Here is a 72,089-nt window from a genome sequence, read left to right as displayed (position 1 = left end):
CTATGATAGCAGATTTCACAAAGGGCAATGGAAACTCAATAAGGGTTCTCTTGTTATAGCTAATGGAAAGAAATGTCATAGTTTGTACAGGTTGCAGGCTAAAGCTTATGGTGAGCAGTTAAATGCTATAGAAAAAGACTCCAGCATGGAGTTGTGGCATAGGCGACTGGGGCTACAAGCTCTTTCCAAGATAGAGGTATTACCAGACCTCAGAGGTATACATCTGAACCCTTGTATTGATTGTTTGATAAGTAAACAACATAGAGTTTCATTTGCTAGTCCTGCTTTGTCTAGAAAAATATATGCCTTAGACCGTATTTATACAGATGTATGTGGTCCTTTGAGGACAAAAACTCTTGGTGGATCTATTGATGTTCTTGGTATAAGTGGTGCACTTTATTTTGTCACTTTTATAGATGATTTTTCCAGGAAAGTTTGGGCCTATGCTTTGAAGACTAAAGATCAGGTGATTAATGTCTTCAAAGAGTTTCATACCAGGGTTGAAAGGGAGACAGAAAGGAAATTGAAATGCATAAGATCAGATAATGGTGGTGAGTATACAGGATTATTTAATGACTATTGTAGGTCACATGGGATCCAACATGAGATGACAATTCCTGGTACACCTCAGCATAATGCAATTGCAGAGAGGATGAATCACACCATCATGGAAAAGATCAGATGTATGCTTTCACAGGCCAAGCTACCCAAAAGGTTTTGGGATGAAGCTTTGAGGACTACAGTTGATGTGATCAACTTATCACCATGTACAGTCCTAGATGGTGATGTTGCAAAGTATGTATGGTCAGGGAAATATGTTTCCTACAAGCATTTGAGAGTGTTTGGTTGTCGTGCATTTGCACATATTCCAGATAATGAGAGGTCCAAGCTAGATGGTAAGACTAAAGAATGTATTTTTCTTGGTTACTCACATGATCATTTTGGTTACAGGCTTTGGGATCCAGAAAAGCAGAAGGTGTTTAGAAGTAGAGATGTAGTCTTCTATGATGATCAAACTTTTGAGGATTTGAAGAAGAAGGCACCAGCCAAGACTTCTACAGAAGGATTAGCAGATTGTGACCCAATTATTCCTCCAGTATATTAGGGTGATGGGGGAGATGTGCAGGAAGATAGTGTAGAGCCTGACGTTGATCTACCTGCAGGACATGTTGAGCAAGAAGAAGTAGGAGAGCAAGTTCCAACAGAACCTCAGTTGAGAAGATCTTCTAAACAATGTCAAACTTCCAGAAGATACTATACATACGAGTATATGATGCTTACTGATGCAGGTGAACCAGAGAGTTACCAGGAAGCAGTTAAAAGTGAGCAGAAAGAGAAGTGGTTAGTTGTTATGTAGGAAGAGATATATGCTCTTCAGAAGAACCACATTTATGATTTAGTACTGCTACCAAATGGAATGAAGACCTTACCAAAAGAAAGGCAGGAGATATGCCGACAACTGGTCTGCATGACTTCACATTAAGGAATCATGGGACAGCCTCCCTTATGGGCTGAAGGGGGAGGTTGTTGTGCTGGCAGCCTACAGATTCAGCCCATAGTGGGCTTGGGTAGCCCACAGCCCACACCCCCTCTTAACCTAACCCTAATTAACATTAGAGAGGTGTGATGGCTACGTTTTGGAGGCAGAAAAAGGCATAAATAAGGCATCAATGTGGGAGAAGAATAGAGCCACTGGATTCCAAAGAAAAGGAGGAAAACAAGGCAGAAAAGGAAAAGAAAGAAAGGGAAGAAGACAAGGACAACGCAGAGAGACTGTTCTCACAGTGGATTATCTCTAGTATTCTCACTTCACGTTAGATTAGATCTATAGTAGATTCTTGCTGTGATTACTTGGGGAGGTTTTAGATATTGTGGGCAGTGACGTGATCCTTGTATCTCAGTTATTCTCTTAAGATTGTTGCTAGGGTTTAGGGCAAGAGATTGAGATTTGTATATTCATTATTCTCACAGTGGATTATCTCTAGTTTGCCCCGTGATTTTTACCCTTCACATTGGAGGGGTTTTCCACGTATATCTTAGTGTTTTGTTTGATTGTGCTTTTATTTAATTCCGCTGCGTATTATGGTCTTATAGTATTTGTTCATATACAAAGGTTAGAGGTAGCCCTTGGAACTCATTTTCTAGTGAAAATTTGATGTAGAAACTCCAAAAAATCTGTGACTCTTGTGCTGATGCTGGTTGGCATCACATCATGATGTCGAATGGAGAACACCGGCGCAGCTCAACTATTTCAGCATGTTGGAATGGAATGATGAGACAGTCACTGGTTTGATTCAGAAGTTTAGCATCTCTGTTTCCATACCTCTTTGCACCATGTTCTCAGCTTGATGTTCTTTGATGGAAGAGGCAGACTCTGATGGCAGCTCAATTGGGAGTTCATTTCAGGTATGATGTTGAATGGGATGGTTTGCAGATGTTGATGGATACTCTTCCTCATGAACTGAGAAATGGAGATTTTTTCTGCTGGAGTTGGAATTCAGATACTAAATTCATATCAAAATCTTAAAGGGTGCAATAAAAATAAAAGATATTTTAGTAATTTGAAAGCTAGTGGACTCCAGTCAAAGGAAAACCTTGTTAAGAAAGACATGCTTAATCATCAAAACTTGTGCTATGGTGATATCATCAAATGTTATACATTAGCATTTCCAGTATTCATGCACATCCATTTCAACATAATTATTCTTTTGTAACCTTTTTGCTATTTATTCAACATTTTGATGAATCAAACATGGTTGACCCTAAATTATCTTACTATTTAGTTATCATTCTTAAAATTTGCTTCCAAATTGAGGAAACACAAGAAATTATATTGACTTTGATATCCTATTTAACAACACTAAACACATTTCTTTTTCAGTTTTAGATTGGGGACTTGATTCCTGCCCTTAGTGTTTTTTCAGACAACTAAACCTGCATTCCCTAAGATATATCTTTAACTCATCAATATCCAATAATTCCCCATAAATAGACCTTAATTTAAAAGGGTTAGAAAATGTAATTGCTAGAGATGATAAAGGTATATTTACTCTCACATTGTCTCAGAAATTGGAGAACCAAGGCCTAAGAAAGTGAGTCTTTTGTTAGATTCACCTTTTGGGTCCACTCGAAAGGTAAAAAAATGTGTGGTGCACTATAATTTTATAGCTTATAATGATGGGATAAATAGAGAAATTTTGTATATGGACAAATACAAACAGGTCGTAACACACAGCGAAATTAAATAGAAATCATAATAAAATAAAATATCAAGATTTATATGAAAATTTTCTCTAATGTGAAAGGTAAAAACCATAGGACAAACCAGAGAAAATTCAATATAAAAATAATGAATATAAAAATATGAAAGTTTTTTACTCAAAACTCAAGTAATAATCATAAAAGAATAACTAAAATATAAATATTATGTCACTGTGCATAATATCCAAAATCTCCTCAAGTAATCACAGCAAGAATCTACTATAGATCTAATCTAACGTGAAGTGAGAATACTACCTGGATGATTAAGAATAGTCTCTGTATTGTCCTTATCTTCTTTCCTTTCCTTTTCCTCTTATTTTTCTATCATTTTCTTCTCTTTACGAATCACCTTGCTACTATAATTTTTTATCTTTTTTTTTTCAACCACCTCTTTGTCCTTTTTTAATCTAGGTTTAGATTAAAAGAGAGGAATGTTAAGGCTAAGTTAGGCTAGGGTTATTAAGGCCCACTATGAGCTGAACCAATGGGCCATCTGTCGAACATATAATTTTATGATATTTATTAAATCGGTAAAAGAAGTGATTATGTCTATGAATAAAATATTATCTTTATTTATAAACCAATTAAACCCAAAACCACATCACTTTAATCTGGTTCTTGGTTCTGATAGCACTAGTTTCATACGATATCTCGTTATGTATGCTTAGCTTCATCTTTTCCCAGTAGACGATGTTTCACACTGAAGAAAGTAGGCACCTTGAATCAAAAGCCGTCATTCTCAATCTTTGTCAGCCGCCAGCTAGAAAGACTCTGATTTCTGCATTCATTGGATGGGTTGAACTTGGCAGATCAATCAGACAACCCGCACAGTTCCACTACGGCAGAATCTGGCTGCTCGCCGAAAACTACACCTTTCTTGTAGTCATGCATCAGACAGCAGGGCGTGCTTCAGCAGCAAATTTGGAACTTTTCATCTGCAGAAAACCAAGCGCCGAAGAATGCAGCTGACATGGGAAGATGGTGACAGGTCGTCCCTTTGCTACTACTTCAACCGTGTTCCATCTTGAAGCTGTGGTAGATCATGGAAGATACCATCACTGCTTTAAACCGGTCAATCGTCCGTCACAATCGAAAGCTCTGTAGTCCGTCCTGCATATACAGATGCTTGATTGAGATTTTAATCAGAAAAGGACTCCATCAACACAGATTTCAATGGAAGTGGACCATCCACGAATAGGTTGACAGGGGATATGTTTCTGGTGGGCACATGACCTATTTTATTCACCTCAGGATAGATTTTAATAATCAGAGTTTACTTTAATCATTTAATTATTTTTTTAATTTAGATAGAAAAACTGTAGTAGGGTGGTCGGAAAAAAACTACAACGATGATCGTGGGCGTGGCTGAAAAAAAGAAAACTACAGTAGTGACGATTGAGGGCGGAGGAATAAGAGAAGAAGAAAATGGAAGAAGACAAGGGTAACGTAGAAGTCGTTCTCAATTATCTAGGTAGTATTCTCTCCTTAGTTTCAATCAAATTTGCAATGAATTCTTGCTGTGATTACTTAGGGAGAGTTTGAATATTGTGCACGATAACGTAATCCTTGTATCCCTGTTATTCTCTTCTGATTATTGCTCGGGTCTTGGGCAAGGATATTTATATCTTCATTATTTTTTTAGTGGATTTGCTTCTTTGGCTTGTCCCGTGGTTTTTCTCCCCTTTACGTTGGAGATGTTTTCTATGTAGATCTTATTATTCTATGTGACTATGATTTCCATTTAATTTTTTCGTTGTGTGTTACAACCTACTCATATTTTTTCATATACAAATTTTTTTTTTACCCATCAATTGGTATCGGGGCAGATTTTGATGACATTTAATTTTTATGTCCGAACATGGAGGTCAATAATATTTTTTTGCATGGTTAGCTTGAAAAGAAATAATTGGATAATATGAAAATCAAGAATGGAAGACCTCTTGTCTTATAAGGATTTGTATGAACATTTGCAAGGGGATAATAGAAAGCCTACAATATAACAGATGATGAGTGAAAGAAGTTAGACCAAAAAATGGTCGGGTTTATTCGATAATGACTCGATGACAGCGTCTTTCACTATGTTTCTTCTTAATATTCTACACATTCTCTTTGAAAAAAATTAGAAGGTCTCTATGATAGAAAAATGACTGATAATAATCCTTTCTTGATCAGAAAACTTATGAACCTGAAATATAAAAAGGGTATTTCTATTATTGAGCATTTGAATGAAATGCAGAGTATCACTAACCAATTATCCTCTATAAAAATGTCTCTTCATGATGAGTTACAGGTATTGTTACTTTTTAGTTCATTGCTAGAAAGTTGGGAGACACTAGTGGTTTCCCTTAACAATTCTATATCAGATGGTGTTGTCACTATGAGCCAAGTAACAAGCAGTTTATTAAATGAGATGTTGAGGAAAAGAATTCAAATTGATTCATAGGCACTTTTCTAAGATAACAGAGGAATATCAAAATCCAATGATAGAAGTGGTTCACGCATGGGTAAAAGCAAGTCAAGATCAAGAAAATATATTGTTTGCTACAATTGTGGTGAAAAAGGATATTACAAGAATCAATGCAAACAACCTAAGAATAGTAAGAAAAAGAGCAAAGAAGTAAAGCCTACAGAGTCTAAAGAAAATACAACAACTATAGTATAGGGTGGTGACTATTTGATGTGATCAACTTGTCATCCTATACAGCTCTAGATGGTGATGTTATAGAGTATGTTTGGTCAGGGAAAGATATCTCTTATATGCACTTGAGAGTGTTTGGTTGTTGTATATTTGCACATGTTCCAAACATTGAGATGTCCAAGTTAGACGGTAAGACAAACAAATGTATTTTTTTTTTGCTACTCATATGATTAGTTTGTTTATAGGCTTTGGGATCCAGAAAAGTAAATGTTTAGAAGCATAGATGTAATCTTCTTTTAGGATCAAACCCTTAAGAATTTGAAGGAGGCACCAACCAAGACTTTTATAGAAGGATTAGCATACTATGACCCAGTTACTAGGAATTAGTTGAAAGTGAATAGAAAAAGAAGTGATTAGCTTCTATGCAGGATAAGATGGAGTGCTCTACAGAAGAACCACACATATGATTTGGTGCAACTACCAAAGGGAAGGAAGGCCTTGAAGAACAAGTGAGTTTTTAGATTGAAGATTCAAGAATAATGTTTTCAACCAAAGTACAAAACTAGATTGGTTGTGAAAGGCTTTGGTAAAAAAAAGGTATTGACTTTGAAGAGATTTGTTTATCTTATTATTAAAATATCTTATATTCGTGTTGCTCTTGGTATTACTTCTAGCCTAAACTTGGAGGTTGAGCAATTGGATGTGAAAATAACTTTCCTTCATGGTGATTTAGAGAAGAAAATCTATATGAAGTAACTAGAAGGCTTCAAAGTCAAAGGTAAAGAAAATTTTGTCTACAAGTTGAGAAAGAGCTTGTATGTGCTAAAACAAGCTCCAAGATAGTGGTACAAAAAGTTGAATTCATTTATGGCTAAAAATAGATATAAAAAAATTGGTTTCAGGTCATTAGTATTGTGTATAAATCAAATGGTTTGGTGAGGATTTTATTATTCTCTTACTTTATGTTAATGACATGTTTATCCTTGGAAAAGATATGTCTACAATTGATAGGTTGAAGAAGGAATTAAGTAAGTTCTTTGTAATTAAGGATATGGGGCCATCAAAGTAAATAATGGGTATGTAGATTTTTCGGGATAGAAAAAGCAAGAAGATTTGGTTATCACAGGAGAAATACATCAATAAGGTATTGGGCAAGTTCAATATAAGCATTGCAAAGCTAGTTGGTTCTCCTCTTTCAGGTCACTTCAAGTTATGCACAAAGCATAGTCCATCAAGTGATAAGGAGAATAAGAAAATGAAAAAGGTTTCTTATACTTCAGCAGTCCAAAGTTTGATATACGCGATGGTATATACGAGACCAAATATTGCATATGCAGTGAGGGTTGCTAGCAGATTTTTTACAAATCTAAGCAAAGAGCACTGGGCAATAGTAAAGTAGATCTTTAGATATCACAGAATGAGCTCTAAAATTTGTTTAAGCTTTAGAGGTGGACCACCTATGTTGACAGGTTACACAGATGCAGATATAGCAAGAGATATTGATACAAGGAAGTCAACATTAGGTTTTGTACTTTTACAAGGGAAACTATGTCATAACAATCCAGATTACAAAGGTACATTATTCTCTCCAACACATAGAATATATTGCTACTATAGAAGTTTACAAAGAAATGTTATGGATGAAAGAATTCTTACAAGAATTGGAGCTGAAACAAAAAAATTATATGATATATTGTGACAGCTAGAGCACTATCCATTTATATAAGAACCTAACTTATCATTCCAAGTAAAACCATATAGATATCAAATAACACTGAATTCGAAATATATTTGAAGAGAAGTAGCTGCAACTTTAGAAAATTCACATATATGATAACTGGCAGACATAGTGACAAAGACCTTATCAAAAGAAAGGTAGGAGATATGCCAACGACTGGTCGGCATGACTTCACATTGAGGAGTCATGGAATAATCTCCCTTATCGACTGAAAGGAGAGGTTGTTGGGCACATAGCTCATTTACTTAGCCCATGATGGGCTTTAATAACCCACAACCTACTTTAATTATTTAACTAGTTCTCTTTTAACTTAGATAGAAAAAACTAAAGCAGGGTGGCTAGGAAAAATTATAGTAACAACTGTGGGCATGGCTGAAAAAAAAGGTAACTGTAGTAGTGATGATTGAGGGTAGAGGAACAAGAGAAGAATAAAAGGAAATAAGATGAGGGTAATGTAGAGGTCATTCTTAATTATTTGGGTTGTATTCTTACCTCAGGTTTAATCAGATTTGCAACAGATTCTTGTTGTGATCACTTGGGGAGAGTTTAGATATAGTGATGTAATATTTGTATCCCTGTTACTCTATTGTGATTGTTGTTCAGGTCTTGAGCAAGAGATTTTGATATTTGTGTATTCATTATTTCTATAGTGGATTTACTTCTTTGGCTTACCCCGTGATTTTTTCCTCATCATGTTGGAGGAGTTTTTCATATAAATCTTGGTGTTCTATATGACTATGATTTCCATTTAATTTTTTTACTATGTGTTACGATTTACTCATATTTGTTCATATACAAGTTTATTTTATCCCATCATTATCGATTAATGATTTGACATGTCATTATCACATGATGCTCAATGAGCGCCCAGATGAAAGATAAGATAAAGCTTTCTTCTTATCATTTATGACCGGAAAGATAATCACAAGCTTCTTTCTCGTCATTTATGATGAAAAAGACAATTGCAAGCTTCCTTCATGTTCTCTACGACTAGATATAAAAGCTTGCTTTTAACACAAAGAAGAGTGATGACTTCTCTTAGTTATTTATGTTCGTACTTATATACATCGGGTTACTAACTTAAGTGTTGGAAGGACCCAACTGGAAAACCTTTTTTGATCTTGATTTTCATGGAAGTAACACCTAAGGGGTTCACCGTTTTCATCTCGAATGCACATCGAACAACCCTACACATATATGTCTAAATCACATCAAACTAATCAAGACATCAATGATATTTTCTTCTAAAAATTTGGTGTTAGGAGGGTCTGATGTCATATGAACATTTGCCTACTAACCCTCTTAATGAATGCTTAAGCGAGGAAGCCCTCCTCGATCCATAGTACTTTCACTCAGGGGTTAGTACCACCCTTTCCATAAGTGAATGCATCCACCTCAATATAAATACTGATGTAATATTAGCATCCATTCAATAATCCAGGGCAACCTCGAGTCACTTGCTCATCCTCGCTGAAGTATTCCTAAACCTCTCATAGCAAGTGCAAATACTAATTGGTATGATGCAAGTTGTTACTCTACTCTTGCCCCAAGTTGCTAGTTATAGATACCCTACAAGTCAATTATGTGAGTGATGACACATGTGACATACTACGTAGTCTTTTTGCTTATTATTATTATTGACATTTTCTTACTTTATGTTGCATGTTGTATATATTGTGATGTCCATAGATCTATGCAATACGATCGTGATAATGAGACCGATTCGCCTTTAAACATAAACTCTAAATAATCCTGGTCATAGGTTACTCGAGAGGGACATCAAGATAACTAGATAGACTGGTATGTTGTATACTCATCCATATGATAGAGATAGTTGGTCTCATAGCTGCTCGTATGGGGACACTAGGGATATTATTAAATCTCCAATTTTGATGATGAAATCAATTTATGAGTCTATAAACTAATAAATATTTTAGAAAAGTAATGTAGGACAAACTTTGATCATAGAAAAATAAATCGATTGAAGTAGAAGAATCAGATGTTGGGCTAGAGTGGATTATGTCAAAGATCAGGCATCGAGCCGGAAGGATTGAGCATTGCACCATGATCGGATGACGAATCGATCTTATTATCGTAATCTCATTACGATCCGATTTTCACTACATAGATTCATGAATATCATAATATTTATGTAACAGTAACATAAAGTGAGAAAATTATTAAATAAATAATAAGAAAAAAGAGTGTGTATCATGTCACACATGTCATCACTCACGTGATTAGCTTGCATGGCATCTATGACTAGTAGTTATGCTAGCTCAACCCTTTGAGCCTCTGCCTTAATAATAATAGCTAGAGCACCATCCTTCTTCAACCCCTCAATCTCTTCTCGAAGATCATTGATTACGAGGGCCTATTGGTGGATAACCGAGCCAGTATCATGTACACGATCGATGAGGGCCATTACATAGTGATAGTGTGGTAAATCAAAAGCAAGTGGATGAGTAAAGCAAATCAAAAGGAGCTAGTCATGACCTAACTTACCAGCACTTTGTTGTAGAAGCAGGTGTCCGTTAGAACTTTCAAAGGGAAATGATAGATCTACTTCACCACCCCTTAATAGAAGGATTCGTAGCAATATGCAATACCATCACTCCATACCTTCTGCTCCTTATGCAATCCCTCTCATCTCGACTACAACGATACTCCCGAGGCCGAGTCTGGCAGGTCGACTATTTGAATAGCTACAAAGGGCAAGGGCTTACCCCTATATAAATCAAATATCGATCTCAGTCTATCCCCTCGTTTTCTCGAAGAGGACTAAGAACTTTAGCGACCCTCTGAAGGCCCTAGTGCTGTGGAGGAAGGAGGCTCCTTATTGAGAACTAGCTCTTAGGGTTCCATGCCCCTTTAAGGGTGAGGCATCTTCCTCATAACAATCTTTTGCTTCTTTTTCAACTTGTTGGCTCTTGCATAGTGGCAGGATAAAATTAGACCTAACACCTCAAGCAATGGCTTAAGAATAATGGCTGGAGTCGAAGAAACCACCATCATGCCCAAAGAGGAGCTAGGCACCTTTCTTTTCAAAGAATGCAGATGCATATCTATAAAGACATTAGGAAGAAGTGATGCCTTGTGAGAATGTGATATATTTCACTATTGTAAGTAGGACACTATAGCTAGATGAAGGGGAAGATGAAATCACCTTAAGGGCATTATGAGACAAGCAAAGAGACCTTGGCATGGGATCGAATGGATGTTGATCGAGTCAGGGAACTTGCAAGTCAAAGTCAGTCGGGATGGAATACTTAACTCACAAGTGATTCAGAAGTGATGCGCTCACCATTGAGTCACAATCATGTGAGCTTTTCATGGACTTTAAGTCTCGAAGAACTTTCAAGTTCACAGGGATTGCCACCCCCCGCATCCCCGCCCCCTTGGAGTACCCAAAGATGAAGCATAGGCCTCAACCATTTGGCGGCCAATAAATTGAGAGAAACTTGTACAAGATATGAGAGACATCCCAACATGAGGAAACTGATGAGCAAAATGGTAAAAGACCGATCTCTAACACCGAGACTATGAGAGACTCAAGAACCAACTCGCCCTAATGGGAACTAGAGTGAAGTAGAAAAAATTTCTAAAGAGACTCTAGAGGCTTAAATGGAAGAATGAGCCTCACCTATAAGATGAAAGGGGATTTATAAAAAGGAAGCTGGTCTCTCCCTTCTTACGATTGAGACAAGTTTCCCTTCGGGATACTTCCAAAGGGATGCTAGCAAATTAAAGATTCAAAAATTACCGAATAAAAGATTTGAAAATTATCGGATAAAAGATTCGAAACATATCAAATGAAGAATTCAACACACGTTAGATGAAGGACTTGAAAATTGTAGAAATTTGTCATGGTAGAGACACAAGATAAAATGTGCTTAAAGTACATGAGTTGAGAAAACCCAACTCATGTAAAGAGAAATCCGTCTTGGTAGAGGAATAAGATAAAATATGCATAAGACATGTAAGTCAGGAAAACCCAACTCACGTAAAGAGAAATCCACCTGGTCAAAGGCATAAGATAAAATGTGCTTGATGTGGGTGAGTCGGGAAAACTCAACCCATATAAAGAGAAATATGTCATGACAGAGGCATAAGATAAAATGTGCCCAAGGCGCATGTCAAAAAAACTCGACTTGCATTAAGAGAAATCCACTATGATGGAGGCACAAGATAAAATGTGCCTGAGGCATGTTAGTCGAGAAAAATCATCTTGAATAAAGAGAAATACATCACGATAGAGGCACAAGATAGAATATGTCTGGGTGCCTATTGAGAAAACTCAATCGATGTAAAGAGAAATTTATTGCGATGGAAGCACAAGATAAAGTGTGCTTGAGGCACGTGAGTCGAAAAAACCTAATCCACGTAAAGAGAAATCCACCAGAATGAAAGCACAAGATAAAATATACTTGAGATGCGTGAGTTGGGAAAACTCGACCTGTATAAAGAGAAATCTATCATAATAGAGGTACAAGATAAAATATGCTTGAGTTGTATAAGTCGGGAAAACCCAACCCGTATAAAGAGAAATCCATCATTACGAAGGCTTAAGATAAAATATGATCGAGACACATAAGTCGAGAAAACCTAGCATACATAAAGTAAAATTTACCACGGTGAAGACACAAGATAAATTGTGCCTGAGGCACATAAGTTAGGAAAATCAACCCACATGAAGAGAAATCCACCAGAGGCACAATATAAAATGTGCTCGATGTTTGCACATCGAGAAGACCTGACTTATGAGAAAAATCTCTAACGCTTATGTGTCGGATTAACTAAATACCACACTTAGAGCCCTTCTTGAGAAAGCCTCGAAGCATGCCATTAGGAGCAAGAATAAGATGGAACTTCCTACCGAAAAGATAATCACAAGATTTCTTCTTGTCATTTATGATAAGAAAGATAATTGTAAGTTTCCTTCTCATCATTTATAACGAGAAAAATAATCATAAGCTTCTTTCATACTCTTTACAATCAGAAGTTTGTCTTTAATGCAAAGAAGAGGAATCGGATCGAGAAATATCTTTCAATCTCAATCTTCGTACAAATGACACAAAAGAAATTAAGATAGTTTAGATAATCTTATACATATTATCTAAATTATATTGAGTTAATATGATATCAACAATATTTTCACCTAGTGCTAAGATACCGTTAGCATGGCGGTCAGCTTTAAGGATGCATACGGCACTGCACCGACATCTTCTCGGTGTTGCATGCATACTCTTATCTCCCCATCATCCACCGCGAGTTACACACATGCACTTGCGATTGGAATCTATCAAAGGCATGCCACGCCTTTCTTTTTAATGGACGTAACATGTTGTTACTGTGTATGCATCCTCTTTCTCGTTCCCCCACAGGTCCCTACTTAAAAAAAGGTCTGCTGCCTGTGACAATTCCCACATCAGATTGGATTGTTTCCGTATGCATCCTCTTTCATTTATTGTTCTTATCTTCTATTATTTTTATCATGGTATCAGAGCCGCTTGCCTAGAGCAAGCTCTCTTCTCGCTGCCAATTCATCATTGGTGTTGCCACTCTGCGCCAACGTCTGTTCCCTTCCGCTACAGCATCACTAGTGCTGCTCATCAGCACTGCCCTACCTTTCTTCCTCGTTGTAGCTATTTTCCTTCCTCTTCTGCTACAGCTTCCTCCTCTGTTGCAGTTTCCTCCTTTGCTGTAGTAGCATCACTGCAACATTGCTGTAGATTTCTTCTCTACCGTTGCAGCCGACCACGACCAACGTCGTTGAGAAAAGCGAAGCTTCGCTCTTGCCTTCGGCCAGTGACCAACGTCACTAAGAAAAGTGAAGCTTCACCCTTCGGCTAGCGACCAATGCCATTGTATTCCTAAGAGGCTCCGTGGTCAATCCTCATCTTCCTCACCGCGGTAGTCTTCGTTGATCTGTCAACATTCGGCAGACTTAAGGAGAATGAAGGGAACGCCTGTGCCATCACAGCAACAGCAATCGCAGCAGCAGCAGCAGCGATCTACACTTATCTTACTCATGAAGCCTCTCTAAACAATTCTTTGCATCGATCCAAGATTGGTATCCTCGTCAGGAGCACCATCTTGCGGGGGCATGATAGAAGATAAGATTTTCCTAACTATATGAGGAAATTTCTCATTCTGTTGAGGAAAATCCTCTATTCTATTAGGGAAATCCTCCCTCCTAATTTGTATAAATAGGAGAAGGAACATGTTAATAGATTCAAGCTAAAGCTATTTCATTTCTACAATAAAGCTTCTTCAATTATTGTTCTTATCTTCTATTATTTCTATCATCTACTCTGTTGAGGGAAATCTTCTATTCTGTTGAAGAAAATCCTCTTTCCTAATCTGTATAAATAGGAGAGGACATGTTAATCTATTCAAGCTAAAGGTTCTTCAATAAAGTTTCTTTAATAAAGTTTCTTCAATAAAGCTTATTCAATAATTCATTTTATCTTCTATTCTTTCCAACATGGTATCAGAGCAGGTGAGACGAGCGAGGCTCCACGGCCATCGAAGCTTGTCATTCACCACATCTCTTGCCTCTACAGAGCAAAGAAGGGGGGAACTTTTTCCTCTACTACAGCTTCCTCCTCTAATGCAGCTTTCTCCTCTACAACTTTCCTCTACTACACCTTTGTTGTAGCTTCCTCCTTTGCTGTAGCTTTCTCCTCTACTGTAGCATCGTTGTAACATTGCTACAGCTTCCTCCTCTGCTGTAGCTTTCTCCTCTACTATAGCATCGCTACAGCTTCCTTTATTGTAGCATCATTGTAACATTGCTGCGGCTTCCTCCTCTACTGCGGCTTCTTCCTTTGCTATAGCATTGCTATAGCTTTCTACATTGCTGCAGCTTTCTCCTCTGTTGTAGCCACCGTCGTCGCCATCGCAGCTGCCGTCGTCGTCGTTGCCGTCGCAGCCACAACAATAGCAACAACAGCAGCAGCGATCTGCTCTTGCCCTACTCATGAACCCTTTGGCTTGTAAACTATTTATTTTGCATCAATCCAAGATTGGTATTCTTGACAAGAGCACCATCTTACGAGGGCATGATAGCAGATAAGATTTTCCCAACTATATGAGGAAATCTCTACTCTGTTAAGGAAAATCCTCTATTCTATTGAGGAAAATCCTCTTTCCTAATATATATAAATAGGAGAGAGACATGTTAATGTATTCAAGCAAAAGCTTCTTCAATAAAGTTTCTTCAATAAAGTTTATTCAATAAAACTTCTTCAATAAAGCTTCTTCAATAATTCTTTTTATCTTCTATTCTTTCCGACACTCATCAATAACAAATAAAAAGTACGAGGGAAATAAATATATTGGGCGAATTGTTTGGAAAGGTCTAAGGGGCACCAATTATACCTTTCCATAATTTTCAAAATATCCTTTGTATAACATATTAATTTTTTTTGGTGGATTAATCCATCAATTTTGGATTAGTCCATAGTATGAACTTATCCAATTTCTTAGTTACAATGTTTTTGAATAGGTTTATAGTGTTTATTAAAATATTATAATTGTCCCTATTTATTTGTTATTGTTCCTAAACCAACAAGAATATATACATATATATATTTGAAATAATTTTTTGTAGAGCAATATCTATTTGAAAGACTTATAGTATTTTAGGAGAAGTATAAAAAAAATATTATATATTTCTTTCGAAAAGTCGCCCAAACATACAGCGTCTTACTCCTAAAGAGATTTCTGGATTTAGGTACTCGTCGCTATCCAAGCGGTGCAAAGCAGTTCGACAAAAATGTCTGTGCGCCCACAAGACAAAGAGCAACAAACAAAATGCATGCATGGCCTACACAAAGTCTGCCGGATTCATGAATCGCATCTCAATCAGTGCCAAATATAGCAAGGAGAATACCAGGTCAGGAGATGCTGACCTCCTCATGACGCAGCAGAATCTTTGACTTTGCAGTCCCTCTGCACCTGCAACTCATGTCAGATTAGCTGGCCAGTTTGATCTTTGCCTGCTGCTTGCCGTCCTCCGTCGAGTTCCACTGTTTTGGGCACTCGTGAGGTGACGAAATGGTGTGGTCACAGAGCTGTATTTATAGTGTCAACTGCGACAAGAGCTCGAAACTTTTTACTCCAAGTCCAGTAATTTCATGCGACATGGTCTAACAATCCGCATCTAATTATTTATATTGACAGAACATCAATGTTGCTAACAGTAATATTCGCGTTAGATGCTAACATATTAGAAAATGACAAGATGAGCCAACCAGAATAGTCATGCTTCATGACACTAGCATATTTTTCAAATCATTTCTTGATTTGGAGAATATTTTCCTAACTATTAACGGATAGGAACTGGGTCTATAAACTAAAAACTTTCATATGACAATACATCTTTTTCTTCTTTTTTCACTCTATTTTTTAAACTTCATTGTATATTGTGTAAGCTAATTAAGTATCGAAGGGATCTTATTGGTGTGTGTGTATATATATATATATTGATATAGTAATGTGAATGCTGGTTCAATACGAGGCTTCTCTATGCAATCATATCTATTTAAATTTTGAACTATTAGATGACTCGTAGAGAACGCACCAAAATTAATAATTAAGATTTGTTAGAAAAAAAATATTATTAACATCTTCGTCAACACATATACAAGAAGTCGTTTAGAGTATAGTGTGATCTCTCTAGAGCCATTATCTGCATAAAAACTAATATCAAGGATGGCTTCGTGAGCTAGTCTCTCCTATGCTTAAGTCAATACCAAAGTCCTCCTTTTCTTCTCCCTCTCCTAATTTAGAGTTAAGTGTATATTTTTGTACTGACATTGACGAGAAAAAATATCCCATAAAAATCTACCCTTGGACTTTCGAAAATATTCCTACAAATATTTCGTAGGAGAGTTAGTTTATAACTGACTCGAGCTGCCCCTTGGACTTTTGAAAATATTCCTATAACTATTCTGCAAGGGAGGCAACTTAGCAACTCGGTAACTAATCTAAATTGTTCATATGGGAGGTAGCTCAGTAACTCAATAACTAACCTAAGCTACCTTTTGAACTCCTATCTACGTGAATAGGAGAATGTTAGTCTTATGTGGTATTTACATAGTAAATAATGACTAGCTAATTTTATATTCTCTATCATTTGCTCCCCTTAAAGATGTGCTTAGGGTTATTTGGGGTTGAAAGTATGTCGTCATTTTTTTTTTTTTTAGCATCTTAGATGTACTTTGCGTTGTGCTTTCTCGATAGTGGGTTTTACTTGGCGTGAGTCAGATTTTCCTCGACTCATGTATCTCAAGAACCTCTTTGGCCCGATCTTCTACCATAGCGAGTTTCTTTTTACGCAGGTCGAGTTTTCTCGACTCACACGTCTTGGGTGCCTCTTCAACCCGATCTTCTGCCATAAGAGGTTTCTCTTTGTGTGGGTCGGATTTTCTCGATTCATGTGTCTTAGGCGTCTCTTTGGCTCAATCTTTCGTAGTGAGTTTTTTTTATTTACGCGGGTTGGGTTTTCCTGACTCATGGGTCTTGAGCATTTTTTTGGCCCAATTTTTCACCATAGTGGTTTCTTTTTATGTAAGTTGGGTTTTCCCCAACTTATACATCTTTGGTGCCTCTATAGCCTGATCTTTTGCCATAGCAGGTTTTTCTCTACGTGGGTCAAATTTTCTTAACTCAAGCATCTTGGGCACCTCTCTAACTCGATCTTTCATCGTAACAGGTTTTTTTTTACATGGGTTGGGTTTTCTCGACATGTATCTTATTAGAGTAATCCTAAGGGTACATATTAATTCGATTGTGAAGGATGGCTTCATCATTGGAGAGTGAAAAACTACCTTCCACGATTAACATCACATGGTCGTGGGTTTGATTCCCAAGTGGTGTTATATATATCTTTTTTATATTCTTCTTGACTAGTTACCTATACAAAAACCAAGACCAAGGGTAGATTCTTGAGTCGATCCCTTCGATGTTTAAGTTAGTACTGAGTCCTCCTTTTCTCCTCATTCTCCTAATCTAGAGTTAAGGGTGTGATTTTATATTAATTTTGAGGAGAAAAAATCTAATAAAGATTCTACGGGGCAAGCAATTTATAATCGACCAAAACTGCCCCTAAAGTTTCAAAAATATTTCTACAAATATTCCATAGAGAAGTCAATCTATAATCAACCCGAGCTGCCCCTTGGACTTCCAAAAATATTTCTACGAATATTCTGTAGGGGAGTCAATTTATAATCGATAATATTCCTGTGAATATTCTATAAGGGAGGCAACTCGGTAATTGATTCGAACTGTTCATATGGGAGGTGGGTAACTCGACAACTCAATAACTGACCCGAGTTAACTTTTGGACTCCTATCCACATGAGTAGAAGGGCATTGGCTTCATTCATATGATGAATGATGGTTAACTGATAAGGACGAACTTCTACTCTAATAATAATCATATGTAATAAAATTATTTATTTTATATTAAAATTATAAATAAATGTATATTTTGTGCCCCCGATGAAATGATTATGTTTAAAACGTTGATTCAAGGCATATAGTTGTGAAGAATTGGGTTAGTCCTCATCAATTGGTGTCTACCTCAATCTAAAGGCATTGACATTGATTAGGAAAGTGAGAAAATATGTCTATCCAACAAATTGCCAACCACGCAAGGAATCAAATCTTCCATGGTATGACATGGAGGTAAATAAAACGAGAAGCATAATGTTCACATGCATCGGCTTACTTTCCCTATTATGTCAATTATCTCCACCGGAAAAAGCCGTATGAGGTTAACAACACTTGAGCTCACCAAATGCAGCTGTTTCACATGAAGCATCTCCAATAAGACTCATCAAAAGGAATGGATGGGGACAGAATATTCCTCTCTCTCTCTCTCTCTCTCTCTAAGAAAAATAGGTCAATTATCTTATAACATGAAGGTTAGGAGCATGAATGGCTTCTTAATATCAGAATATGTAAGTGTTCTATATATAATATCAGAATATAAAGGAGTTCAATTATATATGTATATCATCAGTTAGTGAATCGATTGACTGTCAATACACTTATAAACCAACCTAAATAGGTAAGGAGAAAGCTTCAGCATGCGGCGCGCACACGCACCTAACATTCGCAACCACCACCTCCTCCTCCTCCCGCATCAAATCGCATGCTGGGTCCTACCCGCCTCTGGGCCCCACAGGGGTACGACCACTGTTGGGCACGAAAAGTTTGCTCCGCATCCATCCACGTCCCGGCTCGTGACGGATTAGGACCTCTTCCAACTGCGGGATGCCCCAGAGTGGAATGGACGGTCGGATGCGTTGTCGATGGGTCGTCGAGTTCCGCCAACCGACGGCTGTGGCTCTGGAATTTCACGATACTATTTACAAGATGTTTTGTATACGAATTGCCATCGTGTTCCGCCCGCACGTTTATATACGACCGTCTACTCGCCCACTCGCTTCTCCGTTATCTTCATCCTTCCCGGGCGCCATTTCGCATAGGTTTCGCCGCAAGTGTGCCTCCGTATGATCCTCGTTTTCCATGCGCTTCCTTGTCTCCTATTAGAGATGGGCAAAGCCTTTCGGCTTGTTCAGTTGAATCGAGTTCTCATCTTGATTTGCCTTGCTGCAGAAGTCGATGAGGTGGAAGACGGGGATGAGCTCACCGTGGTCCGAAGAGGACCGGGCGATGGCGGTGGAAGTCCTCGGTGGTCGGGCCCTCGACTACCTCCTCGCAGCCAGCCATGCCTCGCCCTCCGACCAGCTCGCCACCGTCGGCAGCGGCGTCCCCGACCTCCAGATCAAGCTCCAGAACCTCGTCGAGGCCCGTGGCTCGCCGTGGGCCTTAGCCGTCTTCTGGCAGATCTCCCGGTCCCGGTTCGGCGAGTTCGTCCTCGGATGGGGTGACGGCCACTGCCGCGAGCTCGGCGGCCGCGCCGACGACGACGACCCCCGCGGCAGAACCACCCTCCAGCGGATGCGGAAGCGTGTGCTCGAGAGGCTCCACGTGCTCTCCGGTGGCTCCGACGACGAGAACTACGCGCTCCGCCTCGACCAGGTGGCCGACCCCGAGATGTACTTCCTGGCGTCCATGTACTTCTCGTTCGCCCCCGGCGAGGGCGCGCCGGGGAGGTCTCTTCTCTCCCAGAAGCACCTCTGGATCCCGGAGTCAGCGTTCGCGGGCGCCGATTACTTTGTCCGGGCCTCTCTCGCCAGGACCGCCGGCTTCCGGACCGTCGTGCTCGTACCGTTCGACACCGGCGTGCTCGAGCTGGCCTCCATGGATTCCGTTTCGGAAAGCCCAGATGAACTGCAGAGGATCAAGGCCGTGTTCGTCCACGGCCTGAGCAAAGGGACAGCAGCAACGGCATGCGACATGGAAAGCGGCGGCGCCACTGCGTGTTCGACATCGTGTTTTCGGTTCGGCGGCGACGCCTGGGATCACACAAAGATCTTCGGGAAGGATTTGAACGCCGCGCCGGCACAGATGAACATGAAGGTCCCTACTTCCATTGCCGAACATCACCACGAGACGCCGCACGGGGCCGGCGCCAACCTGCTCGGTTGGAATCTAAACCACAACCTAGAGGAAGCGACGCCGGTTCACAGGGCGTATCCGCATCACGGCAATGGCGTCGTCATGGAGGAAACCGTGATGAGCCAATTCCAGTCTCAGAAGCACCACCGACACCAGCAACAGCAGCCGCGACAGCGTGCACAGCCGAAGCAGATCGACTTCGGTGGCAGCAGTACTAGTTCCCGAGCAATGCCGATAGGTCGCTTGGAATCGCTAGAATTTGTGCTCTCAGATGCCGAGGCGTCGCGCAATGGAGAGAAACCGGGCACGACGGAGGAGAGGAGGCCGAGAAAGAGGGGCCGCAAGCCCGCAAACGGGAGAGAGGAGCCCCTCAACCATGTGGAGGCCGAGCGGCAAAGGAGGGAGAAGCTCAACCAGCGGTTCTACGCACTAAGATCCGTGGTGCCCAACATCTCGAAGATGGACAAGGCATCCTTGCTCGGTGACGCCATATCGTACATCACTGAGCTGCAGAGGAAGCTCAAGGAGATGGAGGCGGAGAGGGAGATGCTGGGTGAACCGGCATCCATGGAACAGAACAGCCGCACGCATCCCCCCCAGATCGATGTGGACTCACTCCACGATGAGCTACTCGTCCGAGTGAGCTGCCCATTGGCCACGCATCCCATCGCAGGAGTCATCCAAGCTTTCGGGGACTCACAAATCGACGTGGTGGATTCGAAGGTCGTCGTGAGTGATGACAAGGTGACGCACACGTTCGTCGTCAGGTCGCCTGGTGCCGAGCAGTTGACAAAGGAGAAGCTGGTCGCCGCTATGAGTCATGAAGTTGGCACCAAATCTCAATCTACGAGCCTCTGACCTGATATTGGTGTGCTGCCATTGTTGCAGTCTTTCCATGACAACTGTCCATTGCAATCTGCATGTAAGATGATGGATTACCTATTTTGTTCTTGGTCATGGTTCTTTCTTCCGTAGAGTTCTGCCAGGTGCTAGAATCTTCGTTTTCTTCATTACAAATGAACTGGGTTCAGACTATAAAGATCTACTGGTCCGAGGGCACAACTAGACTCCATGACAAAGGTTTTAACTGACAAATGAAGCATGCTTTTTGACAAAGTGTTGTGGGAAACAACTTTGAGCCGTGGTCTCGGGGCCGACGCGGCTCGGTTCGAATCCGGATGACGGGGATCTCCCTGGGACGTTCCTCGAGGCTGCTGAGGCGGTCGAGTGCGGTGTCCGATCGAGACGGTGTAGCCGTCTCCTCCGGGCAGGAACTCCTCGCCTGCGCGTCCGGAGGGGACCTTCGGCTTCGCACCTACACAAAGGTCGGGCCGAGGCGCTCGGCCCGACCCCTCCGACGATCAAGTTAGCAGATGTGGAGGGGGTTTCAGATGAAGAAGTGTTTTTGTGTGTCTGTCTCCCTCTCTTTTCTAATGAACGAGAGGATATTTATAGGGAAGCATACTGCTTCCTGAGCTGCCCGCTTGCAGGGAGCAAGCTGGTAGCGTCTGATTTTGTGTTGACGTGACGTGAAGAATTGAGCTTTAGCAGGATGTTAATATGTCTCGGTCGACGTTCCGATCTGCATTGATCAGGTGTTGTTGCGTGAGACGTCATCTGACGTCAGTCGAGTCTTATCATAATTACTATTATCATCACAAAGTATTCATCATCTTAGTCAACCAGCTTTTAGTCCATTCTATGGATTTGAGCAGTTCAAAGACAGCATTTAGACGAAAAGTATAAGCAGATGATGTGATGAAGATTGTCCTTTTTGGTGGAATGCATGACAATCTAGCATTACAGAAGTAATAGTTTATATGTGCAAGAATGTAGCAGCAGCAAAGATGGACAAGGAGAGAGCATTAAGAAAAAGCAACATGCTTCAGTCAGTATATTTGTTATCTGTTCATCCATCCTTGGGAGAAGATTGAAGCAGCTACAGAACCAGAAATCTTCGAGGGAGAAGTGATTGGTACTCTCAATCCCAATATATGAAGAAGTAGAAATACCTTGTGACCATTGCAATGCAACACATCTTCTCACATTCAATCTGTTGATCTCGATAGGAAGAAGGGATAGAGTTATTAGACAGAGAAAGAGTAGGACAAACTTTAATCTTCTATATTTCTCTTAAGAAAAACTCTTTACAATTTCAGAAACTCTGTTTTATGATCCAACATATGAGGTTTATATAGTTTCTAAAAATATATTATATTAATTATATTTAAAAGATGAATCATTCTTTTTCAAGAAATCATTTCAAGAACCAATAATCAATTTAATTTATTTTTTCTTCTAGATTTGATGCAATGAATTTTTCTTTTGATGAAATGAATACACTTGAACTTAAGTTTAATTCCAACACAATCTTCAGAAAGTTTCCAATAACTGTATCATGCTTTTGATGGAAAGAATCTGTTCTTTAAATTGTTCTAAATGATTAACCTGTTATCCAATGAGTCTCCAAGTTGTGGGGATGGAAGTCTTCTCCAAAAAAAAATATTAACATCTCCAGATGTATCAGAACATGTAGTCAGTAATGAAGCTTTAAATGGGTATAAATAATCAATCTCCCACTTTTGTTGGTGGAGAGCATGTTGAATCAGCCAGTCGTCAACACCACTATTCTCTGTGTCCTAAGATAGTTGCAATGTTCATGATTTCTTCAGGTGTCTGATGTTTGTCACCTGAACAAATCTGGTTTCTGGCAGATCTGATTCTCTTTTCAGGTTTGCAAATGGAAAAGGGAAACGCTTTGGGTCCGCAAGAAGGTCTCCAGGAACCTACCATGAAGAAATATGGGAGACAGTAACCTAACATCACCTGCAATGTGTTGTTGGTCCAGCTTCCTCTCTTGCCAGCTATTTCCACACACAAAATACACTTGCATCCATCGATGACAGCACATGGATTCATGGCTGCAAAACTTGGATTTCGGTAACATGTAAAACATGAATCCGTAAAGCAATACATCTTTGGTTTCGTCTTTTCTTGTTTGAAGTCCATTACGAAAACCTATTAAAGCGAAATATTTTTTTCCCTCTTTGTGTATCAAAATGGGTTTCTCATCAAAATACTAACTTGATATCCAAATGAAAATATCAACCAGCATAACATAAATAATAGAGCAAAACTTCAATCACACAGTGAGACTAAATCTTTTAACGTGGAAAACTCAATGTGGGAAAAACCACGAGATCATAGTCTACCTCAAACTTCCACTATCAATAATAATGATAACAGGTTTACAGTAGATCTTCTCTAAAATAACTAGAGGATCAGAATAACATCAAGAACATGAATCTTGGTTCTAGCATATCATCATATAGGATATCCTCAAAAGAGAATTCTAGATCTCACAAAGTGGATATAGCAGGAAAGTATCTTAGAGAGGTAAACTGCAGATCAACATCGTTAGGATTGTAGAGTTTACTACAAGGATTCTTCGAGCCAAAACTGATAACGTTTGGCCACCGATCGTCAAGCAGAAAACTCAGAAACCTAATCTTTCTCTCTCCTTTTTTTCTTTGCACACCGCCGCACGCTACACGATCTATTTTTTTCTCTTCCTCACATTTTATCCTTTCTCTCTCTATTTCTTTAATTTCTTTGATTTGAGTTCAAACGGTCTAATTTGTCTAAGCCCATATATGAACTAGACCTCTAATGCAGGATAGTTTGTTCATCAGCTCTCATTTCTCTCATTGTTTTAGTTTCAGAAATACCAACATAGCAATTTTCTTTTCCATCTGTTCTTAATGTTTTAAGAATCTGAGTGGTCCGGACCGCCTTGCATTTGTTGGTGGCAGGATATTAACTTGCTGATGGAGTTACCATTGAGCCTAAGTGAACTGTGATGGCACACCAGACATTGCTGGTGACCACATGACAAGAACATGAATTTATACATCTACTGTTTCGAAATAGGAACCTCAAACCCCACTATGTCCCCAAGTAAATGTCACTGCCCACAACACAGTCACGATGGATGATGCAGACGTCCTCATAAACATCTATCAAAAATAAGGAAAAAGAAAAAACAGGTAATTGAAGTAAGTTTAATGATTCAGTACGATGTAGAAACATGAGAAGGTTATGGTCGCATAGGAGTAATCTGTTCCAACATTATTGGATTAACTTTCACAACTATTTTCAACTTTGTCACTTAAAAAGATTGAAGCAGGACATTTCGTCCGTTCTGATTTCATTAGTGATAAGTGAAATATTTGCTCTAATATGGATATGGATATGGGCACCTCATGCGGTGACTCAGCCCAAGTTAAATCTATTATAGAAATCAAGGTTAGTGACTATTCATCAAGATTACTTCACCCAATATTAGTAACTAATTTAATCATCAAAGAGATCGTATCAAGAAATCATTGGTTTTTATATGGATCAATTTTGGAGTGCACATTGGAGAAGCCCACTTGACCTCTTGCTCACATGGGCCTTAATTGTGGGCTAATAGAGATGTCACTGACATCTTTCATCATCATTTTACTATTAGAAGGAAAGCGTCATTTCGCAAGAGCGTTAGCCCATTGACATGACTCGAGCAACACTTTTACCATCATAGGGTGGTCAACATGACCCAAAATGCTCCTTTATGATAATAGTATAGTCGACACGGTTCGAAGCACTCCTCTATGATAACAACGCATCCGACATGACACAAAGCACTCCACTGCGATGATAATATGACCAACATGACCGGAAGCGCTCCTCTATGACGATAGCATATCTAATACAACCCGAAGTGCTCCTATAAGGAGACGGTGCAATTAACATGGTTCGAAGAGCCCCTTATGATGATAACACGGTTGACATGATTTGAAGTGCCTCTCTATGATGACAGTGAGATCGACATGTCTCGAAGCGCTCCTCTATGATGACAATGTTAGAACCATGATGATACTAAGAGGGGGAGGGGTGAATTAGTGCTTTTGTAAAAATGACGGTTTGAAAATTCTCGTTCAATGAAAACCGATATCGGAAAAAAGTTTAACTTGAAAACACGTTCGTAAGCGTAGTGAAAGTAAAAAATCAGTTTGTAATGAAAATGAAGAGCTTAAAGTAAATGCAAACAAGATTTTTAGTGGTTTAGTCATCATAACCTATATCCACTCCCGATTCCTTTTTACTTGAGGCTATCGACTTTCACTACCGATCTTTTTTCAATGAGCGAAGATCAATTACCCTTTTGCACCCCTTTTCTCCTTTTCACAAGTCTAGAAGATAATCTTTACAACCACTCACCCCTCTCTTAAACTTCACCTAACACTTAGAGATTGAGAGGAGTTCTCACAATATTACAACAGTGTTTTCCTTCCTTTTTGCTCTCAGTTGATGTGTTTACCGAGTAGCGATGAGTGGGGTTTTTATAGGCCTTAAATGAATTCAAATTTGGAACTTAAAAGGGTCTCATCCCGGTCTTCGGGGGTACTAGCGGTACCACCGCCTACCCGTCTGACACTGGGTGGTACCACTGCCTAACACACTAACACTGGGCGGTACCATCGCCTACCAGTCTGACACTGGGCAATCTCACCACTAGTTCCGAGGGTGCCATCGCTTGATGTGGCTTCGGGTCACTGAATGGGCCTTCTCTTGGCCTAAAATAGTCCCATTTTGGGCCCAATTGACCCCTAATTGAGTTGGCATTGTTATACTCAAAACCAACTCAATTAGCCCTCTAAAATACATCGATCTTGACATATTATTACAAGCAAGAATACTAAGTTATCTAGCATGTCATTGGTTTATCCGGCGCATCGTCCGAACCTTCGGTGCATCATCCTCTCTTATGGTGTATTGCCCAATCGGTATGTTGACCTCCGCAACACCTAATCTCCTTAGCGCAATATCCGATCCTTCTGGCCCAATGCCCAAATTTATGGCACGAAGCCTTCTGTTGGCACATCGACCTTTCTCCGTTCCGACGTCCAATGTTCTAACATGTTCTATTCCGGCACAACTTCTAATTCTATTACTTTAATTGATTTATCTTCCCTGATCGAAGCTAATCCTATGTCACTTAAATGCACATTAGATCATAACTTTATCAATTGGTTTCATCATCAAAATTTGAGATTCAACAATCTTCCCCTTTTTGATGATGGCAACCAATTGATGACGGAGTTTAACTAAACTCCCCCTATCAATATGCCATATCGATAGAACTCTTGAATTCATAGAATTATAAGTATTTTACCATTGCATGCATCATGAATATTGAAAGAACTAATTAATCATATTATTACATGTAATATAAAATTATGCATAATCAAAATATCCAAGTACATCATCCCATGTATGATTATCATCATAATTTATACATCATCATCATATCTTCTCTCCCTTTGTCATCAACAAAAAGGAGAAGTGCAACTAGCTATTTTTGAGACATAATTTCAAATCATTACATAATTTCAAGTTTTTGAAATATCATTGCATATATCATCACTTTAGAACATACAAACTAGCAAGTTTTAGAGATGTGAAAATTAGTAATATTTGCTTCTACTTGGAATGTGCAAGCTAATAATTTTCTTTTGAGATGTGTAAGTTTGGTAAAGTTTTTGCTTCTCTTGAGATAATATATTTTTGCTTCTCTTTATAATGTGCAAGCTAGCACCTTTTCACTAATTTTTATGATGAGCAAGCTAGGAAGACTTTCTCCTTGGAGATGTGTAAGCTACTAATTTGTTATTTTCAAAATTAGTAGCTTAACCTTTCTTTGCAAGCTACCAATTTACTTTTCTTGACATATGCAAGATAGTAACTTTCTCTCCCTATTTATTATTATAAAAAAGGAAGGGAAGAATACAATAATGTAAAATATTTCAATCATTACACGAGGCATATAAGTTATAAATATAAAGGAATCATGTTATGAAAGATATAATACCAAATATCATGAAGGATTAAGTCATGAATACCAAAAGACATAATTTATTTTAACAAATCTCTCTTTTAGTAAACAATGAAAAGAAACGTTAGGAGATCAAAGATCTTGATTTATAAAAAAAATCTTAAGTATTAAATATCGAGAATTCAAGATCGTGATATAGATAAAAACTTTCCTATAACAAAAAGAGTCATGAGGGAACGCATAAAGGATCTTGATTCCTGTATAATATATCTCAATTCATCACAAATCATAAAAAATTTAAGTTATAATTTTGAAAAATCATGATTCGTTTGGAAAATTTTCCTCTTTAGTAAATGATAAGAAGAAAAGAAAAATTAGTTCATACATAAGAAATATCTAGTCATCAAGTGAAGGAATAATGATTTATGTGATAAAAAGATTATCGATTCATATATATAAATAAATATTTTTTTTAAACCATCATAACTTCAACTTATCATGCATAATTTCAAAATGTAAAATCATCAAACATGATACAAACATTTATTTTCAAAACATTCATCATTATTTTCAACTCATTCAATTTGTCAAATCATCAAAATTACTTTCAAGAGATTCTAAATGACATAACTAGATTCGTCAATCTCTTATTGAAAAATCACCAAAGCTTTTAGGGATAGAGACATTTTCAAGAATAATGCATTCCCCCTTTTTTTTATTTCAATTTATATAAATTATTTCATACAAGCATACATTTGTCTTTTATCCCAAATAAAAACATACATCATTGTTTAAAAACAAAAAACAAGATTTATCACAAGAGTTATCAATAAACCATAAATCACAAAAAAATCATCATTACTACAAATCATTATGCATCATTAAATCATCAAGCATGATTTCATTAAACATAAAGTATTTTCAATCAAAATCATTCTGTTTGTTGTAGTAATACATTTTCCTTCTGAATCTAACTCATTGCATTTAGTGTAAGAAGTTAACATGCAATAGTCACGCTCATTTTTAATTTTTCAAAATTACTAGAAAGATAAGCATGAATTTTTTTTTTATTTCTTACTAACTAATTTAAAATCATCAAATAACTCAAGTAATTTCATCGTAAGGTAAAGAGGTTTCGAGTGAGTCATTTACCTCATCGTCGAGAGCCACCAAGGCATAGTTCACCACTTTGTCTTTGTTGGTTTGCTCCTCATCTTCGGAGGTACTCGATTTGTCTCAAGTCGCCTTGAGTGTCTTATTCTTCTTTCACAACCTCTTCTTTTTAAGTTCATATTTATTTTTTTATTCTTGTTTTATGAACTTTTTAAACTTTGTTGTTAGGAGATCAAGTTCATCTTCACTTGAGCTTTCGCTCGAGTGGTCTTCTTTTGTTCTAAGTGCAAAATCCTTCATATTCTTTGAAAGGTTGTTCTCAAGTTTGTCATATGCCACACAAGTCATTTCATAGGTCACCAAAGACCCGATAAGTTCTTCAAGTGAAAACTTGTTTAAGTCTTTTGCCTTTTGTATTGCAGTTACTTTCGAATCTCAATTTTTAGAAAGAGATCGTAAAATTTTATTAACAAGTTCAAGATTCGAAAAATATTTGTCGAGAGCTTTTAAGTTATTAACGACATCCGTAAAATAGGTGTACATATCAAAAATGATTTTGCTTGGCTTCATTTGAAATAGTTCACAATCATTTATCAAAAGATTAATTTTAGAATCTTTAACTCTACTCGTACCTTCATGTGCGATTTCAAGTGTGTCAAATGTTATGTGCAATTTCAGAAATTAAAATTTGATTAAACTCATTTTTATCTAAAGTATAAAATAAAGTATTTAGTTTTAGCGTTCAAAGAAAAAGTATTCTTCTCCAAATCATTCCATTTGTTAATTGGTTTGGAAGACTTTTCAAAACCATTTTCAACGATATTCTATAAATCGAAGTTTATAGAAAGTAAGAAAATCCGTATGTGAATTTTTCAATATGTATAGTCCGTCTCATTGAACATAGGAGGATGAATGATAGAGTAACCATCTTGAAAGCTAAAAAAAGTCATCTCTCTTGGGTGTTAAACCAAATAGAGAGAACCTAGCTCCAATACCAATTGTTAGAACTGTGACGACACTAAGAGGGAGGGGGGGGGTGTGAATTAGTTCTTTCGTAAAAATAATAGTTTAAAAATTCTCATTCGATGAAAATCGATATCGAAAAAGAGTTTAACTTGAAAACATGTTCATAAGAGTAGTGAAAGTAATAAATCAGTTTGTAATGAAAATAAAGAGCTTAAAGTAAATGTAAACCAGACTTATAGTGGTTTGGTCGTCATGACCTAAATCCACTCTCGATTCTTCTTCACTCGAGGCCACCAGCTTCCACTACCGATCTTCTTTCAATGGGTGAAGATCAACTACCCTTTTACACCCCTTTTCTCCTTTTCACAGATTTAGGAGATAACCTTTACAACCACTCACCCCTCTCTTAAACTTTACCCAATACTTAGATCTTGAGAGGAGTTCTCATAATACTACAATAGTGTTTTCCTTTCTTTTTTTTTTTTCTCTCAATTGATGTGTTCATCGAGCAGGGATGAGTGGGGTTTTTATAGGTCCCAAATAGATTCAAATTTAGAGCCTAAAAGGGTCTCATCCTAGGTCTTTGGGGTACTAGCAGTACCACTACCTATCAGTCTGACACTAGGCGGTACCATCGCATGATAGCCATTTATGGTTGGTGGCACCATCGCCTAGTCTGGGCAGTATCACAGCCCAAACCACCTAGGAGGCCAAGCCTTAAGTGGTTCCACCATCAGCTCCGGTGGTGCCATCGCCTAACGTGGCTTCGGGTCATTGAATGAGCATTTCTCTTAGTCCAAAATAGCCCCACTTTGGGCCTAGTTGATCCTTAATTGAGTTGGCATGGTTACACATAAAACCAACTTAATTATCCCTCTAAACTACTTCGATCTTGATAAATTATTATAAGAAAGAATACTAAGTTATCCGGCATGTCATTGGTTCATCCGGTGCTTCATCCAAACTTTCGGCGTATTGTTATCTCTTGTGGCGTATTGCTTAATTGACATGTTGACCTCTACAACACCCGATCTCCTTGGCGTAATGTTTGATCCTTTTGGCCCAATGCTTGACTTCATGGCACGAAGCCTTTTGCTGACACGTCGATCTTCCTCCGGTCCGACGTCCAATCTTCTGATATGTTCCATTTCGACCCAACTTCTGATCTACTTCTTTAATCGATTTATCTTTCCTGATCGAAGCTAGTCCTACGTCACTTAAACACACATTAGATCATAACTTTATCAATTGGTTTCATCATCAAAATCTGAGATTCAACAAACAATATGATTGATATAGCCCGAGGTATACTTATATGATGATAACATGACCGATATAGCTTGAGGCACTTGTCTACAATGATAGCATGGTGGGAATAACCTAATATGCCCTTATCAAGATAAAGCATCTAAAAGCATCCGATGCTCCCTTCTTGAGGTGAGCATCTTAACAACATCTAGCACACCCCTCTTAAGGTAAGCATCCAACAATCATCCAAGGCACCACTCATGAGACAATTACCACCTCAACAAGCCCTTGAGAAAACCTTCTCGGCCAGTGCTCGAGGCAATGACCTCAGCGAGTGCTCGAGATGTCTCCCTTAGGCTAGGCATTAAGGTATGCCTAAAACATATTTCTTAGGCTAAGCATGAAAATACCACCAAGATATGTCCCTTGACTAGCACTTGAGGCGACAACCTCCTCAAACAGTATTCAAGGTGACCTCCTTGACTAACACCAAGGCGCGTAGATCTGCAAGCGCCAAGGTGCTGCAAACCACTACGACAATGAGCAAAAGAGGAGCCTACCTCGACGACAACGAGCGAAAGAGGAGCTCGCCTTGGGTCCTCCCATAGACAACCTCGAAATGAGCAAAAGAGGAGGGGCAGGTTTGGCAACATGGGAAGGTTGGGCGGAGGCATCACTGACCACCTTGACGATGAGCGAAAGAGGAGCCTGCCTCGGCTCCTCCCACAACCCACCTCGATGTTGTTTAGACCGAAATCGAGAGGGGGGGGGGGGGGGGGGGGGGGAGGGGGTGTGGTGAATTAGTGTTTACGATAAAATCACGTCGGTTTAAAAATTCTTATTCGATGAAAATCGATCGAAAAGATGTTAACTTGAAAATACGTTCGTAAGCATAGTGAAAGTAAGAAATTAGTTTGCAATGTAAGAATGAAAAGCAAAAAAAATACAAACTATTATCAGTGTTTAACTCCTTGATGATAGGTAATTGATGTAAGTTTAATTATTCGATGCAGAAACGATTATGGTCACATAGAAGTAATCTATTACAATATTATTGGATTAACTTTCATAACTATTTTCAACATTGTCACTAAAAAGATTGAAGCAGGACATTTCGTCCATTCTGATTTCATTAGTGATAGGTGAAATATTTGCTCTAATATGGATATGGGCATTGCATTTGGTGACTCAGCCCAAGTTAAAGCTATTATAAAATATCGATCAGGTCATAGAAACAAAGGTCAGTGACTATTCATCAAGATTACTCCACCATTATTAGTAACTAACTTAATCATCAAAGAGATCGGATCAAGAAACCACTCAACATTGGTTTTTGTACATGTAGATTTTGGAGTGCACATCCGAGAAGCCCACCTGACCTCTTGCTCACATGGGCCCTAATTGCGGGCTAATAGAGATGTCATCGATATCTTTCATCATCATTTTACTACTAGAAGGAGAGTGTCATGTCGCTTTCCTTCTATATACCTGTCCATACGAGGTAACCGGACAGATTGGTGTATTATATATATATCCATATGATGGAGGTAGCTGGTGTCTTAGCTGCTTATGTATGGACACTAGTGATATAGTATAGATGCTTATTAGAGAATGAGTTCACTGAATAATCCGCTTATAGAATGTTGGATGATTAATGATATCTTATCGTCAAACAGTAATTTCGTAGTCCTAGTTATGTATTTGGTTCTTAGACTTGAGACATTAATGACGCCTTATTTGAGTACTTCATTCTTTGATACCGAACTTATAGGCTTGGAGGTTTCAGATCTAGTATAAACGATAATTGGAAATGATAACCAACCATACAAAGGTAATTGAGTGTCAATAAAGGATTATTCACTTTCAATATCATAAGAGGAATATCCAGTGTGCTCTCATTAAGGAAATCTCTAGCCAGGATCAATCAGATTGAGAGAATCTAATAAGAGCGAGACTCAAATTAAGAGAAAATGAGTTCTCCGGGAGAATCCAATAAAAGTGAGACTCGGATCGATTTCACATGGACTTGATAATACCATACTTGGTATATGATCTATATGATATTAGATATATGAGGGATTATAGATACACAGTAAGTAAGAGCAAACATGTCTAATGGATTAGATCCCCTTGTACCATTTGGGGACTATGACGTAGTAGTCTAGTACGTCCATAGTCAATGAGTTGAGTGAAATAATATAGAGATAATAATTCATTGAGTTATAAGGAGTTATAAGTCAAAAGGAGTTCTGATAAGTACAACTCACGACTAACTCAGTATTGGGCCTCGAGAGTCACACACATATGGTGGACAACGCGATGAATAAAAGATTGGATATATGATATCCAATAAGCCCTTGTATTAATGGATCAATTCGGTGTGACCCAATAGAGCTTACAGTGGTTATTGGATAAGGATCTAATACTCATTAAGGCAGATCCATTATGGGTAGCAACATGAGCCCTCTATGGATAGGAGTTGGGGCTTCATGAGTCATAGGCTAAACACTATAGCCACCGGCCACCTATCTCCTCCTTCTCATCTCTCCTTCAACCGTGAGCCTCTCCCTAGTGTGAGAGGAAAACAAGAGGGCCACCTCCTCTCTTGTTTACTATTGCATGGTGATGCACGATCACGAGGAGAGAATTCGCTATGTGAGGAGGTGCGTCGTCGCTGCGTTTGCGTTTGCTATGTAGATCACTACTAAAGAGGAGTTTATGAGAGCTCTTTCATCCATGGACTAAGATATATGATTTAGGAGATATATAATCTCCTGAGAACGTCTCAACCACATGGTATGGTTTTTTATCGTTTTGAGTTTTTTTGCTCTCGATTATCACACAACGATTCGATATCCTTTTTTTAAGAACTGGTTTTCATTTTTATTTTTCACTGAACGTATGATGCTTTCTAAGATTTTCTAATAAACTCAACATATGTGAATAGAAATCTACCATAGTGGGGATGCAAGGCCCAATGTGCTCGAGCCACGTGAGTAGGGAAAATCCATCTCGTGTGAAGAGAAATCCACCATGACACAAACACAAGGCCTAATGTGCCTGAGGCATGTGAGTTGAGAAAACCCAACCTACATGAAGAGAAAATCCGTCATAATGGAGGCACAAGACCTAATGTGCTCGAGGCATATGAGTTGGTAAAACCTGACACGCGTGAAGGGAAATCTGTCATGATGGAAGGCACAAGGCAAAATATGCCTGAGGCACGTGGGTTAGGAAAATTTAATTCGTACGAAAAATCTACTACAATAAAAGCGTAGGGCAAAATGCGCTCGAAACATATAGGTCAAAAAATTCGAACTCGTATGAGAAAAAGTCTACCATGGTGGAAGCGTAAGGCAAATATGCTTGATGCATGTGAGTCGAAAAAACCCGACCCGCAAGAGGAGATCCCGAATGCTCTTATGTCGGATAAACTAAATGTCACGCTTTGTGCTTCTCTCGCAAGAGCCTCGAAGCACATCTTTGGGGGGGGGGGGAGGGACAAATGATAGGGAATACATTATCGACTAATCAGCATCCAACATATAACTACCACATGGAGTCTAGATTACCTTCTATTTATCCACCCGTGTGAACAAGAGGCCAAATAATATTCCAAGAAGTATTCCCTTCCCTTGTCATAGAATACTCCACGAAATATTATGTCCCCTTGCGACTAGATATAAAAATATATCTTTAACACAATGAGAAAGGGAATGACCTTTTTCGACTACTCACATATGTACTTAGAGATCTAGAATTACTAACTTGAGTGTCGGAAGGATCAGATTCGAAAATCTTAATCTCGGTCTTGGTGCAAGTGGCACCTTGGGAACTCAATATTTCTAAGACACCTCAAACAATCCTGCACATACAGGTTCAAACTACATTGGTCTAACCAGGACGTGTTATTTTTCCTCATCAATCTCCATTCTCAAATATATTATCATGTGATCTAGTGAATTTATTAAGATTTTTCTTGACAAGATATATATTTATATATTTTTTATTAATTTAATACTAATTCTTACGGATCAATAAAATACTTATGATTTGATATACAATAAAATTTTAATCCTTTCTGTACAAATATACATTGTAGAGAATCTCTCCAAATGTGGCATGACGTCCATTTCGTCGAGAGTAACAGTTACACTCACTTCCAAGCGACAAAAACATGTGTTGCAGAGAATCTCTACGGCCAAGATTACAGAGGCTTCACGTCGCATACCGTATAATTCCCGATCATATACGGACAATACAGCAACATTTGTTAGTGCTGTTGAGACTTTTGAAGGCCGTCCGTCCGATTGCAGAGTACCATTTGAGCCTTCTTAATGGGCCTAACACAGCTGTTTTGGGCCCAATTTGATCATTTCACTGGTTGCAGTGGTAGTGGAAGTTTTGGGATCGCGATATAAAGTGGGGATTTAGGGTTCCACGCGGCATTCCGAACTCCGCCGTCTCACGCCGCGCTCAGAGAGGCCGACGGGAGTCTTCACCGCTGCCTCAAACTTGTCTGGTTTGATAGTTCGATCCTGATCTAAACCCTCGATCCCTCCTATCTCTGAAACCCTCTTTTTTTTTTCCCTCATGTTTTGAGCGATTCGATCTTAGATGTAGTCTCAGGTCGTTGATTCGATCATGTGGGTTTCCTGTGAGGAGTGGTTTCTCTGTCCTTTTTCTTTTTCCGAATTCTTTGATGCGCTATCTTAGATATCCGTCGCTTGTCAAGATCTTTTGAACGGTCTAGGGTTTTGATTGTCGCTACTCATCGTCCTTCGAGGTTTCGAAGTGAGAACCTTTAGTCGGTTGTGTTTGCACGTTTGTGGTGTTGTGGCGTTTTCATCTGTTCTTTTTTATTGTTTCTGACATTTTTGTTTGGAGAAACCTCAGTTGATGTTCTTCCTTTCAGTGTTTGTATCCTTATATTGAAGGATTTCATTTCTTGGTTTCGGTTAGCTATCTCAACTTTGGCTCTTTTAATTGGATGCTTGGTGAATCTTCGCAGTAGAAATGGCTACTGTCCCTGGCCCGCTCATCTGGGAGATCGTGAAGAAAAACAATGCATTCCTTGTGAAGCAATTCGGCAATAGCACTGCCATGGTGCAGTTCAGCAAGGAGCCTAACAATCTCTATAATGTCAATTCCTACAAGCACTCTGGTGAGAATTTTTGGGTTCCTTCTTGGCCCATCATTTTTTTAAGCATGTGAGCTGCACTTACTTGGTGTTTATTTGCTGATTGAAAATTTACAGGATTGGCAAACAAGAAGTCGATGACCATTCAGCCCAGTGGGAAGGACCTCTCAGTTGTTCTTGCAACAGCCAAGACAAAGAAGCAGAACAAACCTGGTAGCTTATATCACAGATCAGTCATGAAGAAGGAGTTCCGTAAGATGGCAAAAGTTGTTATGAATCAGGTATCAGCTCCATCAAATTTGTGAAATCTCAACATTTTATTATAATGCTCTCTGGCTCTGGCACATCCTTGTTGTGTTATCTGATAGACTAACATTTCTATGTGCCTTTCTTGTGTTGACTTTTAGGTAACAATTTTACTATGAGCTGAAGTTGAGGTTTCAAGGAAGTATTATAGCTTAGTTGGTAGAGTAAAATTTTGTTTATGATAAATTTATATATTTCTTGATGTAGTCTCTTCCTCTTAGCACAATAAAAGTAAATCTATTAAGATTTATTCTCAATACATAATTGTTGGTTTTATATCACTAAGCATGCCTAATAAGTTACAGTGATGAAGGAAAAAATAAGTCAAATAAACCTAGATACCATGTTTGTAATTATACTGATGCAGTTCGCTAGCATGTGTTTATGTTATATTGTACTTGTAGAATTGGCCGACACCGCTATCGTATGCGTGATCCAAATTGGTATTGTCCATGGGCATTCTGATTTTTGCTGATTCTGAGATATGTCTAGAAATGGGGTCAGATTGACTAGAGTCAATCAAGCTTGACTGAGTTGGACCAGTTTTGGTTAATTTTGTGGTAGCCTCAAACTAAAAAAAAAAATATGTGAGAGGGGAAGGAGAAGAAGTAAACCGATACGGCTGTCCGGCGAAAAAAGAAACATGTGACTTCTTTTACTTTTGCTATTTCTTTAATCATTGTATGTGCGTTGTCACTGTTGTTGCATAATTTGATTTCACCATTATATGTGATAAAGAGGAAATTATTATACAAACTTATTTTTGTAAACATTTTTCTTATGTGTCAATTTCATTTGTTATCTCCTTTTTATAGTTATTTTTCTTATGAAAATATAATGGTAATTTGACCTTTTAGCATATGATATCTTTCATCAATTTTCTTGTAACGTAGTTTGTTGGCTGATTTTGATCTCACTGGGCTGATCCAGTCAGTCCTATCAATATAATGTATCGTCCCTAGCCGAACTATAGCAATCTTGTGAATGATGCTTATAATTAGTTGCACACTACATTTTAATGTGTAGTTTGTTCTGTCAACCCTTAACAACCGAAGATATTCTTGATATTTAGTAGTATCTTAATAATTCTAATCTTAAGTGAACAATACACTTAAGAGAAGTTCTTAAGATACACAAACAATCTGTTTTCAAGATTCAGTTTTGAATTTCTGTTAACATAAAGACAAACTGCTCTTTTAAGCTGAACATCTGTCATCTGTTTAGCTAAATATTGTGGTTGTACCCTATCAATTAATTCTCTTTTGCTTTACTTATTAAGCCAAAAGATGCTCTTTTCTTGTTCATTGCTGAAGTTAATTGCCATACCGAGATCTGTTATTACTTCCTCATTTGGTTGAATATACATGCTTTTTTAGGTCTTCATTTCTCAAAAAATCTTTATATCTCTGTCATCTTTATGGATTTGCAGTTGATCCACAGTTTTTTTTATTTTTAAATTTTTTGCATTTGAAAATGCTGCTACTAATGCATAAGGAAAGCCTCTCACCTCATTGGTTATTCAGTGAAATGCCCTTTCTAATCCTTTCTTTTATGTGTCAGTATTTTAAGCATGTCCACTGATCATTAACCAGTTAAAGATCTATGTTGGAGCTAAAGTCAAACAGGGGTCTTTTTCTCTTCATTTTGCTGTATCAAGCATCAATGTTACTGCTAATACTTATTCTTTATATTTTATGTCTTGTTGCATGAGTAACAATTATTAGTTAAATTTTAGATACACAGGTTTGGTTTTACTCTTGTGGTTCTGCAACTGTATTTTTCTGCTGACCATCTTAAGTACCTAATCTAGAGCAATAAATTTGCATATATTTCTGCTCTGCATCCTTTCTCATCTTTTGCTTACCCCTCTGGTGGCTTCTCGTACATGTTCTTGTGAAATATGAACTGTTCTGCCGCTTCTCTTCCACTTCTGTATCTCAATCAACAGAATTACTTAATTAAAGCACCAAAAGTTAGTCCTTGAGGGTGTTTTTTTCCCTTGTGTGTGCGAGTTTCTGATTGATTTCCCCCTTGTTTTGGTGTTGGTCTCTTGTTTGCAGGTGACTGATAACTACTACAGGCCAGATCTGACTAAAGCAGCTCTTGCACGGCTGAGTGTGGTGCATCGTAGCCTTAAGGTTGCCAAATCTGGTGCCAAGAAGAGGAACAGGCAGGCAGTTAAAGCAAGAAACTAGCTGTCCTTCAATTATTTTGGTTTGGTTCACGGAGTTTTTAACTGAAGAGCTTGTCAACCTGGATCTCACAACTTCTTTTTGTTATTGTTAATTTCACCAGAAGAATTTACACACTCTAGTTTTAATTAGATTGTGTGATGCTATTGCTGCTAGTAAGAATTTCCAATTCAATGTGCTACTACTGCTCATTCTTCTGAAACGAGGAGGAATGTTTCATCAAAGAGGCTAAATCTCTGTTGTAGTGCTGAGTTGCTTCTTTTGGGATATTCTTATCGTTAAAGCGTAACATACAGTCACCATTTTGTTCATAAAAATCTTCTTGCATTTTAATTTTCAGATTATTGGTTTGTCGAAGTCATTTATTCTTGGGTTACGTTTAATTAAGTTGATTGGTTAGTGCGCTCCAACGTGCATGACAAGCACGACGTAATTTATATATTAAGAAACAGTAATGCTTTCTAATGTCTTCTCAAAAGACACGATTAAATGTCATATCTAAAGAGGAGCAGTGGCTCCAACGACTTGATTCAAAATGGAATTCGATTTGGGTGCAACATCTTTCGCACTCAGAATTAGTCACAGCGGTTTTTCTTTTTGCAAATAAGAAAGAAAGGGCGATTTCCAAAAACATAAAATAAAATTTAATGTTCACTAATTCTCTTAGTTTTTCTCTCAGTTTAGTTTTTTTGTTTGTAAAAATAAAGATTTTGACCTTTTAGGCAAATGGTTCGGGTCAATACTATTTAAATGAGAAAAATCATATCAAAATGAGTCGATTAATTTTACTCTTTCCTCTACTGTTATTAGATTTTTTTTTTCTCTCCCTTTTCTCTCTTTATTTCTATTTTTTTGTCCTTGGCTTCTCTGGTAACGAGGAATTGCTCCTAAGTTCTTCCAGTGAAGAGTTTCCCATAAGGAATCCTTCGGTGGTCCATAATCTACTTGGGGTTAGGAAGATGATTTTGGGTAGTAGAACTGCCTTAGTGCCATATGCTAAAGGATGATTCGCCCGAGCTAGTCTCAAGAGTGGTGCTCATAATATACTCCGGAGCTTATTGACCCAAGTGTCTTTTACCCTAGTAATCCTCTTTTTTAATCCTTCAAGATTGACTCAATTGGTGACTTCAGTTAGGCCATTAGTTTAGGGGTGAGCTACCGAGCTAAACTTAAGCTGAATCTCGTAGGATCGACAGAACTCTTGGAATTTTATTTTGTTAAACTATGCTCCATTGTTGCTAACGAGGGCCATCAAAATTTTGAATTGGGTGATTATGTTTCTCTAGACAAATCCTTCCATCGGCTTCTTCGAGATCGACACCAAGGGCTCGACATCCACCTACTTCGTAAAGTAATCAAACCCCATGATGAGGAACCTTCGTTGGGTGGACATCGATGAAAAAGGTCCCAAGAGGTCTATTCCCTACTGGGTGAATTGCCAAGTACTATTAATTAGGCTCAAAGGGACCGCGAGTTGGTGTTGCACCCGAGCATACCTCTAGCACCTTTACATATAGTCGATCGTGTCCTTGCTCATAAAAGCTTTGTCGGAGAACCTTAAAGGCCAGAGTGCGCGCCCCGATATGCTCCGCATAGATGCCTTCATGAACCTTATTGCCTTAATGCTGTTGATAAGAGATCAACACTAGACTCTCCTTTTCCTCTCTTCCTATATTTTCACGGAACCACTTAGATTAATGGATTAGGGAGGTTGAGAGAGAAATCATAATATCTCAATTGTGTCCTCTATGAGATGTGTCATTTAGCCCCTGAAGGTCTTGTCTATTTATGGATTACAACAGATAGTCTAGAAAAAGTTATTAGGAGAGTTCCTTCTGTCCTCTAAAGAATCATACTTTAATATGAATTTTTTTTTTATTAATATCAATCATCAGAATCTAATTAATTCTATTATATATCTTATCCGATTATAAAGGATCATATAATCTAATAATTTATTCTTAGAATTATATATAGTTTATATATATAAACAATTAACTTCCACCTATAGAGAATTTGCTGACATTGCAGTCAGAAAATTTTCAGTTGTTGGCACACACCAAGTGCTCATAGTGTTTTTATGTTTTGTGAAATTTTAAGTATTCGATAATCGAACCATGCTGTTGTGGATTGTTGCAACTATAAGTTATATAATGGTTATGAAAGAAGGATTCATTTTCTTTTTTTTTCTTAATTTTTAACGATATATGGTTAATGGATTTCTTGCTATGTTGCAAATGCAGGTTGATGCCATCCAGCAGTGTGGCGGACAGAAGAGTGCTGATGGACAGCGTTTCCGCATGGGTGGTGGTATTTTGTGGAGTAATCTAAAAACTCGTGAACCAAAAGCACACAACAAAATCATGGCCAAAGAAAGAGAATTCGAGGTGCAGAAACATCGATGTTTATTCGCTTTATAAGTTAGCTTGCATATCCTTACTGGAGGTTTAAGCCAAATCAAACTGATAGATTGCCTGTTTGGGTTTGGGTTTCTCATGAAGCATCCAATTGGGAATTTCTAGACGCGGGACGATATTGATGATAAAAATAATAGAAGATAAGAATAATTATTGAAGAAGTTTTATTGAAGAAGATAAAAAATTTTATTGAAGAAATAAAAATGCTTCAATACATTAACATGTTCTCTCTTCTATTTATACAAATGAGGAGCAAAGATTTCCCTCAATAGAATAGAGAATTTTTCTCAACAAAATAAAGAGATTTCCTCGTATAGTTGGAGAAATCTTATCTTCTATCAATTGAATTTATATAATAGTTAGCTGCATTCGGTCCTTATCTAACTTTAAAGTGTATTTGTAATCCAATATTTAAAATATTCGATACCATTTAGGCATTGTCTTTAGATCCAAAAACGTATTGTCAATGTGCAAGGAGAATTAGACTCTATCTCTTTATCTTTTTATCGGCACTCTATCTCTTCTTATCTTTTTACAGGATCACTTAAATTGATGGTTTAGAAAGATTGAGAGAGAAACTTTTATGCTAGGTTAAATGACACATGTCCTCTATGACATACATCATTTAGCCCCTAGAGGTTATGGGAGAGCATAGATATATATCTATTATAAATTATTAGGATAAGTTATTACGAGAGTTCCTTCTTAGAATTCTATTATAATATATACTTCTTATGATAATATGCTATGATGATATGCTACAAGAGGGTGAGATAGTTTAGGAAAACTACTTCATCATGAGCAGGAAAGCGATAGCCAAATCTAATTCTTACTATCGTTTTTACTCGCTAATGTCTTTGGTACATATTTGATAAGGGATCATTTGATCGGTCGATCATTGCTGCCGTGGCCCGTAGGCTTGAGAGGAATTATCTGCTTTGGGCGATGAGCGTACCCGTACGATTTTTTCGAAGGTAAACTCCAAAAGATACTTCTGAGGGTAAGAAAGACCTGACGAACTTACGAGCCCTTAATTCTCATACTCCTCAACTAATGTGAGACTAAATAACCTTATCAATATCGATCCGGACGAAACCGCAAACAGTAATTTTTGATATATCTAAATAGTGTTTCATATTTGAAATATATTAAACAAAATTCATACTTAAATCAGTGACACAGCCACTTGATCCAATCTAATCTTAGTTCATGATAAACAATGATGATACCACTTATCTTTTATTATATTAATAAATGTAACCAATAATAATTCTCATAGATTACTTAATAGCGGTTTCGTACATATATATATTATATATCTTAATTTTATGTGGTGGGACGAGTATGCGTGGAGTAAAATTAGGCAGCAGATAAAACCAACCCTTCGGTCTTTTACTTGGTACGAAAACATAAGCCTCTTTCCTCGAACGAGGTACGGTCACGCGACCGGTACGCCTTGCCCATCCCCTCCTCGTCTTCGTGTTGCTCGGCTGCGGAGACCGATCGACGGATCCATGGAGCTAACCGCGAAATGGCGGAAGAAGCATCGTGGAGGAGGCGAAGATGGCATCGAGGACGACTCCCACCCCATCGACTCCCAAGGTTCGAGATTCCTTCGTCTAATTGCGCTCCATTTCCGTAGGCTTCTCCGTCGGGGTATCAAGATCGACTCGTTTCCGGTTTCTTTTTCCTGGTACAGATCAAGAGGAGATGGTTCGATCTTTCGAGAGGGAGCACGCTCGACAGAGTCGTCTGTGGAGGGTTTGTTTCATCTTTTCTAATTCTTCTTCCGGCCCTTCTTGAATCCCGCACCCTCGTTCCCTGTTCCCAAATTACGGTTCGTTTTTGGTTTGGGTTCTCGCAGCGTGTTTTCGCTGGATTTCTCCTCGGCTATACCGCGTTCATGGTCTACTCCATCTTCCAGCAAGCTTGGTATCCATGGGAACTGGTAACGACTAGTTTAATCTTGTTCCGCACGTTAGGATCTTTAAATCATTTTGTCGAGATGAAGAAATTCTCGTATGGCAATTAGCCTGTATAAGGGATATCATATCAGGTTTGGATGCTTAGAAAAAGAGGATGAATTTTCAACACTTAGATTTCAGTTTTTGAAAATTCAGTGTTACTTTTAGCTCATGCGATGTTTAACCATGTATAGTGTGCTTTGTTTAACCTTCCTCTATGGGTAATAGATTCAGTAGCAATCTTGTTTGTGAGGCATTTCTTGTTCATGTCTTTGGTGAATTTGTCCTAATCTTTCTGGACCTCTGTGAGGCACCCTTTAAATAACTTCTTTGACACAATGAACCTTGTGAATACCACCAAACATCTCAACCTCCGAAATATATTTTTTTCTTGCCCAGCCAACATTTGGAACTATTCAATCGGGTGGTTCTTGTGCTGAACGTTGACGTAACCTTTGCCTTATTTCTGCATAACTTTACTGGAATAACTTATGCCTCTTGAGTCTGTTTGCACTAGCATTCAGCATTCAATTTTGTTATTCAGTTCTTGACAATCCACTTCTGCTTATGAGCAGCGTTTTCATGCTTATTTCGTGGAAGAAATGCAAAGCTGGATGACCATATCTGCAGGTTTGTTTTTCTCTGCTTCTTGTTCTTTACTGGCGTTTAATGAATGATCTTAACTTCACAAATGAGTATCATTCATCCGTACACAGTTTCAATTCATTCTAGAATTTTGTCAGGATTAGGGACATCAAAGATACTATTTGATTATTTTGTGGCATACTAAAATATAAAATATTAAAAGGCAATTATGAAAACAACTATGCCTTTGGATCATAATTTTGAACAATTAGAAAACTACAATATGTAGTAAGAAATATTGACACTAGTGAACAATTTATGGGAGTTCCAATAGAAGATAAATGTGGTGAAACTAATTTAGTTGGTATAAATACATTCAAGAAAGAATTAAAAGAAAAATTTTATAATACTAATCTGTACAAAGGGTTTGTTGATGTAATACTAAGATGGATGTATGGAGTCACTATGAAAGAGTGATTTTTTTTTTTTCCATTTTTGAACAATTAGTTGTTACTTTGATAAAGTATAAAATGAGGAACAATCATCCAATGATGGCATTGACATGTTCCAAGAAGACTTATAAAAGTCTTGGCTAGATAAGATGATGCAATTAGGTGAGAGGTACAGGGAGCTCCAAAAAAGACCTATAAAAGTCATGGGCAGATAACATGATACATGAAAAAGTGGGTGGCTTTGGTTCTTTTTGCTGCACAAACATGCAGACCAACTTGGCCTACAAAAACTAGGGAAAAACACGCGAAAACCAAGCGAAACACAAAGCTAAGCAATTGTACAAGAAAACAAAATCGACAAATAGTCCGTTGACAAAGGTGTTGTGGGAGTGCGAGGGTCATCCATGACTTGGTCCCTCACTGAATCTGTCGATGCCCTCATTGATGCTTGCTGGCAGGCAATTGGTCATTGTGCAATCTTGCGGATTGACTTGGTCTAAAAAACTAGGGAAAAATACATAAATACCAAGCAAAAAACAAAGCTAAGCAGCTGTACAAGAAAACAGTTGCCCAAGGCTGTCCAGTGATTGCTCGCCAAAACAAGCTGAAAGGGGCCAAAACAACCCCCATTTTCGCGTGTATCGGGTTGAATTCTTCAAGGCGATCGCGTGGTGTAAAATTCAACCATCTCAGATCCCTGTAATCGCATAGGTGGCATAGGACTGGATAAGGCTTCGATAGAGTGTCATGATCAATTTGGAAAACACGAGCTTGTACACAAATCATGCGTAATCATGCCAAGCGACTTGACTCCCAGTTAAATGGCCATCGCTGGACTTCAGTTGTCTTTTTATTGTTTGACGTCCTTTTATTCTCTTTCCCTTCTAAGATTTTGTTGAATTGATTAAGTGCCTCACTTTTGTACGAGACGTCGATACTTTTTTGTTGCTCGTTTTCGAATATAACCAACATCTTTTTTAGACTATAAAAAGGGGGCTGCACGAGATCTGTGTGAGGTTGCATTTTGGTTGAACTTTGTGAATGACTATTGTAAGGGGGCCTCAAGACTTCGAGTAATTCAAGGTCCATGACATTTAATATCAAAGTTGGCAATCACTTTGGGCAAACAACAAGGTTCGTGCACTCGCCATGACAAAGCACCCTGATGAGTTGAGCAAGACTACACAAGGGGTTAATAGCCCTTCACGCTCATAGCGGGCGCCCATGTGTAGACTCATTTATAGGCTGCTAGAGCCATTCAAGAGTAGTGGGCAATTAAAATGGTGATCCAAAAGTTGGCGACTTACCTCGAGTGAAGGATGTGTAGTCTAAACTATTAGCTTTAGGGAAGCATAAGAATAAAAAAGAGAGGCTTACAACGTTGTCCTTTAAGCTAGGATGGAGGAACTCAACCAAAGCCAACGACAATTATTTAGGGTACCAAACTCATACAAAACTCTAAAAAAGAAGTTGAATCTTGGATTGATCGAATGGAATTTCAGGTCGATCGACTGCTAGAAGATGCCATAGAGTCAACACTTTTAAGAAGTCATGGCAGATCTTACAATAAGAATTACGGTACTCACAAGGGCTCTACACATGTGAGGGTGCAATACCTGCGTTTTTGCGCCACAGAACTTGAAGGCACCCAAGCTATATTTCTACGGGAGTGTTAGAGATGCAAAAGAACTTGAGATCTTTCTATTTGATATGATAGTAGTTTGGGGCAACAAGGCCCGATTCATTATGAATGGAGACATGAAGCTTTGGTGGCACCCTCGATGGGAGGAGATCCAACAAGGGTGGTGTCGGATGGGGAATCGTGGGAGAATTTGAAGTGAGAGTCGCAGACTTGGTTCTTGCCCGAGAACACTAAGTCTGTTATGTGATGGAAATTGAGACTTTATCAAACCACTTTTATCCGAGATATTATGTGAAGCAGTTATCAGCATTGTTGCGGGATATACAAGACATGTCAATGAAGGACTAGTTGTTTAGAAGTCGTGGGCTTAATAAGAATTGCATCTATGGAATGTCACATATAACGATCGTAGAATGACTCATAGACTTTGCTTTCATTGCAAATTTGAGAAGAAGAAACAATCTTTGCAAAATTGACCATCTAGGTGTTCCCGAGGGAAAGAGATTGCTACTGAACAAAAGTAGAATTACTCACAAAGGCCTAATACCAAAGGTAAAGACCCGAAATCCAGCAGATGTTTTTTGTGTGGAGGGCCACGCATGGTGAGAGTGTCCTTAGAAGTCGGCACTCACGCTAACAACATCTATCTGGTTATCGAAATCAGACAAATGTAAAGTTGTCGCCCTTAGCTCGAGTAGTTCTGAATCCAACAATAACAATAATGATTTATAAGGACCTCGAATGAGAGCAGTCGATCTATTAAATGCGTAGTGGGGTCAAGTGAGGAGCCAACAAAGCAAAAAAATTGAAAGTAGGGAGGTCACCTATATATGTAGACATTAAGCTTAATAGTGCTATGGTGGACACAAGCGCGCTGCCCATGATTTCATCATCGATCATAAAGCAAAGCGATTAGAGTTTAATTTGGAGAAAAGTGCAAGTCATATGGAAGCAGTGAACTTGAAGGCCAAGTAGATCTTTGAGTTGGCAAAGGGGTCTCCACCAAAATCGGGACATGGAGCAAAAGCACCAATATGATGGCGGTGCCATTGGATGATTTTCAGGTGATTTTCGAGATAGAGTTCATGGACACGACCAAGATGGTATTGACACCATTAAGGAATGGCACCATAACACAGATATCGCGTAAGCATAACTGGAGAAGACTTCCAAAAAATTAAAAAATGGACATAGTTGGGAAGGCGACCTCAAGAATTCAAGGTTGGTGACATGGTGTTGGTAGAGCTCCAACCAATATCTCTCTGATTCTTCATGAGGTAGAAAGTGCACAAAGAACTGATGTGCAACTATAAAGGGCTCTTCCTAGTCAATTGCAGCATAAACAATGTATCTTACAAGTTGCAATGCATCTTACAAACATGCATTGATGAGGGCATCGCCAAATTAAATAAATAGAATGTCACGGATGATTATTGCACACTTGTAACACCTTCATCAACGGATCATTCATCACCTTTGTTTTCATGTTCAATAGCCTTGCTTGTATTTTTTGCTTTGTTTTTGAGTGTTTTTCCCTATATTGTTGAATCAAGCAAAAAATGACTAAAACATCCCCATTTTCACGTGTCATGGATTGAATTCTTCAACACAGACATAGGGCATAAGACGTCAGCCATCTCAAACCCTTATAATCACACAAGTGGCACGTGGTTGAATGAGGCTCTGGTATAGTGTAAGTGATCGAGCTTGTACGCAAATCATGCGCAAGCTTGCTAAGCGACTCGGGTTAAGTGACCGTTGCTGGACTTGTGACTATCTTTTTAACTTTTAAAGTCCTATTCTCTTTGCTTTCCAAGTGTTTGCTAAATTGCTTCAGTGATGCACTTTTGTGTGAGATATCTGAGACTTGTCTCCCGCCTTTAGAATCTAACCAACTTAAGACTATAGGTCCTTCGGGACTTGTGCATGGTTGCATTTTAGGATGCCTATCGCAATGAGGCCTCATAACTTAGATAATTCCATATGAGTCCGTGACAGTATGATATGACCCTCTGTGGGAGACTGGTTCACCATGTTTTTCTGTCCTTCTGGCTCTTTATCCATTTACATGGTTTTCTTATTTTGACTATGCATCTTTGAGATGTAATGAGCAAGGGGACTTACAATGGTGCATAGTAATTTGGGTTTGCCAACATAATTCTTGGCCGCTATGTTCTAATCCATAGAAGCAACATGCATCATCTCTTGATAAAAATGGCAAGACTTCTTGTCAGCAGGATCAATGTAATTTGAAAACTTATGGTTAATAATTCATGTTTCCTAGACTTGGTCAACATAGTTTATTAAAGAGGATCAATGTTGTGACATTTACTATAGCTTGGTATGGAGGTGGTCAACCTTTTTCTAAATTATGAATATTTTGGTCCAAATTAGATGTTCGTTTAATGCAAAAGAAGCACAAGTATGTCTTGAAACTCATGGATTGCAAAAAACATGACATTATAAAGTTGTTCTTGTTGATGGCTACCTAAGGGATGGAAGTTTACCTCACTTTTGGTAGTAATCTTATAGCTCTTATGGTGTTGCAGAATGTCATATATATATATATATATATATATTTAAATTGTAAATAAAACTTTGCCAACCATTTACATGGTATTGATTGCTTTAGTTTTCAGATAATGTGCATATTTTGCAGATTGGGTTGCTGTTCTAGCTTGTTCATTCGCAGTCAGGGGTCTAGCTTCTAGCTCGAAGTCTTCCCAACAATGGTTGTGGTATTCATGCTACGTTGGCTTGCTTCATGCCGTCTTTTGGTTGATTTACATGTTCAGGTATGTATCATCTTTCTGAAGGTGGGGTGATTATCCACACTTTAACTTGGTTTTATGAAGATAAAAGAGAAGTATACTATTGTAATTCAGAAAAAAGAAGTATCACTTTATGATGAGAGGATTTAGATGTGATTGTTCTCCCTTTTTGCATTTAATGTTTTGTACATATCTTTTGCTGACATCCCTTTTTGCATTCTCATTTCACTTATTTTTGCATCTTTTCTATTGTTTGTTAATTATTCTGGTTTTATTTTGTTAATTAACCACAAAGACATGCTTAATACATCGGCTTGCTTTTTGCCATCTTTTGATAATTTTGTGTTGAGATAAGTATCATCTTTCTGATTGTGGGTGATTTTTTGCACTTATAACTTGGTTTTCACAAGGACAAGAAATTTTCAGAAAAAAGAAGCATCATTCAATGATGAGAGGATTTAGACAATGGAACATTCTCTCTTTCCCTTGAACATTTTTAGAAATATCATTTGCTGATTGATGTCCTTTTCTAGTTATTCTGGTTTCACGCTTGCTTCTTTTCTTTTGTTTGTGAATCAATCACACACAGCTTTGCTGGTGCTTGCATAAGACTCCTTTAGTGTAAGGGAAAATCGAATCAGTTATTGTCTTCGGACAACATACGTTCTAAAACACCCATCTATGACGTTGGCTATCATTCTGATTTCCCATATTCATGTGCTAAAGTTTTTACATCTAAATTGTAGGTTGCCAAAGTTTCGTTGGGATGTACTGTGGCTTCCTTTGGGTCCTTTGAGGTACTAATCTAGTCATATCATTTGCTTCTAAATTCTTTGAGGAATTTATTTGATGAATTCAGATATCACAGGAATATGATAGATAACATAAATGATTAAATGTGCTAATCCACATCACATAGCTACTAATCAAACATCTTTTCAGGGAGCTATATCTAGATTATATTTTAATGTACTTGTTGGAGTCTTTTCAGTGGTGCTGGGATCTGCCTCTATGTGGACCATTTGCTTCATGAGTCACTGGAAGACGTAAAACAGCTTCGGAGCCACATGTATAATTTCAAAGCCCTATAAAGCTAGTGATGACATTTTCTCCGTAAGTGACCCGGCCTTGCTATATAATTGTTTTTTTTTTCCGAAGAAAACAGTAGTATAGAGCAGTGAAATCTTTGTGATGGCCAGAGAAAAACTTCAGTTAGATATCATTCTCTAATGCTTCTTTCTGGGACATAGTTTATGTGATGAGATTCATGCAGCACACACTGATATGTTTCTTGATACCTTTAGGAAGCTAGAGTTTAGATGTAGTGTTTGTTTAATATCTTGCCCATCGTATCTGCATGTGTTCATTCCGCAGACGAGAGTTGATTCTTTTTCATCAAGATGAAAAGCTTTTTGCTGCTATTTCATGTCGAATAGAACTAATTAGCTTTCAGGAGGGCCATGTATTTTTTGTAGGATTCTTCGTAACTAGAAATTATATATATATATATATATATATATATATATATATATATATATATATATATATATATATATAAAACAAATATGGATAAATTATCTGGATTCATACAAGTTTATGCATTCTATGATTTAGCAAACCAATGTGGCTCATTTTGACTAGGTTTTATACATGTTTTTTCATATAGAAATGTAAAGAATTATTAGTTGACAAATCTAAATATGCTTTTATTTTTTCCTCGAAAAGTGAGATTCAAATGCTTATATCACCGGTCTTTAATATCCCTTATAAAATGCCTGTTTCCTTTCGTTACCGTCCAGATATTAAAAATATCAGATCACATCATACAAATTGGCCTCTATTATTCATAACTGAGAATGCTAATAATTTTGATTCAATGTATAAAAAAGCCACGATTATCTACCTTAACATGTGGCATTCTCGAGCTCAATTGAGATTTTTACTACCTCATTGTTTTTCTTTGAGGATAGGATATAAGTTTTAGAGATATAAATCATATCATGTCTCATCTAAAAATTAGGTTGTGGGATGCAATGATGTTGATAAAAGATTTAAGATGATATCCAACTAGAGGGTCCATCTTCTCTTCAAGCTATACTTATGAAATAGTATTAGGTTTAATAGATGCAACAACTTAACCTACTAACTTAACCTCCCCCACACCTCTCCAACTAGTGTGTCTCATCCACTAACTTAACCTACTAGATGCAAGAATATTAATAGAAAAAATGCTTAGGGCATACATAAGTTGTTATTAATAGAAAAAAATACTTAGGACATACGTAAGTTATTATTAATAGAAAAAACACTTAGGACATACGTAAGTTGTCATTGTAGAAGTTTGTGTAAGCATAACAACTGTTATACGCTATATGTAATATAGAAAAAGTTTTATACTAAGATTGAAATCAAATAATATTATATCAGTTTTACGATGTATACCTTTTGATGTCATCTGAAAAAAAATCTCTGTGTGATCTGCAAAGACATCGTTTTCAGATCCAAAATCACTTAGATTGATAGTTCAAGAAAGTTGAGAAAAAAAACTGTAATACGTTTAGTCTTTAGAGGTTATGCCTATTTATAGATGAGAACAAAATGTTTAGAATAAGTTATTAGGAAAGTTCCTCTCATCAAGAACATCCCCTAATAAATCTTATTATAATATAATTTTTTTTTATTGATTATCATCAAAATCTAATTAATTCTATTATATATCTTATCCGATTATAAAGGATCATATAATTTAACAGTTTAGTGATAAAAGGAAACCTTCTTCGAACATTTACCCAGCTGTTCTTTCGTTTACATCTTCGTAGCTGTTTCAGCGGATGCCAAACGATGGCTTTGTAACATAGGTTGCTTGACGAGGCCAATAAGACATCAAACCAATGAAAAGATAAAAGACTTTTTGAAAATATTTTGGTGCATGCCTCGGTGATAGCAGCTGAAGCGTGCAAGGGATGTCTATCTAAGAAGAAGAAAGCTCATGTGAAGCGGCACTGTATAATGTCCAATCATTCATATCGATCATTCATGAGCTTCACATCATACCGTTAAGCTTCACTGTATGAATACTCTCTCTACTATTCATGTCCGGTTCTGTATAACGTCCAATCGGTCTCCCTAATAGTAGATAGAGAGAGAGAGAGAGAGTCTTCTCAGTCTCTACCCTTTGTGTTGGTTGGTTGTTGCCTCTCTTGTCTGACCTTCATCTAAGAGTTCAATAGGCAATGTAAAGCCTAAAAGTTGGTATGTACAAGGATCAACACGGTAACAAAATGGTTAAACGAAGATTCCATAATATTCCTCACGCTTCACACTGCTCAAGATTAAATCTAACTTTCATCTAAAACTTAGTGGGATGATCGACAAAGATAATACAAAGACCATTCTCAATCATCCAGAGAGATTTACAGTAAAATCATTACTCGAGGAGATTTTAGAGCTTTTATTGTTATTATTTTGTGATTGTTGTTTGAATTTTAGATAAAAAAAATTCTGAGATTTATATATTTATTATTTTTATAATAAATTTTTTGTTTTTTACTCTTCATGTTAGAGGGATTTTTTATTTAAATCTTGATGTCATATTTAATTATAATCTTTATTTAATTTTGCTGTATATTACGATCTACTCATATTTATTCTCAATCATCTTGATGTCATATTTAATTATTTAAATCTTCACATTCGAAGGGTTTTCTATGTAAATCTTGATGTCCTATTTGATTGTGATTTTTATTTAATTTCATTATATGTTATGACCTACTTATATTTGTTCGTATGCAAAGTTTTTTTTTTTTTTTTTTTCATCATGATCCTCATAATTAAGAGAAAAAAATTGATTTTTATTTTTTATTTTTCTTTTAAATGTGGTTCCTATCTTATTAGAATTTGTTGATGTGATGAATGACCAAATCCATCTCCATGCAGAGTTCCTTCATGCGGTGGTAATGACTATTATTATACACAATGATAGAACTCAAAAAGTTGTTCCTGTGTTATTCACCTAATCAATGTTGTTCTTACTAACTCATTAGCAATGATGATTGGTGAGACTTGGTGGATGGCATTTTACATTTTGTCTACTTAACAGCAATCCTTCGTCCCCAAGTGACTATGGATTTGACAGCAATCAATAATTTGATGTGAGATGTGCCCAGGTTGGTTCACCGTCCAAGCAAGGTCTAAATACTAAAACAAGTTGCTGGTTAAAATGTCTACACCATTCTGGATTGCAGCCTCTTAAGATATAATTCTAAGTAGCAATCAGTAGTTGCGTATACAACACAATATTCCACCTAAAATGTCTAACCCCACTCTACCTGATGCTGAAACTTTGTTTCCTCCTCATAATGATCAAAGTTGGGGAGGAAAAAAAATAAAAAATAAATATATATATATATATATATATATATATATATATATATATATATATATATATATATATATATATATATATATATATATATATAATTGGACGTGTGTTCCCTACTTTTGGTTCCATCCGAGTTGAAAAGTTACGGTGAATGAGGCTTTCATCGATATGAGATGTAAAAGGATTGATGTTCTCATCATTGATCCATTAATTTACAAGGAAACCTATTCGTGTTGAGAAGTGACGGAAGATTATCCTCTATTCTGTTGAGAGAAATCCTTTCTCCTAATTTGTATAAATAGGAGAGGGAACATGTTAATATATTGAAGCATTTTCATTTCTTCAATAAAGTTTCTTCAATAATTATTTTTATCTTCTATTCTTTTCTTCATATTGAAGAGTTGATCAATCGTATTTGACTCATAACTTAATGAGCTTTAAGCCTTTTGGAGTATGATAATATCTGATTTAATCTTGATCTATTTCACCCAAACTTAAATAGAAAAATAATTCCATCGATTCATCACATTTATGAGACAATCTATTATGCCTTCAATGGTGTCTAAATCACCTCAATGACGGGAGCTGCGTGCGTGCACTCAATCCGAAATGAATCTGGATCTCTGGGGGTCCCACGGATTTGGAATCTATCCATAGCACCACATCCAATTGTTTGTTCGATTCGGATCCTTTTCTTTACCCACTACTTTGGAATCTTGATTGACCATGGTTTGACTTCTAGTGAAAAACGTAGCATATAATAAATATGCATATATATTTATTTTTGTCAAGAAAATCCATCAATTTTTGCCTGAGGAAAATATTATTCTTTTTTTTAAATTCATCGATGACGTACATAATACTATTTTACGTATTAATGAAACATATTATAGCAGGAATTTATTTACAAGTCTTTAGTTTTTCCTTTTTCGTGGGAGGAGAGAGGGAAATAATAAAAATTGAGGTATAAGTAAGATATAAAGTGGGAAGGAAAAAACAGATAAAAATGACTTAGAAAAAGAAAAAAAAGTGTAATTATGCATCGTTTGATCATAATATTGAGATTTATTTCCAGCAAGTTTAGTGTTAGACTCATATTGCTTTATTTATGATTCTAGTGGATAAATTACAACAATACGTAGAACAAAAGTTTTTTTTTCCCTATTAAAACCTGCTTAAAATTTTCTTGGAAAAGCTAATAATCATGAAAAAAAAAATCATCACATATTCCCATTACTATTCTATTATTCTTGTATCCTATTATGAACTAGAGTTGTTTCATTATTAAATTATATAGTCTTATTTAATTAGGTAAGATATATTATAAATATAATTGGATTTCTTATGAGATAATTTTGATGAGAGGAACTATTAAATTATACGGTCTTATTTACTTACGAACTATCTTAATAACTTATTTTAGACCCTTTGCTCTCGCCTATCAATAGATAGGACCTCTATGACCTAAAGAGACACATCTTGAGAAATTAAAGTTTTTCTTTTAATCTCCCTAATTCATCAATCTAAGTGGTCCTGTGAAAAGAGAAGAAGAAAGGAAAATAAATTTCTAATTCTTCTTGCATATTGATATCTTAGATCCGACAATGGTGCGCTAGTAAATAAGATAAAGTTTATTTTTCTGAACAACAATAAAAGGTACGTATCGTCATATTGTTAGATTTAATTTTATTTGATTTTAATTTTGACATAATTTTTTTTTCGCATTACAGATAACATATGATTATAGATTTGATGCTAACATCAACATCTTTCTACCGTTGATACATATTTTTCTTTTCATTTTTGGTTGATGAAGCATGTGGACTTTCCAATGGTTTGTTCTTTCACGGACGAAGGCTTTAGAAGATGAATGAAGTAGGTTATCCAGTTGAAGAAGTTATCACAAGCGACGTTGCTTGTCCACGAAGGCTGTCTCGACCTTCAATTCAGGAATGATGCGTATGACCTTGTCTTCTCGTTACAGGCAACTCGCTGCCATTAGATCAAACGGGGAACAAAATGCAGCAGCTAGTTGACACATGAGAGACTTCTTGTTACGCACTCTATCTTTCTTACTTGGTGCTCAAGTTGGGAGTCGTCTTCTTCCTGCTGCTGCATCGAGTGGATGAACACTGAAGTGAAGTGGCTACTCCATCCATGGTGGCTGAGCTCACAGAATTAGATTATTCCCAACTTGGCATATGAGTTCCACAACATGTCATTTCAGCTCCCGATACTGTCGTCTTTCTTTTCTTTTTTTCTCACTGAATAATGTCATTTCAGTTCCATAACATGTAATAAACTATATATGCATTCTTGTCGTAAATACTTGACACTAAAAAGGCGAAATAAAATAAACGAATAAAATACATAAAATCAATAGTGGAGTACGTATGATACCTGTGTTTTTTTAGTTTATTTTTCTGGGCCCCAGCGGTCTACTTTATTGTCTCGTGGGTCCCACGTCCAATGCTCCGATCAGATCCGATCCCGTCCCGTCCTGAACCGTTCCGATTAGTCCATCAGGAACAGCACGAACTGCAAAGCACGTGCCACGTTCCAGTCTAGGCCTATAAGAACTCCACCACCACCCCCTTACAGTTCGGTGCGATCCCGCGACCGACCCGAGACGTCACTATGCGCCGATCCCCTGCCGCCTCCCTCCTCCCCCTCCTCCTCCTCCGGCTGCTGCTGCTCGCCCACGCCATCCGCAACCCCATCCGTCTCCCGTCCGATCGCCCCGCCGACGACGCGGTGGGCGCCAAGTGGGCCGTCCTCATCGCCGGATCCCGCGGCTTCTACAACTACCGCCATCAGGTGTATATAGCGCCGCCGCTATTATCCTTCCTCCTCCCTCTCTTCTTTCTTTCTTGTGCTTGGTGCCCGACTTCATTTCTTCCTCTTCTTTTCTTTTATTTCTTGCCATATTTCCTTCTTTCCATCTTCGATTTGGTTTGTAGTATTTTTCTTCTTTAATAGCGAAGTGGTTTTTACGATGTTAATCACAAAGGTAACTCTTCCAATTTTCTTTTATATCTGTTTCTTTAATTGCAATTTTTTGTAATTGAATTTAAAGTGGTAACAGATATATCAATTTTTATTTAGACACCGATTTCGCGATCAAATTTATTACTTTCTCCTAATATTTTTAGATTGATAGGAATATTTGTTGAACAAGTACTTGGGAGTTTGACCGAGTGGTAGTTGACAAGGGGGCGCATGATACGTCTTCCGTTGTAACATGCCGTCATGTTGTTACTCTCATTGGGTTGCTCACTAATTTATTTGCTTCGTTTTGGTCCCCTCTCGCTTGTCGTTTTCCCTGCAGCATGTTGTAAAAAGCTCCGATCGACTGTTTGAATCCCAAGCCATATCAATTTTTTCTTGTAAATTTCTAAATTCATCGAGGTTTTTTTTTTTTTTTTTGGGAGAATTGGCAACAGGTTGGATGCAGGAATCTTGGATCTATTGCTTGTGCGTGTTAGGTGACAAGGGGAAGAGTAGGTATTGGTTGGAAGTGCTTGGTGTTGGTATTTTCGGCAGTCCTTTTCATTTCCCTTTTGGACTTACTGTATTTGTAGGTTATCGGTCGACCATCAATGGGACTTATTGTGTGAGAGAGGAAAGGTTCTCCTTGGAAGTACTTGCTAATGTTTGTCCTTTTTTATGAAATCTTTAATATTTGTCAAAGCCCTAAGGCATCCACAACATGTAATTTCTTCATCATTTTATGCCCAAAGATTGGTTTTTATCCTGTAATCTAGTGATTGACTGCCTACATGGTTCTTATGGTTGTCTTCAGCTTTTACTTGCTCATGTTCAAGAAAATTGTCTGTTTCCTGAGTGTCATCACTTGTACTTCCAAACTTCTTTTGCTGCCATATGACTGACGTAATCCTTTATATTTTTTTCGATCTTTCCTTTTTTTTTTCTGGGATCAGATTTACATACCTGGCTTAGAGGTGTACGTAGTTATATGGCAGTTGTACTGGTTTAGTGTTAATTTATTCTTTTTTTTTCCTATGTGAGCTGCTTTAGGTGACATGAGATTGCATGTTAACTTTTTTCTGCCAGTTAACATACTAAAATAGTTTTCTTGATCATGAAGCCTGAATTAGTGGTGATGATTTTTTTATATTAAAATTTAATGGTCTTTTCTTTTCTTTTCTATTATGCAATTTCACTTTAACTTTGGCCTTGTGACTTTTTGGACCTTGATCGTGGTAGAGAAAGTTCCTTTCCAAAAAGTATTTTTTTATTCTGAAATTTGAAGAAATTTTTATAGGAAAAACTCATTTCTGTATCTTGGTTCAGTTTTTAGGTTTGTTTGCATGTATTCTAACACTTCTCATTAAAAACATGAATCAGGCAGATATTTGTCATGCTTATCAAATTATGAAGAATGGTGGACTGAAAGATGAGAACATTATCATTTTCATGTATGATGACATTGCAAAACATGTGGAAAATCCTAGACCTGGGATCATAATCAATCACCCAGAGGGTGGGGATGTTTATGCTGGAGTTCCAAAGGTTTTCATTCCACCATAGTTTATTTATTGTGTCCGTCATCTGTGATTCTCTGTCTCAGCCTGGGAACAACTTGCAGGATTATGTAGGAGATGATGTCAATGTGAACAACTTCTTTGCTGTACTCCTTGGAAATAGAACTGCTTTAACTGGAGGAAGTGGGAAGGTAGTAGATAGTGGTCCAAATGATCATATCTTCATATTCTACTCTGATCATGGTGGACCTGGAGTTCTTGGTTAGTCGTTTCCACTAGCTATTATCATGCCATTACGAATTTAAATATTACAAGATCTCTATTTTTTTCTTTTTCCCTGCTTGCATGCTCTGAAGGAAATCATATTTTCTGCCTGTCAAGAAGTTTGACTTTTATCAATAGTCAGGCTTTTAATGGCTGTCAAATCCTTGCATCATTTCTAAGCAAAGGTCATCCCTATGCAACTTACGCCGTCTCATTTAACTGGAGGACATCGTTAAACAATATCATGGGGAAACAACTATTCAACATTCCTTGTTATGCATGTTAACAGAAACTGCAATGTTTGAATGCAGACTGATCTTTTATTTTTATCCTGTCCTGAAACTTTACAGGGATGCCCACCTTTCCTTACCTTTATGCTGATGATTTGATTGATGTGTTAAAGAAAAAGCATGCGTCTGGAACTTATAGAAGCATGGTAACATCTATTCACACCACATGGTTGCATAGGATTATCTAGATTGAAAATCTTTTTTTTTTTTGGTTTACTGTTTCAGGTATTTTATCTCGAAGCTTGTGAATCTGGGAGCATTTTTGAGGGTCTTCTCCCTGAAGACATAAATATATATGCAACCACAGCATCAAATGCTTATGAGAGTAGTTGGGGAACTTACTGCCCGGGACAGCACCCTAGCCCTCCCCCAGAGTTCTATACCTGTCTGGGGGATTTGTACAGTGTTGCTTGGATGGAGGACAGGTAAATGACGCATTTCTTCTAAATGAAATTTGGTCCATATTTTTCTATTGTTAGACCATGAATAGTTTGCCTTTGCAAAACAAAAATTCACAACCATTCCTTGTATAATCTTATCTGAAACGTAGAGTTTGATTGACGCTTAGAGGGTTATGCCCCCTTGCTTTTCAAGTAAAAAAAATAAAATCATAGAACATTTTTTTCTCGAGATCTAGAAATTATGAACGGTTTTAGTGACATTTATTTGTCAATATATTGACAATCTTTTTTATTTTTTTTTGAAATTAATACTTTGTAGTTGATATCTTTCTTTAGATATATGCTTCTTTTAGTAGTATTGAGCATGAAGCTTTTTCATCTGTCTTTTCTCCATTTGACATTAACACAAATCACTTTCATTGTGGCAGTAATGTGAATTAAAGGAAAACTGTGGTTGTAGTACATACTTAAGAAACATGATTGTGATAGGAGCTAACAAAGATGTAACATTTAGTCATGTTGTAACCAATATCGAACAGAGGAATGATCCGTATTTTGTCCATGTTTAATATAGATTCTTTTGAATTAAAGAAGAAATTTTGGTTTGGTTTGATTAATACAGCTTTCTTATCTCTTGCATTATTTTGGTTGTCTATCATAAGTTCTAAGCTAACCGGTGCTTTTGCATGTAACAGTGATAAACACAATTTGAGGACTGAAACATTGAAGCAGCAATATCAGCTGGTGAGCACTTGAGATTATGGTTTCCTTATTTCTTGTCACCTGTTTAAATGGGCATTTGGGTCTAATAAACTCATTCTATTGGTGTTTTTAGGTAAAGACCAGAACTGCTGTTAACGATACGTATTTGTTTGGTTCACATGTCATGGAATATGGGGAACTCGAACTCAACATGCAAAACCTTTTCTTGTATGTGGGTTCAAATCCTGCCAATGAAAATGCCACTTTCATTGATGATAACTCATTATCATCATTTTCTAACGCTGCTGTTAATCAACGGGATGCAGATTTAATATATTTCTGGCATAAGGTTGGCATCTTCCTTACTCTGTAGTTTGCTTTGCTTGTTCTGTTCATTCTTCTCATGCTTTCTGATCCCTAAATGCAGTACATGGTTCTGGCATTACCTAGTGCAACTTTGTGTTTTTACTTCTTTCAATTGCTTCATCTGTTGTTTCAGACTGACACTTTACCTTTCTTATTGAAGTATCAAAAGGCACGTGAAGGCTCTTCTCATAAACGTAACGCTCAGAAGGAACTTCTCGAAGTAATATCACATCGGTTGCATATAGACAATAGTATAGAATTCATCGGGAAGTTGTTGTTCGGTTCTAAGCAAGGGTCAGAAGTGCTGAAAACTGTTCGCCCTGCAGGCCAGCCTTTAGTGGATGATTGGTCCTGCCTCAAATCGATGGTGAGTATATTGATCAACATGATTTTTAACAATTTCAAAATTGTCTTCTGTTAGCATGCCTATGAGTCCTTCCCAAGTAGTATCTTATGCTTCACCTTTGATGGCAGACAACTTGGCCTGTCATTCTTGCATAGGATGCTAACAACCAGGGAGTTTCCAAACACTATCATATCTTGATGGGGATTCTCATTAATGTTAAAGTAACTGTAACTGTATGGGGGCCTTTAAGCATGTTCCTTTCGACTTGATACAAGAAAAAAGACCCTTAAGGATGTAATTATGGATGAACAGAATGAATTATGAATGTAATTATGGCTATTTAAGGCAGTCATAAATCAAGATTGAAATACCAGTTTTGGTTTCTGGCTCATGTTTGCCATGATAACAAGATCGGATTGTGAAACTTGTCCTAGTTCGTTTGTGGCTGCTTTTGTAGCAATACCTTTCTATCATATTGATGTTTCAGATCTTGTCATCATGCAATTGAGTCTATTTTCAAGCATTTTCTTGTCGGTACCAATTTGGTTGGACATGGCACAATTTTTTATCTAAGTGAAGACTTCTGCTTTATAATTTATTGGCGAATAAATAGGTGTATTATTTCCAGTTCTTTTGGATAAAAATATATGAAGGTACAATCTACAGATCCATGATTTGCAAGACCAGTTGTACTCAATTTCATTCTTGAGGAACTTCAACAACGAAACTTGTGTTAGATAACCTATAACCTATGGAATATGTGGGAAATTCTTTGGTTTTTGTTCCTTTGAATTTTATAAAGCTGTGATGTCTTTTTTTTTTTTTCTCTTTCCAGGTGAGGACTTTTGAAGCACGCTGTGGATCTCTATCTCAGTATGGGATGAAACATATGCGGTCTCTAGCAAACATCTGCAATGCGGGTATCAGCAAGGAGATGATGGCTGAGGTGTCTGCTGAAGCTTGCATTAGCATTCCTGCCGGTCAGTGGAGTTCTCTCCATAAGGGTTTCAGTGCCTGAGGTGACAATGAAAGACGGCCAGTAGTATGTTACTGATTGTGCATAGTATACAATGAAGTTGCTTGGATATCTTCTCCTGCAATGTGAATATATCGCTGAAAGGCTGGAGAAATTTGCATCCGTTTGTGTCACTTACTTAGTCCATGGATTATTGTAGAAAATTCGTGCCTGATACTTGAGACTAAGGCTGAGCTCATGAGTGGCTCTTTGTTAGTAGTCTGTGTTATCGTTGGGCATCCATAATGAGCTATTGTGCAATTAAACTGCTGTTTCCTTGTGTCCAATGCATATGGGGGTGAAAGTGAAGACGTGACAAAAAATTCTGGCTTGTATATAATTAAATATACAAGTATATGAATTGTACTACAATTATATTTAACAATTATATACAATTATATACTGGCTTGTATATAATTGTAGTACAAGTATATAATTAAATAAAATGTTATTTTATATGAAATTCTGAATTGTCATCGGTATGTTCAATTTGTTACGATTTCTCAAGAACTTATGCTGGCACCATTGGTACGTGCAATTAGCTTGCTCCTATAGATTTGGTCTAGAACTCAGCATTAACTCGGCACATTATTTATTGTAGATATATTGTTCTTTGTGTTAGGATTAAGACGGCACTAAGAGAAGGGCGTGGGGGGTGAATTGGTGCGTACGTAAAACTTACGTCGAGTTGAAAATCTTCGTACGATAAAATCGTATCAAGGAGTGTTTAACTTTGAAAACGTTCATACGAGTGTGCAGTTAAAGTAACGAGAAAGTAAAACAGTTTACAATAAAGGTAAATAGTAAAACATAAATGTAAACCGATTTATAGTGGTTTGGTCATTGTGACCTACGTCCACTCCCGATTCTGCTTCACTCGAGGCTACCGACTTTTCACCATCGATCTTCTTTCCAATGGGCGAAAATCAACTACCATTACACTCTTTCTTCTTTTTGCAAGTTCAGGAGAGAACCTTTACACCCCTGTTTTACAAGTGTTCCCTCACACATCTCCCTTAGGACTGTCACTAAGCTCTTGGAGGAGGGACTCTATACTTAAAAGAGTTTTACAATCTTGGAATCATAGAGTTTTTGCTCTCTTTTTGTATCTATTGCAAGCAGAAATTTGTGAGGTATTTATAGACCCCAAATGGCTTCAAAACTTGGAGCCAAAATTTAAATCCTCGAGTTTTTGGGGTATAGACGACACCATCGCTTGCACTGGGTGGTACCATCACCTCCCAATTTGACATTGAGTGGTACCACTGCTTGGTAGCATGGAAAAGTGTGCTATTGACTTTTACAACTCATGGGTGGTTCCACATAATCTTGGGTGATCGAATGGGCCTTCTACTTGGCCCAAAATAGTTGCAACTCAGGCCCAATGAGCCCCTAATTAAGTAGGCCTAATTATATTCTAAACCAATCCAATTAGAACTAAACCTACTTCGATCTAGACTTATTACAGAGCATTAATCACATGTTGTCCGACATGTCGTTGGTTTATTCAGCGCTTTGTCTGACCCTTCGGCGCATCGTCTTCTTCTTCGACGTATTGCCCAATCGGCATGTTACCTTATCGCAACATTTGATCTCCTTGGCGTAATGTTCGATCTTCTTGGCCCGATGCTCGAACTCATGGCAGAAAGCCTTCTATCGATACGTCGATCGATCCTCCGGCTCGACGTCCAATCTTCTAACATGTTCCAATCTGGTCTAACATTGATTCTTCCTGATTTAATTATCTTTTTATGATCGAAGCTAGTCCTCCGTTACTCAAAATATAGATTAGATCATTAACTCTATCAATTGATTTCATCATATTCAACACTTTGTTGACGTGTTTCTTTCTTTTTTATGCTTACGTTGGAGCTTCAGCATGAGAAGTAAAATGTACTTTGATACCGACTATGTTCTGGTGGAGTTGAAATTTATATTTTTCCTTGTTTGAAATATGATTTGATAAAGTTAACTCAGTTTTTCCTTTCCCTTTTATCACAAGTAAGAGTCAAGTTTATAGTGCAGACATGTCTAGGTATGTAGTATGCCCTCCTTTTAATTTTGATGCTATTAGTAGTAGTTTAGTAGGTTATTTGACTATTAGTTACCATTAAGGCTTGTCATAGCTGTTAAACGTGAAACCTCTAGAGTGATTCTCTTTGCAAACGGACCAGTTGAAGAGGTGATTTAATGGTGAAAGAGAAATACTAATATGGTTGGCATCATCTCAGCGCTGGATCCTCGGGTAGTTGATATTCTAGTATCTAAGTGACCAATATTTCAATATTAGATAATAGACATCTCACATTTTACATAATCTTTTCTCTTATAATGCTAGTTGAATCCTCTAAATCGTCTACTAACTTAAGCTGAGGAGTATTGTTGAAAATATCTTGACCTAATTTTACAAGGTTGGGCATAATTGGAGTCTAATTTATTCGATGTTAATAGAAATTAACTTGGGATCAATTTAGAAGAAGTTTCTCGGTTTACTTCGAATAAACTCCCAACTTAGATAATTAAAATATTATTAGATCTAACCCGGGCTTGAACCGGACAATAGGAGCATTGAGCCTAAATCTAATCAGTTATTAAAAAAGAAAAAAAAGTAAGGTCGTGGATGGCATAAGAGGTGGGCCAACGGAAAAAGATCTACTTAATAAACAAAAGAAAGAGAGAGGAGAGAGAAAGCTTGGTTTTGAGGCATTTGATCAAGTGATTAAATTTCATCGACTTTAGCTTATATAGAGAATCCTTACAATAAACTCTACAATCCTAATGGTGCCAATCTACGATTTGTCCTCTCCGAAGTGCTTTTTTGATATACTCACTTGGTGAGACTTAAACCTTTCCTTTGATGAAATTCATATATGGCAACGATGATATGTTATTATTGAGCCAAGATCTGTATTCTTGATATTATTATGATCCTCTAGTTATTTTGGAGAATACTTATTGTAAACCTATTATCATTATTGGTGATAGTGGAGATTTGAAGTGGACTACGGTCTTGTGATTTCTCCCGCATTGGGCTTTTCACGTAAAAATTTAGTGTCTCACTTTATGATTGATTCATTATTCTACTATTTATGTTGCTTTGGTTAATATTTGTTTTGGGTAACATATTCCACTTTGAGGTCTATGATGGAAGATTTGCTATATTGTAAAGATTTGTATAAGCCTATCAAAATTAAAGAAAAAATTTTGCATTGAAAGATGGGAAATGAGAGATTCAACATAGAAAAGCTATTGCCTATATTAGAAGATGGATGGATATAAATTTGCAAGAGCATATTTTTGATAAAATCAAAGCTAATGTTATTTGATAAATGTTAGAAAATATCTTTGTGAAAAAGGCACCGAGAAATAAAATTTCTCTCCTCAAAATCTTATCAATTTAAAATATAAAGATGGTAGTAACATTGTTGAGCACATAAGCTCGTTTCAAAGTCTTGCAAACAAGCTGGTTACTATGAAAATGAATATAGATGATGATATGCAAGGATTATTACTTTTTAGCTATTTATCAAAAAGTTGAGAAACCTATATGGTGACAATTTCTAACTCCATGCCAAAGGAGACTATAACTATAAACATAGTTAAAAATAGTTTGCTAAATGAAGATGCCAGAAGGAAAGAACAAGGAGAATCTTCTTCTAATGCACTTGTTATTGAAAAATAAGAAAGACGTGAAAGAACTCATAATAGAAATCCATATGATTATAGAGGAAGATCTAAGTCTAGAAGAGATATCAAGTGTTTCCACTACAATAGGCCAGGTCACATGAAGAAAGAGGGTAGGTTTTGGAAGCGAGAATAGAATGAAAGGAAGAAAAATAAAAAAGAGACAACTACATTTATTGCTAAATGTGATATCATTATTGTTTGTGATGACGAATGTGTCAATCTTGTAGCTCAGGATAGTAATTAGGTAATTAACTCTGGTGCTTCAGTCCATATTACTTCTTAAGGTGATTTCTTCAGATCTTACACTGCTGGTAATTTTGACAATGTTAAAATGAAAAATAGTGATATATATAAGATTGTGGGTATTTGAGATATTTGCGTGGAGACCAGTACTAGGAGTGCTAGTCATAGGTGCCTTGTAAACCAATCACATGAGTGATGTCATGTGTGATACAATACACTATCTTTTTGCTTATTATTATTTATTAATATTTTCTCACTTTCTGTTGCATGTTACATATATTGTGATGTCCATGGATCTATACAATAAGAATCAGATCATGATGAGATCACGATAATGAGACTGATTCGCCTTTAAACACATACCCTAAATAATCTCGATCATAGGTTACTCGAGAGGGATATCAAAATAATCGAACAGACTAGTGTGCTATATACCCGTTCATATGATGGAGATGGTTGGTCTCATAGCTACTCGTTTGGGGACACTAGGGATATAGTGCAGGTGCTCATTGGAGAATGAGTTTACTGATTGATCCACTCATAGAATATTGGATAGTTGATGATACCTTATTGTCATACAGTAATTTCATGATTCCAATTGTGTCTGCTCCTTAGACTTGAGACACCATGGATATCCTGTATGAGTGCTCCACTCTTTGATACCAGACTTATAGGTCTAGAAGTTCTACATCTAACACAACTAGTCATTAAGAGTGGTAGCCAACTTTATGAGGGCAATTAAGTCTCGATAGAGAATCATTTGCTCCCGATATCATGAGAGGAATATCCTATATGTTCTTACTTTGACAAATCCCTAGCCAAGGTCATTCGAATTGAGAGAGAAAGAGTTCTCTAGGAGAATTATATTAGAGCGAGACTTGAGTAGATTCCATGTGGGCCTTATAGCACCATGCCCAATGTATGATATTTGAGATATTAAATAGATGAGAGATTATAAATACATGATAACCAAGGATAGATAGGTCCAATAGATTGAATTACTCTATATCATTTGGGGACTATCCCGTAGTGGCATAGTACGTCCGTAGTCGATGAGTCGAGTGAATTATTATAGAGATAATAATACATTGAGTTAGAAGGAGTTTTGATAGGTACGACTCATAACCAACTCGATATTGGGCCTAGAGGGTCACACACATATGGTAGGTGGTGTGACGAGTAGAGGTTCAGATATGAGATATCTATTGGAGCTCCTATCTTATTGGATATCCAATAAGCCAATGAATTATTGGATCCTATGAATAAGAACCAATAAGAGCTAATGAGAGATTATTGGGTAGAGATCCACTAATTGGCTTAGGTAATTAGATAAAGATCCAATACCCAATAGGGCATGATCCATTAGGGTAAAGTGGCAGAAATCTTTATAAATAGAAAGGGCCAAAAGGTGGTATAGGCTAGTCACCTCTAGGCTGTCCCCCCTATTCTCCTCCCTCTCCTCTTCTCCTAAGCCAACGACCCCAATTGAGGGCGTGTGGACAGTAAGAAGGGTTTGCTCCTTCTTGATCATGTGCTGCGTGTGGAGAGGAAGACTATACAATGATTTGAGGAGTGTCTTCACCACATTTACCTTATGGATCACTACTAGAGAGGAGGACAGTTGACCTCCTTTATCTACTCCTATAGATCTGAAATTTTTCAGGGATATACGATCTCCCTAGGTAACAAATCTCACTTGATACGTTTTTTGGAAAATATGTATTTTTTATTTTCTATTCTTTCATTGTGCATGTGATGCTCTGATCAGATTTTCCAATAATAGTATGAAAGCCAGGTTGATTCGTGTGATGATTGATTTTTAAACTACGTGTGTTAATGAATCATGTAGAATTGTTTTATACACGATTGCTGTAATTTTTGTTAGTTCTCAAATCTGGACAATGCCTCTACTCTCTGTTTAAAGGTACTTTAGATTAATGTTTTATCGCCAATATTATTATCACATAATAGAGGAAAAAGGGCAGCAACTATTGCTGCCCTACGATTTGGGTCACCTATAGCTAGGGGTTTTTAGCCACATGGGGCAAGCAAGTGGCCAGGGTTTTCTAATCACCCATGGACACCTTGCAACTAGGGTTTCTTGGCTATAGAGGAGACCTTGGGGGCTAGTGTTCCTTAGCTTCCCAAGGCTATCCTATGGACAGGGATTCCTAGTCGTAGGGGTAATCCTAGCGGTTAGGGTTTCCTAACCGCATGAGGCACCCTTAGGTAGGATACCCCAAAAATATATAAAATAATAATAATAATAATAATAATAATAATAATAATAATAATAATAATAATAATAATAATAATAATATTATCCAGTAGTCCTATGATGTATACATATGATGTATGATGTGGACGGATGATCATGGACCGTGTGATGTAATGTATGTGTATATGTGATGTGATTATTATTATTATTTAGGCTTGCAAGCCTCTATTTTTTCTCTTTATTATTGGGCTTCCATGCTTGGATTATGTTGTAATTGCATGAGGAGACACGGTAGGAGCGTGTAGGTGACAACGGGACCCACGAGGTCGAGACGGACAATCGCGACACATGGAGATGTGTATAGATACTGGTAGAATCGATGAGTATGAGATGGATGATCACAAGGCATGGAGATGCACCAATGCACACATAGATCTTGATGTGAGTGATTGAACCCATTGGCTTGGGCTTGATCATATTAGGTTGTGGTCCATGATCATCTAGTGTGATTACTCATGCGATGTATATATATATATATATATATATATATATATATATATATATATATATATATATATATATATATATATATATATATATATATATATATATATATATATATATATATATATATATATATATATATATATATATATATATATATATATATATATATATATAATACGTATGCATGTGACATATCATATTAAGAGATTGAATCAAAATCTCCTCTCACGATACTATTCAGTTGGTAAGCACGAGGCAATTAGATTGACCCACATGGCCTTCCATCGTTATAGGGAGAAATCGATTCTCAACGAACGTTGAGTTGGTCAAGTCCCTCGAGGCTCACTCTTTGAATTCAGATTTTGATGATGAAATTAATTGATGAAGTTATGATCTAATTAGTATTTGAGTAATGTAGGACTAACTTCAATCACAGAAAGACAAATTGATTGAAGCAAGAAAAATCAAACATTGGGCCGGAGGACTGGTCGATGTGCTGGAAGGACTTTGTGCCATGAGTTCAGGCATCGGGCTAGAAGGATCGGATATTGCACTAAAAAAATCGGATGTTGTGAGAGGTCAACATGTCGATGGTTGGGCAATACGCCGAAGAAAATGATGATGTGCTGAAGGATCGAACGAAGCGTCAGATGAGCCAATGATATGTTAGACAACATATAATTCTAGTCTTGTAATCATGTGTCTTAATTAGTCATAGTCAGGTCTTAATTGAGTTAGTTTTGGGTGTAATCATGCTAACTCAATGAGAAGGCCATTGAGCCTTAATTGGGGCTGAGTTTGGCCTATTAGGAGGTCCATTCAATGACCCAAAGTTGGGTCAAGTGGTGGAATCGCCTATAAGCTAGAAAAGTACAAAATGTACTTCTTTTCGAAGATCTGATGGTGGTACCGCTAGTGTAAGGCGGCAGTATACCACTAGTGTTGGGCGTTGGTACTACTTAGTATCAGTGTTGCAGGTGGTGGTACCGCCCAGCACAAGTGGTGGTACCACCAGTACCCCGAAATCCTAGGGATTTGAATTTGGTTCCATTTTTTGAAGCCATTTAGGTCTATAAATACCCCACTAATTCCTACTTAGGTAAGTAAGAATAAGAGTAGAAAGGGGAAAGAATACTTAAGGAAAAAAAGTTACAATCTCTCTAAAGTTTAGAGTCTCTTCCTCTTAGAGTTAGAAGTTTTCTAAGGGAGGATTGAGGTCCATTGTAAAAGAGAGGTGTGAAGGTTCTTTCTTGAGCCCGTGAAAAAAGAGAAAGAGTTATAAGAGGGTAGTTGGTCTTCACCCATTAAAAAAAGATTGTCAGTGAATGCCAGTGACCTTGACGGAAGAGCAATTGAGAGTGGACGTAGGTCACAATGACCGATCCACTATAAACTTAGTTTACATTTACTTTCTGCTCTTTATTGAGATTGCTTTCTGATTTAATTGCTTATTACACTTATTCTAAGTCAAACACACTTTCAATATTTGTTTTTATCGAACGAAAGTTTTCAAACTGATATTTTTATGAAAGCACTAATTCAACCCCCCTCTTAGTGTTGTTTTCAGTCCTAACACCACCTATATTGCGATTTAAGATCTTGCCTATGATCTAGAGATGTCATCGGTGATCTAAGGATGTGGTATGCTTGGTCAAATCTCTCGAGGGTATATCATCGAATCAATCTCATCTTATAACAATAGTGATGACTTAACCGAACATCATGATTGGTTAAGTCCCTTGAGGCCATGATGATTCAGAGGCCGAATAGGATGGGAATCACAAAGAGTTGTGATCGACAAGAGTTGCATACCTTTTTGGGCTTAGTGTGATTAGTCGAATCTCTCGAGGTTACACCAAGATGCTAATTGGATCTCGATCTCCATTAGAGATCCGCTAGGGGTCTCCAATTCACATACTAGAGAGTGTTGTGTGTTTCGTGAGAAAAATAGTAGGAGTAGATTAAGATAGAAGTCCATATCTTGATTGTTTACTTTTATGCAAAATCTACATGTTATTTATTTCTGCTATATCTTTTGTTTGTTAGAAACATGTTACTTTCAAATCCCTTATGTGGCATACTTGATGTCAATCGCCTCACTGGTCTAAATTATACGGATTGGTTTCGTAACCTGAGAATCGTTCTCACAATGGAAAAAATCGCATACATATTAGAGCATGCACTATATTAGGCCTGGTACATAGTATGACATACATAATAGACCCTATTGTTGAGGTATAGAGTATCATATCCATGTTCTCCCTTTCTTCAGGAGTCTTTGGGGATATAATCCTAGAAAGCGATATCCTATGTCTCATCGGTATAAGATCTCTCTTGGAATTTTTCATGCCAAATCTTTTGACAATAATGTTTATGTACCTGGACTAGGACAAGCCAAGTATCCTCTTGGATTTATCTCTATAGATCTGAATCCCCAAGATATAAGATGCTTCCCCTAAGTCCTTTATGGAGAAGTATCTAGATAACCAAGCCTTTACTATGGATAGCATTCCTACATCATTCCCAATGATCAGGATGTCATCCACATATAACACCAAGAAGGTGATAGTGCTCTCACTTACCTTCCTATACACACAAGGCTCATTTTCATTCTTAACGAAGTCATAAGATCTAATTACCTCATCATACCTTATGTTATAACTTCGGGAAGCTTGCTTTAGTCCATAAATGGATCTAAGCAACCTGCACACCTTATCTGGGTAGTCCTTGGACACGAATCCCTTGGGCTGTATCATATATACCTCCTCCTTGAGGTTGCTATTGAGGAATACGATTTTTACGTTCATCTGTCAGATCTCATAATTATAGTATGCTGCAATAGCCAATAGAATTCGAATTTTAGCATGAGGTGAGAAGGTTTCGTAATAGTCAACACCTTGCCTTTGACAATACCCCTTAGCAACTAGTCTTGCTTTATAGGTCTCTATTTTTCCATCTACTATGATATTTTTCTTGAAGATCCACTTGCAACCGATAGATAGAATACCCTCGGGCGCATCAACTAGGTTCCAAACCTTGTTGGAGTACATGGAATCCATCTCAGAATTCATGGCTTCTTGCCACTTCCTGGAGTTTATACTCATAATAGCTTCCTCATAGGTTTGAGGATCAATATCCTTAACATCCTCTCATCTAATATGTCCCACATATCTCTCAGGAGGATAGGATACTCTACCGGACCTATGTAAAGTTGTAACTCGTGTGTTATGTACCTGAATATACTCGGGCTGTAGAGTGGTGTTTGAGCTAGGTTCTCCAACCTCGCTCAACTCTATCATGCTCCCACTGTCTCTACTAAGAATGTGTTCCTTCTCAAGAAACACCTCTCTCTTGGCTACAAAGACCTTTTGATCATCAAGATGATAGAAATAATACCCATAAGTTTTCTTAGGTTATCCCATGAACTTGCACCGCTCCATCCTTGATTCCAACTTATCGGGGTTATGTATTTAACGTGGGCAGGGTAGCCCCAAATCTTAACAACTTTAAGATCGAGCTTCTTCCCTTTCTATATCTCATATGGTGTAGACACTACTGACTTAGTTGGAACTCTATTCAAAATGTAAGCTACGGTCTCTAGGGCATATCCCCAAAATGAGATGGGTAGGTCACCGAAACTCATCATGGACCGTACCATGTCTAATAATGTACGATTCCTCCTTTCAGATACACCATTGAGCTGAGGTGTATAAGGAGGTGTCTATTGGGATAGAATCCCATGGTCTTTGAGGAACTAAGTAAACTCTATACTTAAGTACTCACCTCCTCGATCTGATCGAAGATTCTTGATACTCTTTCCAGTTTGGTTCTCCACTTCATTCTTATATTCTCTAAATTTCTTAAAGGCCTCGGACTTGTACTTCATTAAGTACACATGTCCATACCTTGAGAAATCATTAGTAAAGGTAATGAAGTAGGAGTAACCACCAATAGCATGAGTTGACATGGGTCCACATACATCACTATGTATGAGTTCTAGTAGCTCAGTGGCTCTTTCTCCAATTCCACTAAATGAAGAGTTGGTTAGTTTTCCATGAAGGCAAGGCTCACAAGTTGCATATGACTCATAGTCAAATAGATCTAGATATCCATCTTTTAGCAACTTTTGAATCCTTCCCTCATGGATGTGACCTAGCCTACAATGCCACAGGTATGCACTATTCACCTCATCTCGTTTCCTCTTAAACACACTTACATTCATGATATGTGGAGTAGTGTATAGCATAAATAAACTATTATGCAATATTTCTCTCGTGATGATCTCATCATCTAATAATATTGAACAACCATTGTTCTCAAAAACTAATTTATATTCACTAATTGTCAAATATGAAATTGAAATAATATTTTTGATAATAGAAGGAACAAAATAACATACATCCAATGCAATAATAGCTCCACCAAGCAAATGTAGGGCAACCTCGCCAATAGCTACTACAGTAATTTTTGCTCCATTGCCCATCTTGAGGTCCATCTCGCCTCTCGCCAGTCTCCTAGGCCTTGCCTGAACCTGTAAAGAATTATAAATATGGTAAAGACTATCGGTATCTAATACCCATGTGTTATCATAAGAGTCTGACAAATAGAGACAGATCATGAATGTATCTAAAGCTCCTCGAAGCTTCTGTTTCACCCTCTCTGCAAGGTACTTTTGTAGTTCATCTTCCAATGCCCATCTTTTCCGTAGTGGAAGCACTGACCTTTGTCCTTTGTCGGGTCTTTCTTGGCAACCTTTGCTTTACCTGGTTTGCCCTTGCCCTTCTTAAGGGACTTTTATGCTTTTCTTTTCTTTTTGGTCTCACCAGTATAGAGAACTAGCTTCTTTTTCTTGATAGTGCTCTATGCCTCCATCAACATATTGAGGAGCTCTGGGAGAGTCACCTCAAGCTTGTTCATATTAAAATTCATTATGAACTATGAAAAGGAATCTGGTAGGAACTGAAGCACAAGATCCACAGATATGTTATCCTCTAGGACCATTCCTAAACATGTGAGTTTCTCTTTCCAATCAATAATCTTTAGGACATGTTTATAAACCGGTGTCCCCTCAATCATCCTAACGCGTAAGAGGCTCTTAGATATCTCTATAACCGTTATTATTAAATATTATATTTAATAATAATGTAACCGTTCTTATTAAAATTCATAATTCATTATAATGAATTTCTTCATTAATTATGATTTAAATGATTTTAGTTTTTTATTCTTTATACATGAAACCGTTATTATTAAATTAAATATTTAATATCATTAAAGTTCTTTATTATGGTCCAAACGTTATAAATTTGAATTAATTC

At 37.4% G+C, this 72,089-nt stretch overlaps 4 protein-coding genes across 8 annotated transcripts; all 4 read left to right on the top strand.

Annotated features, from left to right (window-relative positions):
- The first annotated feature begins 19,123 nt into the window (after nucleotides 1-19,123).
- LOC135598268 (transcription factor MTB1-like) lies at nucleotides 19,124-21,124 on the top strand. The gene is made up of 2 exons (XM_065091801.1): nucleotides 19,124-19,159; nucleotides 19,268-21,124. Exon 2 carries the CDS (start codon nucleotides 19,274-19,276, stop codon nucleotides 21,029-21,031), a length of 1,758 nt encoding a protein of 585 aa, XP_064947873.1. The 5' UTR covers nucleotides 19,124-19,159; nucleotides 19,268-19,273; the 3' UTR covers nucleotides 21,032-21,124.
- A 13,637-nt stretch (nucleotides 21,125-34,761) lies between these two features.
- Nucleotides 34,762-38,266, top strand: LOC135581088 (large ribosomal subunit protein eL28y-like). 4 transcript variants are annotated; one of them, XM_065094012.1, is made up of 4 exons: nucleotides 34,762-34,899; nucleotides 35,389-35,541; nucleotides 35,635-35,798; nucleotides 37,884-38,266. In XM_065094012.1, the coding sequence occupies exons 2-4, from the start codon at nucleotides 35,394-35,396 to the stop codon at nucleotides 38,016-38,018; spliced, it is 447 nt and encodes a 148-aa protein (XP_064950084.1). In that variant the 5' UTR covers nucleotides 34,762-34,899; nucleotides 35,389-35,393; the 3' UTR covers nucleotides 38,019-38,266. The 4 variants fall into 4 exon arrangements, with proteins under 4 accessions (XP_064950084.1, XP_064950086.1, XP_064950087.1 ...); XM_065094014.1 differs by having other exon boundaries at nucleotides 34,767-34,899; nucleotides 35,392-35,541; XM_065094015.1 differs by having other exon boundaries at nucleotides 34,775-34,907; nucleotides 35,392-35,541.
- Nucleotides 38,267-41,821: 3,555 nt separating this feature from the next.
- Nucleotides 41,822-49,121, top strand: LOC104000495 (uncharacterized). Its single transcript, XM_009422580.3, has 7 exons — nucleotides 41,822-42,034; nucleotides 42,132-42,193; nucleotides 42,297-42,380; nucleotides 42,972-43,026; nucleotides 47,735-47,870; nucleotides 48,593-48,643; nucleotides 48,838-49,121. Exons 1-7 carry the CDS (start codon nucleotides 41,947-41,949, stop codon nucleotides 48,935-48,937), a joined length of 576 nt encoding a protein of 191 aa, XP_009420855.1. The 5' UTR covers nucleotides 41,822-41,946; the 3' UTR covers nucleotides 48,938-49,121.
- Nucleotides 49,122-54,817: 5,696 nt separating this feature from the next.
- Nucleotides 54,818-60,403, top strand: LOC135599178 (vacuolar-processing enzyme-like). Of its 2 annotated transcripts, none has more exons than XM_065094011.1 (9): nucleotides 54,818-55,044; nucleotides 56,596-56,760; nucleotides 56,837-56,993; nucleotides 57,347-57,432; nucleotides 57,512-57,711; nucleotides 58,383-58,431; nucleotides 58,523-58,738; nucleotides 58,916-59,122; nucleotides 59,230-59,483. In XM_065094011.1, the coding sequence occupies exons 1-9, from the start codon at nucleotides 54,865-54,867 to the stop codon at nucleotides 59,254-59,256; spliced, it is 1,287 nt and encodes a 428-aa protein (XP_064950083.1). In that variant the 5' UTR covers nucleotides 54,818-54,864; the 3' UTR covers nucleotides 59,257-59,483. The 2 variants fall into 2 exon arrangements, with proteins under 2 accessions (XP_064950083.1, XP_064950082.1); XM_065094010.1 differs by lacking the exon at nucleotides 59,230-59,483 and adding an exon at nucleotides 59,937-60,403 and having other exon boundaries at nucleotides 54,819-55,044.
- The last annotated feature ends 11,686 nt before the right edge of the window (nucleotides 60,404-72,089 follow it).

The sequence above is a fragment of the Musa acuminata genome, chromosome BXJ2-1 (assembly GCF_036884655.1).
Source record: "Musa acuminata AAA Group cultivar baxijiao chromosome BXJ2-1, Cavendish_Baxijiao_AAA, whole genome shotgun sequence".
In the NCBI taxonomy this organism is placed as follows: Eukaryota; Viridiplantae; Streptophyta; class Magnoliopsida; order Zingiberales; family Musaceae; genus Musa; species Musa acuminata.
Note: the sequence above shows the minus strand (reverse complement) of the source record. Positions and strands in the feature narration are given on the sequence as shown.

Coding starts and splice junctions, on each gene's coding strand:
- LOC135598268 (XM_065091801.1), top strand. CDS start 19,274: ATGAGGTGGAAGACGGGGATGAGCTCACCGTGGTCCGAAGAGGACCGG.
- LOC135581088 (XM_065094012.1), top strand. CDS start 35,394: ATGGCTACTGTCCCTGGCCCGCTCATCTGGGAGATCGTGAAGAAAAAC. Junction 35,542..35,634: donor CAATTCCTACAAGCACTCTG/GTGAGAATTTTT, acceptor GAAAATTTACAG/GATTGGCAAACAAGAAGTCG. Junction 35,799..37,883: donor CAAAAGTTGTTATGAATCAG/GTATCAGCTCCA, acceptor TCTTGTTTGCAG/GTGACTGATAACTACTACAG.
- LOC104000495 (XM_009422580.3), top strand. CDS start 41,947: ATGGAGCTAACCGCGAAATGGCGGAAGAAGCATCGTGGAGGAGGCGAA. Junction 43,027..47,734: donor CTGGATGACCATATCTGCAG/GTTTGTTTTTCT, acceptor CATATTTTGCAG/ATTGGGTTGCTGTTCTAGCT. Junction 47,871..48,592: donor TGGTTGATTTACATGTTCAG/GTATGTATCATC, acceptor TCTAAATTGTAG/GTTGCCAAAGTTTCGTTGGG.
- LOC135599178 (XM_065094010.1), top strand. CDS start 54,865: ATGCGCCGATCCCCTGCCGCCTCCCTCCTCCCCCTCCTCCTCCTCCGG. Junction 56,761..56,836: donor TTTATGCTGGAGTTCCAAAG/GTTTTCATTCCA, acceptor AACAACTTGCAG/GATTATGTAGGAGATGATGT. Junction 58,739..58,915: donor TAATATATTTCTGGCATAAG/GTTGGCATCTTC, acceptor TTCTTATTGAAG/TATCAAAAGGCACGTGAAGG.